Source organism: Gouania willdenowi, chromosome 17 (genome assembly GCF_900634775.1).
Source record: "Gouania willdenowi chromosome 17, fGouWil2.1, whole genome shotgun sequence".
Lineage (NCBI taxonomy): Eukaryota > Metazoa > Chordata > Actinopteri > Blenniiformes > Gobiesocidae > Gouania > Gouania willdenowi.
In genome coordinates this window covers 3,876,867-3,948,955 of record NC_041060.1, presented here as the reverse complement: position 1 = coordinate 3,948,955, position 72,089 = coordinate 3,876,867, and the positions used below count along the sequence as shown (strand labels likewise).

Here is a 72,089-nt window from a genome sequence, read left to right as displayed (position 1 = left end):
GTTAGAGGTTTGCTCCTTTCTTACTGCAGGGTGAGCCCAAACACCTCGCTCCAATTTAACGACACGTTCCCACTTTCATGATGACTTTTTCGCGGCACAGCTGGAGAAGCCACGCCTCCAGGAAGCTCTCTGCTGTGACATGTAAACAGACACGCCCACAAAGGTGAGCATGTCAGCGTCCTTCACGCAGTGCTTCCACAGTCTATCGCCGCTGCACATCAAAGGCTGTTGTCGTTTCTGCAACGGCTGCTGTTGATACGCGTTCATAAAACAGCATGAGCTCGACTACGGGGGCCGTCCTCTGGCCTTACGTTACCGTGTGGGGAGGGGAAAAGGACTCACACTCAATAGCAGCTTAAATAGCCATGTGTTTTACTGTAAGGTGCAGTTTTTTTTGGCTGAAAACAATCACAACTGTGTGTGTATAGCAAAAATAAATAATAACTGATCATCCTCGTAACACAGCGAGACATGCAGGGAAGTCATTGTCCCGTCTATAGACACGCCCACTCATAAATATGCATTAGTAGTCCACAAATCAGCCTGTTTGTGTTGAGTTGCTCAGAAAGTGACTTTTCAGAGGCCAAAACTCTGGAAAACAGGCAAGTTTGGGAAAATAAAACTCAAATACTATGTTTTAAGGTTCTTAGAACAAATAGAAATGGGTGAAAAATAGCATGACATGGGAGATTTAAAAAAAAAAAAAACTAGATTTATATTTGAGGAAGTGAAGGAAGTTGTTTGAAATAGTGTGATGGTGTTTTTAATTTGAATAATAATAAAAATTTAATGACTATTTCATTATTATTTTTTCATACTGCATTTTCTTCAACTAGATTTTATTTGAGGAAATGAAAGTATAGAATACAGTTGTTTGAGATTACGTGATGGTGTTTCTAATTTGAAAAAGAAGATTTTTTTATTTATTTTTTTACTATTCACTACATTTCAGGTGACCCCATTTTTATTCCAGGCGACCCCATATGGGGACACGACCCCATGGTTGAAAAATACTGCTAAGGTTTCACTTATTCAGACAACTTTTTCAGAAAATGTACTTTGATCGCCTGACATGTTTCAACTGTCAGTCTTCCTCAGAGGCATCTGCTGATCGCTTTAATGTGCCAGCCTGACAGAACTGTTAAGTTGGCCACGCCTAGAAAGAAATCACAAGGACACATCAAAGCAATCACCAGAGGCCTCTGAGGAAGACTGACAGTTATAACATGTCAGGAGATCAAAGTAAATTCCCTGAAAAAAGTTGTCTGAATAAATGAAACCTTAACATACAGTATCAATGCTATGTGTCGGTCTTTCAGCACGTGTTAAAAACAAGAAAGTGTCTATTTGTACGGTTGCCGTACAAACAACCCCCGGTGCTATTGGTATTAGGGATGTAACGATTAATCGTAAGGCAGTTAAAAATCGATTCATAGGTATCACGGATGACATCGATTTTCTGAAAATTGAATCGCAGTACTTTTTTTAACCAGCAGAGGGCGCTATCCACAAGTGTTGGCGGCGGGCGGAGTCTGCTTATACTTTCTTTCTGGCCGCCTTCTACTCTTAAATATGTTAATAAATGATTCATTACCCCTTTAGCACCAAAAGTATATCTGTAATATTACTTGAATATCTGTAAAAGTCACGTTTTTCTATTAGCTCTGTCTGCTAGCATAGCTTCTCTTCTTCACTGCAAGATTTCTGCATGCCAACCGACCACTGTGTTACCAGCGCCCTCTGCTGGTCCAAACAAATATGACGTAAATCAGTGTAATCACGGTTTTTTTTAAAAGTCCAATTGTTAAGGCACAAAATACATTTTCAGTTGCACTTTTAAAAGAAAAAGAACTATCATGCAGTTTTGCATTGTTTATTATAGAACCAGAATTTAAATTAATAGGCTTCATTTTCATTTGTATTATTCCTTTATTTATTTCATTCTAGATTTATTTTTTGTTAAATTGCATTGTTTTGAATAGTTTATCAAGGAATTCTTTTGACAATGAAAAATAAAAGGAAAATAGTACAGTATTTTCTAAAATTTGTCTACAGTCCCATTTTGTAAAATAAATCGTGAGAGAATCGTATCGTGAACCCAGTATCGTGAATCGAATCGTATCGGGAGTTGAGTGAATCGTTACATCCCTAATTGGTATGTTTACGGAAGTACACGTACGTAGCATCTTAGAGTTCAGTTATAACCCTATAGTGCAACAATTTTTAGGGTTAAGTTTAGTCTTAGTCACGTGACCTAAACTGGCCAACGAGAGGCGCGGCGTACGGATAGAATGTCAGTATATTGATACGACAACCGTACGGCTAGCCACTGCCTAAAAACAATGGCTGTGCTGTAAATGTCAGACTAACATACTATTCAAGTCTGACGTCAAAATGAGTATGTAGTGCGTTCACAGTGAGAAATACCCAGATGTATACTATACGGGACACTCCAAGTATGCACGGTGTGCGCACTAGTCATACTCTACTGCCCCATGATGCTTTTTTCTCCATTGTATGTGTCTTTTGAATCCTTTTGAGTATTTTTCCCATTATTATGTGTTTTTGAGAATATGCTCCACCGATTGTGAATGCCGACTCAGCATTTCTCAATTGATTGTGAACGCCGACTCAGCACATCCTCCGCTGATCGTGAATGCCGACTCGGCACATCCTCCGCTGATCGTGAATGCTGACTCAGCATATTCTCCACCAAATGTGTATTTTTTTTAGTCATTTTGCATAGGTTTCTGTAACTGTGTGTGTGTGTGCTTTTGTTCAAAATGTCATGCTAACATACTAATACTAAATTTTAGTCACACTCAACCACCCCATTTCACATTGTGAGCGGAACTGGGACTGGCTTCCAGCTAAAAAAAAAAAAAAAAAAAAAAAAAAAAAAAAAAAAAAAAATCAAACATCGCCATTTTCAAAATAAAAGCATCACTTGGCTTCCATTAGATTTAACACTTTTGTAAATAGGGCTCTTATTTTGAAGTTAACTGGAAGTGTTGTCAGTAGCACAAAGGTGGGTCTCCAAAAATCTAAGAAACGTGTATGTGTCAGTTTTATGGATCAAATGAGCACATGTTGATAATCTACTTGGTGTCAAACATATTTTAGTCTGAGGGCCAAAGACGGACCACTTTGATCTCATGTGCGCTGCAAATTTTAGGCGGGAAAATGAGTAATTTCAACATTATTCTGTCATGTAAAATTATAGAAGTTACAGCCAATATCTAATCTTTATATTTTCCTTGAATTGTGACCAATTTGGGAAAACATTGTGGAATAATTTTAATAAAATTGCAGGATTTTGTGAAAAATAAAGATTTTTCAACAATTTGCGATTAAAAATGACGGCCATAATGTGATGAAACAGTTTCATTAGAAGGGCTGAGATGTCCACAACTGAACTACTTGGGGTTTTTACACAATGATTTATGTTTTCTGTAATTTCAACTTTCTGCAGCGGGCCGAATTTGATGCTCTAAAGGGTTGGATTTGGCCCCCGGGCCTTGAGTTTGACACGTGTTGTACTTGGTCACTTTTCAAATCAACTGAGATATTTAGTTTCAGTGTGCTTCAGGTTTTTGTCGTAGGAATTATTATATAGTAAACAGTTGTAGTGTGTTAGTGTGACAGTCACAACACAACCTGTGTGTGTTGGTTTGTGGATGAGAAACTGAAAAACAGTCACATGACAAAAGGAAATGAGCATCAGTCATTGTTTCATGATTGTTTTTAGATTTATTGCTGTAAATGGTCAACATTAAATCAATTTTAATGTTTATAATAACACTAATGTCATCCCAAAGTGCTTATATAATATCTGCTTGTTCACCCATTCATACACCAATAGATTCCCAGAGATAGACACATACCTTCTAACACACAATGCAGTTTTGGTTTTTTTTAAAGTGAAAACCCAAAATACGTTCGTTTGATCAAAAAAATAAAAATCATTTAGTATATGATGTAAACATTCTGTCATAAAATCTCCCAACATCCCAGTAAATTGACCAGTTGATGGCTTTGAATCCTTTGTTCTTTTTGTTTTATGGACTTTAATCCTTGTGACAGTAGGTGTTGTAGGCTCTCTGGCGCCCCCCACAGGCTGGAGGTGGACTGCCCTAAACAGATGGATCAGTTTAGTCAGTGATGTTTGATCAATAAAATATATCATCTAGAGCCCTGAATCTTACACCTCATGCGTTTACTGTGTTTCACACCTTATTTCAGCGTGTTTCAGTCTAATCAGTATTAAAAAAAAAAAAAGTCCAAATCAATTTTTTAATTATGTTTATTTAATGCATTAAAATATACATAGGACGTAAACGCCCAGACACCCAGTGAACCACATCAGACCTTGTTAAACTAAATCTCTACTCCATGCATTTTAGCTGGAAGTTGATTGTGGTTTAAAAAAAATAAAATAAAACTTTACAGAATCAAAATCTGTTGTAGAAGCAAAAGTTAAACTTTTTAAAAATATGTAATTTGACAGTTTGATAAACATCAAATTTGTTTTTTTTATGTTAGTACAGTTAGTTAACATTTACTTCTTCTCACAAGTAAAAAAAATAAACAAATAAAACATTTCACACTATTATGTAATTGAAATGTGTAATTATTAACATTGTGATAAATCGTGATGCATATTGCATGGTTTAGTATCACTCTGCAACTAGAACACACACAAAAAAACACTGATAATTCATGTCTAAAATGAAAACCAAATGTCATTCTTTAAAATAAATATTCCTGTGTGTGTGTATGAAGTCCCAGTGTCAGCGTGAAGAGACTAAAGTCGTACCTTATAATGGTCACAGACCAGTTTGAAGAAAGCAGACAGGGCGGAGTCGTCTATGTGAACCTGCAGAGAAACAAAAACATGGTCAAAAAACACGTTTAAACAGGAGAAATAACACAAATTAGAACTGTGGTGAAGTGCTTTAAATATAGATATATGTGTGTGAGAAGCAATACAAAGGAAATCGATTCATTATGTGCTTTTAACTAGTGTTGACACTTATTTTTTTATTTTGTATGATATTTCTACTTTCAAAAGTGCAATTAAAACATCTCACTAAATAGGAATATGTTCATTTATTGTTTGGAATTGATTTTATTTACTTTCATTGACTCAAAATGTCACCATTTTATTTAATGTTGGTTTCATTTAAAAAAAATAAAAATTTTAAAGATATGGTTCAAATTGAAAATATTATTGAAATAGCACTTATTCTATCAATTAATCAAATTTTAGTTCAAATTGCTTAAGATTTTTACTGAAGTGATTGACAAAAGGTAAAATTGATTTTTTTTTTTTAAGGTTTGGAGACAAACACACAGAAGTACCATATTTTCTGGTGTAAAAGACGCTATTTTTTTCATTTAAAGCTGACGGTGCAGAATTTACGTGGATTTTTCTAGGAAAATTGCTAAATTATTGGAATACAGCCAATACAGAGGTGTGTTCAATAGCCAGGAAAATATGGTAATTTAATCAAATACATAAAAAGATGACAAATAAGACAGTCAGAAATAAAAACAAAAACAAAGCAGAGAAGGGAAGAATTTATAAATTATAAAACATTAAAATTTACATAACAGTGAAAGTGGAAAAACGACAAGATTTTAACATAGCAAAGAATGACATTATAAAGGATTATTTAAAAGCCAGACACTGAACATTTCATATTGTAAATGCCGACTCAGCACATTCTACACGATTGTAAATGCCGACATATATTCTCTGATTGTAAATGCTGACTCAGCATATTCTCCACCGATTGCAAATGCAGACTCAGCATATTCTCTGCCAATTGTGAATGCTGACTCAGCATATTCTCCGCCAATTGTGAATGCTGACTCAGAGTTTCTCCGCCAATTGTGAATGCTGACTCAGCATATTCTCCGCCAATTGTGAATGCTGACTCAGTGTTTCTCCGGCAATTGTGAATGCTGACTCAGTGTTTCTCCGCCGATTGTGAATGCTGACTCAGTGTTTCTCCGCCGATTGTGAATGCTGACTCAGTGTTTCTCCGCCGATTGTGAATGCTGACTCAGTGTTTCTTCACTGACTGTGAATGCTGACTCAGCATTTCTCTGCCGATTGTGAATGCTGACTCAGTGTTTCTTCACTGACTGTGAATGCTGACTCAGCATTTCTCTGCCGATTGTGAATGCTGACTCAGCATTTCTCTGCCGATTGTGAATGCTGACTCAGCATTTCTCTGCCGATTGTGAATGCTGACTCAGCATTTCTCCACTATGTGTGTTGCCTCTCTCACCCCATCAACGACCACCCAGGGAACAGACTTATGAGGCGGGTCCAGAGCTCTGGTCTTCAGGGCGTTCTGGTGCATTAACTGGTTTCCCTGGTCCCCGTTCACACACGTCATCAGGCTGTTAAAGTCCAGCTCAGGGCTGTAGAGACTCACACACTACACACACACACAGCAGTTACACAATGATTGAACACACACAGCTGGTGGAGATGGAACTCTTACACTTTTAGCAGCCTGGATGACATCAGTAGCTGATTCCATACAGTTGATGATGTGGAACGCAGCAGCGTTAGTCATGTTCAGTAAACACGTCTGAAAACAACACAACACGTAACACATGTGTTCATTAAACATGTGCTGCTGCGAAGCTCAAAATGATCATTTACCTCCAACATGTTACCCAGACATTCCTGTGGGCCGTGTTGACACTTGTAAATATACTTCTTTCCATCAAACGTCTCCTGATAAACAACAAAATGTAACACGTGAAGATGTATAACATACACATATTGTTCTAGTGAAGACATGAGCACAACTTTTATCACAGCACGGGCCACAGAAGTGTGGTTATATCTGATCTGAGGGTCACATGATCAACATTAATGTCAGCATTTAGAATAATGACCAATTAGAGCATTAATACAGCAAATAACAAAGGCTTTGTGTGTGTTTTTGTTGTCATTTTTCTCTCATTACATGTATTGTCGTCGTTTTGTGTATTTCGCGAGTAAATTTGTGTATTTTTGTTATCAGATTGTGTTTTTAAGGTCATTGTGTATTTACGTTTTAGTTTTGTATATTTTTGTCATTTTGTCGTCATGTGTTTTTGGAGGCATTTTTGCATACTGGTGCGTTTGTGTATTTGTCGTCATTTTGAGTGTTTCACTTTCCTGCCATTTTGTGTCTTTGGTGTCATAATGTGTATTTTTTGGAGAAAATTTGTGTATTTGTGTCTTTTTGTGTGCGTTTTCTGTTTTTTTTTCTGGGGTCATTAACTGTGTGTTGTGTATTTTTGTCGTCATGTGTATTTTTGGAGCAATTTTGAGCATTTGTTGTGTCTTTCTTTGCATATTCCTCACTCCTTTTGTGTATTATTCTTGTAATTTCGTGTGCGTTTTAGAACAAATTTGTGTATTTGATGTTTTTATCCGGAGTCATTGACTGTTTTGTTTTTGTGTGATTTGCAAGTGATTGTGTATTTTTGTATGGATATTTTGTTTTTAAGTAGTCATTTTTGTTTTCTTAATGTGCGTTTAAATAATTTTGTGTATTTTCCTGTTATTTTGTGGCTTGGTTGTGTGTGTGTGTTTTTTGTAGTGTGTATTTAGGTGTCATTTTGCGTATTTTTGGAGTCAAATTGTGTGTTTGATGTTGTTTTCTGTTTTCTTCTGGTGTCATTTTGTGTATTTTTTGTTCTCGTATTGTGTTTTTAGATTCATTTTTGTTTTCATAATGCGACTGAGTAATTTTGTGTATTCTCCTGTCATTCTGTGCGTTTAAAAAGTAGTTTTCAGCATTTACTTTGGGGGCCACACAAGCCAAGGGCAGTTGTCTACATTGCTCTAGTGACTTATTTCAGATTAAAAACATACCATTGCGTTACCGTAGGGAACCAGAGTCACCTCCATGATGTCCTGTAACATCAGCCATGTTGGGAACAGTTGTCCAGTGATGAAAAGTCTGCAACCAGGACACAGACTTTCATAATAAAGCTCCACCTGGACTTTATCTGCAGTCTGACGAGACCTGGTGAAGTTTGACTGGAGGCACTGCTTCAAAACCTGCAGTGAGATTAAAAAAAGAAATAAATAACAGAGGAAAATACACAAAGAAAAGCAGAAAAAACAAAATTAACTCAGAAACCACAAATATTTAAAACCATAGATTAAAAATGCCTGAAAGAAGATTAAAACATTACAGTACACACACAAAAAAACCCCCAAAAATACAGAAAAATACACAGAACTACAACAAAAAACAACAAGGCACCAATAAAAACGTGCAAAAGCAAAAGAGAAAAATAAATAAAGCACAACAGAAAAATATGCAGCAAACATTTCAACTCCACAAAAATACACAACTGAAATAACAAAAAATTAAAAGTACACAAAATGACAGACAAATGCACAGAAACAAAAATTTAGAGGAATAAAATAATTTTACAAGATCAAAATAAATCAGAATAGTCATATTACAATATAAAAAAATAAATAAAAAAATCTGAATAACGTCAAAATTTTAAATTAAAATTTTAATGATATATGAGAATAAAGTCATAATTTGACGAGATTAGAAAAACACGAGAATATTGTTCTTTCCAGTGTTAATGCTCTGATAATGCTGACATGAATGTTGATCATGTGACCCTCAGATCAGAACAGTTTTGTGGCCCCAGCTGTAATATTAAATGACCCTATTGTCTTTAACATTTAGACTTTTATAAACTAGTATTTTGAAAGATGTCCTACTGACTAACTCCGCCTGTTTACAAACCGGTTCTGTCATGTGATCAGACACACAGACCATAATATCACACATTGTTTTCAGCTACACTTTCAATTTAGAAACTGCTGTTAGTTTATCAATTAGTTTAAAATCATAGAGAATTCCACTTAAATATGCAAATTATGTTCTTTAGACGTGAGAAGGCAGCAGTTCATAGATAACCCATAACTATTATCACATAATGTCTGATCTGAGGGTCACATGATCAACATTCATGTCAGCATTTAGAATAATGAGCAAATTGGAAAAAAAAAACAAAAAACAATAGGATATGATTGTTGTTGCTGTGTTTTTTTTTTTGGATTATTTGATCATTTAAACACTCGTGGTGCGCGCCCAATGTTGTGTTTTCATTTTGTGAGTTTTTGGAATAATTTCGCGCATTTACAAATATATATATATATATACACATATATATAGTTGTAAATAGTTGTAAATGAAATATCTGAGGTAAACGATTCATTATCAGTGTGTTTGTACAGTAGTGTAGTCTAGTAAAGTTAGTTTCTCACCCCGCAGCGAACGGCTGAATCCACGGAGGAGCACCAGGAAAACGGAGGATACACGCACGACGAGCCGGGGTCAGAGCTCACACACACGGTCAGAGACAGCAGCAGTAGCAGGACGGCCTTCATCATCCAAAAGTCTGTCTTTATACACCCACAAATAAACAACAATAACTACTATAACTTCTGAACGTGAGCTGTTTAAATACAGCACCACCGCTTCCGCATGGAGCGGCTCTGTAATCTGATTGGCTAACACATCAACCAATCATCAACTAATTACGTCACTAACTAGGAAGAGTTTTTGGATTCAGGTTTTTCTGTAAAAAAAATACACATTTAAACTTTGTATATTATATTCCTCTGAGAACTAGGGGAAATATAACTTTATATTTAACTTTTTTAGTTTGTGTTTTTAGAGTCGTGTATTTATGTCATTTTGTTGTAATGTGTGTTTTTGCAGTCATTTTTGCGTATTTTGTTGTTTGATAATTTGTATATTTTACTTTTCTGTCATTTCGTATCTTTGTTGTCATATAGTGTATTTTTGAAACAATTTTGTGTATTTCTATATTCCTCAGTCCTTTCGTGTATTTTGGTTGTCAATTTGTGTTTCATGTTGTTTTCTGGAGTCATTAACTGTGTATTGTGTGTGTGTGTGTTTTGCAAAGAATTTTGTGCATTTTTGTTGTTACTTTGTGTATTTTCCTGTCATTTTCTGCATTTACCTTGGCGGCTACACAAATTTAGACTGAAAAAAATAAATATACAATGTATTTATTTGTTCTATTAATGTTTTTGGTTATGTTTTTCACCAAAGCATAATGGCATAATGTTCCTTTTATTAAAAACACATATTTGAATTACATTAGAATTCATTTAAACTCTCACAAAAAACCCTAAAGACCAAAAAAAAAATCATAATTCCAGGAATTTTTATTAATTCGTTTTTTTTTTTTTTTAATGTAAATTGAAATCTTTGTTTTTTTTTTTTCAAAAACCAAATTCAATGTATTTTCTTATACTCCACCAATGTTATTAATGCAGTCTAGACATTAGGTAATTAATATATATATACTTCTGTACACATTTTTTACATTTAAAAACCAAGTCAAGTTTTTATGAATTACAAAAACAATTTTAAATTGAACAAAAATAATTTTTGTTTGTGATGTTTTTCTGCTAAGAGTTCCTAGAAGCATATATCGATGAAATCAAAACAATAGTGTAGTAAATATATCTTTAAGTTTAGCGTCATTAAAACCAGGGACACAAGACTGTTGTTTTCTTAAGGTTTCCTCTTTAATTCTTCACTTTCTCTGTAAAATTGTCTAATTTTTGTGTGTCCTCTACATCTGATGACTAGTGACACACACGCACACACTTCAACTTCATAAAATAGTTCAACCTGCTGATTTTCACATGACGCTGATTCACAATCCCTTGTATTTCTGTGTGTAAAACCAAACGTGAACTCAAAGTTCATCTTGTGTGCTGAGTCAGCATGTTTTTAAGTTGATCCACTTGTACATTTTAAGTGATAATCACCGTTATTATTGGCTTTCTTTCTGAAACAATAATAAAAAAAGAAGTAGGACCACAAACTCAACATGTTTTATTGTCTTTTTTTTTTTTTTTTTTAAATCATGGCGTGAGCCTAAAGAAATAAAGAACCGTACAGATCAAAGTACATTATTGTCTGAGGACAAAACAAACTCTGAAGCAACGCTTTACATGAAAGACAAAGAAAAGAAAAGAAATGAAAGAAGTGCCTCGACCGAGTGATGATGAGTCACAAGAAGAAGAAGAAGAAGAAGAAGAAGCAAACGTCTTTTTCTGCATTGGGTTTGAACCAAAACCATTGTGTCAACAACAACAGCAGCGCTCCCTCTGCAGTCAATGAACACTCTAGTATAGAGCTTCATCACACCGATCTATTTATTGCTTTCTCAAAGAAAAAAAAATAAACATATTTTTACTTTGCAGCATTGAAATATGAATATTTGACTATTTGTCTTTGAAAGTCTTGGTAACCTGGCAACCGAGAACAGTTATGATTACATTTTGTGCATTTCTGTTGTGCTTTTATGTATTTCTCCTGTAAAATGTACATTTCTTATCGTGTATTTCTGTTGTCATTTTTAGTTTTTTGTGTATTTCTGTTGTCTTTTTTTGGTTGTTTGATAGTACTGTGGGTTTGAGGAGTTATTTTTTTGTGTTTTTCTTGTCTTTTCATGTACTTTTGAGTAATTTTGTTGTTTTGTGTATTGTTCCTGTACAATGTTTTTTATAGTCATATTGTGTATTTATGTTGCCGTTTTGCTTGTTTGTTAGTACTGTATTTGAGGAGTCACTTTTTGTGTTTTTCTTGTCTTTTTGTGTACTTTAGTTGTCATTTTCTGCAATTTTATATATAATTTTGAGTAACTTTGTTGTAGTTTTGTATTATTTAGAGTCATTTTGTGTATTAATGTTGCTGTATTTTGTGTTTTTGCAGTATTTTCCTGCCATGTTGTAATCCTTTGTATTATTTTTGTATTCCAGCTTTCGTTTCGTGTATTTTTCTGTCATTCTGTACATTTACTTTGGGAAGCCCCATAAAATTAGAGCGACGGCCGCTTGTGGCCCCGAGCCTCAAGTTTGACACGACTTTAACCAAATCAACATACATTTAAAATTAAGTACAAGCTTTTAAATTAAACCCATTTTAATGGACTGAAATAAATCAATATCCTGCTTTTAAAGCAGAATTCATTGGTAGATTATTTTTCTTTCTACTCTCTGCCATTGAAGATTTGTAAAAAATGTGTTTATATCAAGTTTTGTTTTTAATCAATTAATTAAATTAAAAAAATGTGTCAGGATTGCAAAGTTTACTATTGGCTTTCAAAGGTATTCCAACCAACCAGGGAGCTGGATTTGGTTCTAATCCCTCCTACTTCATTTGCATTAAGTCTTTTTATTGCACTATTTAGATTTTGTGCATTCCAAGGATAATGGAAATGCAGCGACTGATATCGTTCCATAAATGCGTACGTGTGGAGGGAGCGCTGGTGTTCTCACGTGATGAAAAAAACAGGAAGTGACCAGGACAAGCCGTCAGAATATTTTCAAGTTTAAAAAGTGACAGAATAAAAGAAACGTGAACCAATCCGTCCGTCCTCACCTCTTTGTGGGGGAGGGGACAGGCAGAGTGATTCTCAAACGCACATTTTTTTATTTATTTTTTTAATTATTTGGTTAATTACACGTTGTAAACAATTGTATTGGTTGTTTTTTTTTTTCTCTCGTATGGATGAAGAAAAAAAAAAAATTAAAGTTAGCTTATTTTTTCTTTATAGGCTCTGTAAGGTTATCATGAACAGATATAAAACAGAAGATGACGACAATCTATGAGCTCTAAAGCCAAATAAAAAACAAAACATACACTCAGTCACCCCGAAAACATTGCTCTCTAATGCCAACATTATCAATGTACAAAAAGTGACCTATTACCTGTGTAGCTTTACTCTAATAAGGGTGTTATTCTCCTGCCTGTGAGTCAAAGCCCAGGGCAAAACCTGCCCTGCAGAGTCCTACCAATGTAAAATACAGTGGTGAGATTTTTCGTAACCTCCTTGATGGCATGTGTGTGTCTTTGTGGGTGCGTCGTGAACACATTAACACTGCCTCTACTATAAACAAACAAACAAACAAACAAACAAACAAACCGGAATCTCTCAAACAACAATAACCAACCGGTGTTTCTAAAAAACAAAACAAAAAAAAACAGAAAAATCTCCTCTAATATTCTCATAAATGCAAAAAGGCAGCCTCGGCTGCATTGAACGTATAGATTTTGATTCTGTAAATATTTATAAACACATGTACACGAGCTCGCTTCGTCCAATCAGGCCTAACACGCGGATCATCAGCATATTACCATATTAGAGTTCAGATTTGGAGCGAAAGCGTTTCATTTAAGCTGCTCATGTACAAAAAAGCAGCTGCGGAGGAGGAAGTCAAAACGTTCACATTTATAAGCTTTTTTCCGATTTTGTTTCAAGCACGGCCCCAAAATCGGGAGGAAAGTTAACCATCTACAAAATATAGATATAGAAGTATATATATTTTCTATCTTTCAGACCTTTCTTTGTACTCAGTGAAAGATGTGCTTTTGTGTATGAGGCGAGATCAAGAAAAAAGGAAAAAAGCATTTACAGTGTACCAAAGATTGGATGTAAAAACGTTCAATTTCCTTTTTTTTTTTGTTGTTTTTTTTTTGTAATAGCTTAAAGATGCATAATGTGATTGACAGACGAGCAGGAGAGGAAAAGCTTTTCTATCGCTGCCCTGTTCTCTGCTACTGGCTTTGCTTCTGGCTTTTTTAAACACCCGGGAATCCCACGGCGTTTATGGCAAACGAAAAAAAACACAAACAAAACCTACAAAAACACGACAAAATTGTTCATCTCAACGAATGACGCAGAAAGCTTGTTTTTGTGTTAAACCAGGGGTGTCAAACTAATTTAAGTTCAGGAGCCAAATACGGATCAGTTTGATCTCTAGTGAGCCGTAGATTATAATAAAAAGAACAATTTTAACATTATTGTGCTGTGGTTTTCAATGTTCACTTAAAAAATATTTTTTGGTCACCAATTTTTGTGTAATTTAGGGGGATTTTGTGCTATCATTTTTGAGAATATGCTACATTTGTGGAAAAATGTAGAGTTCTTCCAACAATTTGCAATTAAAAATTACTGTATTCGCATAAATAAAACGCAAGCCCCTAAAATGTAGTGGAGTTTCATGAAATTGCTGAATTTGTCCAACTACAACTGGATTATTTGGTAATTTACACAATAGTTAAAGTTTTCTCTGACATTATTACTTTCTCCTGCGGGCCGAATTGGATGCTCTAAAGGGCCAGATTTGGCTCCCGGGCCTTGAGTTTGACACAGGTCTTAAACAGAAGATAGGTGAGTTGATTGATTCTGCTGGTGTGCGGTTTGTGAGGTTTTAAACCATGTATGTAGTTTACTGACCTCACACAGAGCCTGAGAAATGTTTGTCTACAAAAAGGTCAATGAAACATATTTAAAGCTCCTGATGACAATAAATCACTTTTGTTTTTTTACTGTCCACCATTGATGCCAGTTTGACCTCAAAAACTCTGCAAAAGTCAAATTTCTGTGGTCTTTTACGAATTGAAAGCTGGCAAAACTCTTGTGGCTTTCACGGAAAAACACTCGAGTACGGATGAAACCAGAGGAAGACAGAATACGGTAACTGTATTTCACGTAAGAATTGAGTAAAAACCCTTCTTATAGAAACCGTTCTGCTTCATTGTACAACTGGGACTCTAAATACACAATAAGTGCGAAAATTTTCAAAAGTTCAAGCTATTTGTCAACAAACAGATTGGTATTGGTTTTTGTTAATTCCACCTTTGCGTTTAAATTCTCTAGTTTTCCTCAAGAAATATCTTTGACTTATTGATCGATGATGCTTTTACTTTGCCGTTATTTATTAAAACAAAATAAATAAAAAAAATTGTTATCATCCCCAACAAATTTAAGATTAAGAAACATAAAGGTGTGTTCACACCAAAAGTGACTTCAGTGACTCTGGCGACTAAATGTTGCGACGTCAAGCGACCGCCCTTCAAGTGACACAACTCAGATCGCTCGATCGAGTCGCTCAAAGTTGAAAAATTTCAAACTTTTTAAGCAACTTCCAGTGACGCTGTGTCACAACATCCAATCAGCAATGAGTTTCTCCCCAGGTTACGTCACTGGATGACACCTGTGCTCCTTTTTACCAGGACCGCAATAACATAAAATGTAATACCGCATCTAGCCTTATGGCATTTCTAGATTTTATACAAGTACGGTGCAGAAATGCTGGTAGGAAGAGCCATGTTTTATATGCAAAAATGAAAATTGAACCAGAAACGGGCGTTGAAATTTGCGGGTAGACAAAGCGATGAAGAGAGCAAAAAACGCAACTACGTTCAAGCGACTCATCACGGGCAATTTAAGCAACTGTAGTCGCTTAAGTCACATTCGGTGTGAACACATCTTTAAGCGACTTCAGCAACTAGATTACATTCAAACTCAATGTAAATGATGCAACGTCGCTTCAAGTGACGCAACTAATGCAATTCCAGCATCTCAATCATGTGATCTGAGTCGCTGGAAGTCGCTCAAAATGAAGAATGTTTAACTTTTCAAACGACATCGAGTGATGCTGTGTCGCGAGCCTAAAGCGGGCTTTGAAATTGACAGAGTAGACACTTGAAGTGAGCAAAAAGCACAACTATATTCAAGTGACTCATCGTGGGCGATTTAAGAAACCATAGTCGACGAAGTCGTGTTTGGTGTGAATGCACTGACGAGGATAGAAAATCACCAAAAGTGCAGCTCTAGATGTTGGGGTTGGGCGATATGGACCAAAACTCATCTCATTTTTTTCCTCAAAATGGAAATATACAATACAAATCTAGATATTTTTAACTTAATAAAGTCTTACCAGAAAAACAATTCTGGGTTAAATGATTTATTACACATTTATTGGCTTTTTCTCCTCTAAGGGACAGCACGTGTGGGTGAGTTCTGTAGTGTGGCTTGTCTAGGGGACATACTCAGAAATCCACCTAACCATAAAACTAGTATTTTAATACAAAATAAGCCATAAAATGAAAAATAATTCATTATTGGCAAAAGTGTAATTTTCAAAATTGCCAAAATAAAAATCTCAATATATCTTGGATCTTGATATATTGCCCAGTCCTAGCCCTAGGAGGACATTTCTGTCAAAAAACACAGGACCTGATCACAAGCTGTGCATCACAGCTTAATATGAACCCACATTCTCTTATGGCTGATCTTCGTCGTCGTTTCTGTTGAGCTGAACAGTTTTGTCGCGAGGACAATAATTGCATAACGAGCTCGTAGCTCAACCTTTAAAATTCTTTAACACAGTCCGACTGAGACGTTCCAGTCGGTACAAACGTTTACGAGACAACTGTCGACTGCATTAAAAAAGCACATACTGTACACGTAATAAACTGATCGCCGGCGACTCCTGAGCACCAACCACCGTCGCCGCCGTCTGTGAGAGCGTCACTGCTTTGAGTTTGTGGAAACGGGGGGAAAAAAGTGCAGTCAAATAGTGTTGGTCCAACAAACTGGGCGAGCGATGGGTGCGTCAGAATGTCCGAATAGTAAAAAACACTGAGAAACGCGGCATGCATCGACTGGCGAGCTTGTTTAAGAGCTTCATGAACTGGGTTCTGATGTGTGTTCACATTTCTACTTTATCTGACTTTTATTTTGAAATACATATTGTGAAAAAAATAAAGAAATGCTCCAAGATACTGTACACTAGCCGCCACTGAGGAAAGAAAGAATTATGTAACATCTGCGAACATAAGAGAACATAACGTAACTCAAAAATACATGAGCCACAGTGTAAATTCTGAGATACTTTAAGTCGTAGTCTTTTGACTAAAATGCCAGTTTTCCTTAAAATGTAGTCATCAGGATTATTTTAGTTATAGTCTACTTTCAGTCACCATGACGTTAAGATTTTTGCCGACTGAACTCTGTTACAGATATAGTCGACTGAAAAATTAAGTGTTTATGCATTTTTTTATTGGACATTTAATTCAATGTGAATCCAAAAAGATTTGGATGTTATTAATGTTTGTAAACACACTAACAGATTTGATTAAATCAATGCGTAAGAGCACATGAGTTCTGATTGGATTTTGACCCATGTGACAAAATTATAGTTTAGTCGACCATAATATTAAAATAAGTTATATCTATTTGATGAATTAGTCAAAAATAGTCAGTTACATTAAGATTTTAGTCGACTAAATCTGTTAGATATAGTCAACTAAAATATAAAGCATAAAGTTTATGCATTATTTTTTAAAGATGTAATTTGCATTGATCAACTTGATTTGGGATGTTAATAATGTTTGTAAATACACACAAACAGATTATTTTGTAATCAATACATAAGACCACATGACGACATGATTTCTGATTGGATTTTTGTCCCATGTGACAAAATTATGATTTAGTCAACGAAAATATAGATATATTTTGATGTGTTATTAATCAGTCAAAGTCAAAGTTTTAGTCATCAGGATTATTTTGGTTATAGTCTAGACTAAAATATAAAGCATAAGAGTTTATATTAAATGTTATTGTTTGTAAATAAAACACAGATTTTTTGTAATCAACGATCACGATCGCATGAGTTCTGATTGGATTTTGTCCCATGTGACAAAATCATAGTTTAGTCAACAAAAATGAATATTTTTTCATATAGTTTTCGTTCGCGTGTATTTAATTATTCAGTCAAAGTCTAAGTTTTTGGTCAAATTTAGTCATCGGGATTTTAGTCAACTAAATGACATCAGGATTTTAGTCGACTGCAATCTGTTACAGATATAATCCACTAAATATGTATTTTTGTAAACAAATACGGACACATTTGATGTGATCAATGTGCAAGACCTGATGCTCACGAGTTCTGATTAAATTTTGTTCAGTTTAGTTTTTATTAGTCGACAAAAATATTTATAGATATATTCTAAAATAGTTTTTGTTCAAATGTAATTTATCCACATGTTTTTGTCGCTGAAAACTACGTCCAAAATATCTAGTCGACAAAATGAACACTGATTGACACCGACTTAATCAATGAAGTTATAACAGCAGAGCAATGACTAAAGGCACGTCGTATCTTCCCCATTCACACTTTATATGTAGCCCTCGCATCAGAAGCAACACAGTCACCTCTATCTGTAATTCCTGGAATCCTCTGGTTGTGTGAAACAAGTACAGTTACCTAGTCCTTACAGTAATCTGAGAGATTATTTCATAACTATTCAGTCAGGCTGGTTGGTTAGAGATGGGATTTGTGTTTGCGTCGCTGAAATTAGCAGCTGTGGATTTCTGAGAACTGTGAGATGAAGAAGCCAAGATTCAAGTCTGACATGAGCTCTTTTTTATAAAAAATATCTCTGTTTTTGGCATTCTCTGGTAACCACGAGCGGGTAAATCTTACAATAACAATAATAGTCTTCGGAGCAGCATCGTGTGTCGCCTCTTTGAGCTGAAAAATGAGCAGATAACCCTGAATCTACTGTGCTGTGTTACGCTGTGAACGGAGTCGGTACGATTCTCACCTCGAGCCACATCGACATAGAAAGAGAAGCACAGAATTATAATAAAGCCCATGGGTACGACGGCAGGTATTAGTTGTATTATTTTTTGAGAATAAATTCGTAATTCTATTAGGTTAAAGTTGTAATATTTCAAGATTAAAATCGCAATTTTATTAAATTAGTCATAATTTTAATCAGACAAAAGTTGTAATATTTCGAGATTAAAGTCCTAATTCTATGAGAATAAAATAAAAATTTTATGAGAATAAAATCGTAATTCTATTACATTATAATTGTAATTTTATTGCATTAAATATTTTGATATCAAAGTCACAATATTTCGAGAATAAAGTTGAAATTTTATTTCAAAATATCTTGAAATCTTTAATCTAATAAAATTACCACTTTAATCTTGAAATATTATGACTTTAATCTTGAAATGTGACTAATCTAATAAAATTACCACTCCAATCTTGAAACATCACTTTAATCTCATAATATTAGAACTGTAATCTAAAAATATTGCGACTTTAATCTTGGAATATTATTACTTTAATCCCACAAAATTACAATTTTATCAAGATACGTCTTTGTTCTCATAAAATTACGACTTTGTTCTCAAAATATACCGATTTTAATCTCGTAGTGCCCAGATTTTTTATTTTATTTTAATGTGGCCCTAATACGCCGTTGTACACGGGAGCGTTAAGTCAAACTTTAACATTTGTGCATAGCCAGACCACTCACTGTACTCACTGTGCTCTACAAACACATAATCGTCATGTAAGAATTGAAACTGAAAGAGAGCAAGATAACACAAACAAAAACCCCAAATGAAGGCATCCGTACATACAATACAATAATCTCTCGAACCTTAGAGGGGGGAGGGGCCGTTAGCGCGCCGCCGCCCTCTCCGTGCTACATGAAGTCGTCCTTCATTTGGCTCACATTAGCTGGAGGCTAAAGTCTAAAAAATAAAAGCAGAGCAACTACTCTGAAAGCACAAAGAAACACAGCGATGCAAGAGTAAAAAATACACACACGCACATACACACACACCGACTGCATATGTGTCCAAATATACTGTACAATAATCATATACCTGCTCTGTTTTTTTTTTTTGTTGTTTTTTGTTTTTCTTACTTAGCTCGATGAGTTCAGCTCGAGAAGAAAAAAGTGGCGCGAGTCGACCTGCAAAAAAACCCCAAAAAACACCAGTAATAAAACTTGTTTTTGCAGGGACAGCGGCGTACCACGACGATAGCGTAACCTAACGAGAGATTAAGCAAATACAGTACCCAAGATACAATAATAATTACGTAACGTGGTGGATGCTCTGCAAAGGAACGTAAGTAAGAGCAGCACTAACAGTGCCTTAAGTCGAAGGCTACAGGCGCTACCAGATGAATAAAAGATGGCGGGGGAAAAAAAAAAAAACTAAATGAAAACACTGCTCGAAACTGCAGGAAATCCTTCCACCTTCAAAACCCTGAATAATAATGATAATAATATGTTGGTGGAGCTGCATTCGAGTGTATCTGCATCTACATTATTAATTTTTTGTTTAAAAGTCACTCCGTATTGACTATATACCAAGTATGTACCATGCACGACGTTTATCCTGCTATACAGCGTTCACTGTACGTTGTACCTCGTCAGTTGAAAAGGAAAAAGTCACTGAGAGAAGGAGAGACAAGCAGAGGAAAATAAAAAGATAGTTTGATACAAAAATATACCTGCGTGCATGTGTACCTGTGTATGTGTGTGCGTGTGTGTTTAAAGCTGTAGCTTTGTCTAAGTCGAAAGCTGTTCGACCCCCCCCCCCCCCCACTTCTTTTTGAATCAGTTCAACCTCAGCATGCTGCTTCAGTCTCGTAACACAGGCTTGTGGTCATTCAAAGCTATCACTATGGCACTTGAGCAAACTTTTTTATTGGATCCTCCAGTTTTTTTTTTTTTTTTTTTTTACAAATGTGGCCTAAAATCTTATATTGTAGTTATTGGAAAATCTGTGCCTAAAAAAAAAACCACATTATTTTGCACCATATTAGTTTTATTAAGTTTCTTTGTGTGGGAGTCCTTCAACCGTCCGTGATTTACTCACTAACTTCAGCCACCAGAGTGTGTCAGCGCACTGTTAAAAGGATAGTATATTCATTTTTATTAACTTTTAAAAAATAGGATTACTTTATAGTTTTAGAGCCTGTGTTCCTCCACTTGGAAATCATGTGACTGATGTCACATGGCCCCACTGCCTGTAAACATCCCATTGTTTTCTATCGGAGTTAAACATTCAGCCTGTTTTTTTAGGTCATTTTGCAGCTTTTTCAGTCACAATGACAACCTGCGCTGCTTTTGGTTGCTCTAAATCACGTGTCAAAGTCATGGCCCAGGGGCCAAATTCAGCCCTTTAGAGCATCCAATTCGGTACATGTATAAATGAAACTTAATATCTACAGGTGCTTATATTGTGTGATTGCAGAAAATTTGTAATGTTAAACAGTTGGAAAAAAATCCTTACATTTTCCTCAAATTATGACATAATATTTCCATTAATTAAATAGAATTTGGTCACAAAATCTAGGACATTTCTAGTGAAGACTCTGTTGGGACTGATATCACTTATTGCTTGTATATTGTCGTTTTCTTATATATTTTGTATTTTATTTATAGGTAGAAGTGCAAACTTGGGCACAATAATGTTGAAATTAGTTGTTCTCCCGCAAACCCACTTGAGATCAAACTGCTCCCTATTTGGCCCCTGAACTAAAATGAGTTTGACACTCCTGCTCCAAATAATCAGCAAAAGTTAAAGATGCCGATGTAAACCTCTTTTGTTTATCTAAAGAAGATTTAAAAAAAAATCTATGACCACAGGGGGCGACAGTTCCAACTCTTCAGTGCGCTGACACGCTCTGGTGGCTGGAGTTAGTGAGTAAATCACAGACTTCTAACCTCAGGGTTTGTTGTTTGTATAGTAAAGTAGTCCCATTTTTAATAGTTAGTAAAATGAATATGGTGCAAAATAATGTGTTTGTTAGGCATAGATCTTTCAAAAGGTAAATTTCAAAGGTTTTAGGCCAAATTTGTAAAAAAGAGTGGAGGATCCCTTTGAATCAGATCCCTATAACTTGTCAACCTAATGATCCTCGTCCTCACTCAGACCGTACAGTGGTGTCCGAGAAGTACCTCAGGGTCAGGGCGGATGATCGGGCTTTTGTACAAGTTCAAGGAAAAAAAAAAAAAAAAGAGTCTTTAGTAAAATTCCTGGATTCTCCACTTCTGTGAGAGCTTTTAAAAATCTGTGCTTATGTTGTCCTTTGCTGTGTTGCTGTGAATTCTCTAAGCTTTCTCTTCTCCGTAAGCGACAGTGTGCAAGTCGCGGCTCGCAGATGCGCCGCACGCTCGTCAAGCCTTCGACTCGCTACTGGTGCTAGCTGTGAGCGTGCACGTCATCAGTAGTGGTGTGCTTATTACGCAGCCACGCTTCTTCGAGCAACAAGTGCCTCGACGGGCTGCGGTCGGTGTGGACAACATGCACCGACCTCCAGCCGAAAAGGAAAAACAGAACAAAGGATTTCAAAACAAATCCCACCTGCCACTTAAAAAAAGAACAATCGTTGTCCTGAAGTATTGTTTTCTTTCTTTTTTGTTTGTTTTTGCATCAGAGTTCAGTTCTCCCGCCCTGGTCCTTGTGTCTTACACTGCTGGTGGAAAACTCATCTGGGGTGCTGGTTCTGGGTGCGGGCCAGAGCCGGGTAGGCGAGGTTTACATTCAGCTGGTCGTTGTGTTGGACCAAGGAGATGTTCTTGTAGTGGAGCACCAGGTCTTTGAGCGACGAGTACAAGTTGTAGGGCTCGGCGAACCCGTAGCCCGTGGCCGTCTTGTAGATGACGCAGTGCTTGGTGTTGCCGTCCACACTGAGGAGAATAAAGACAGAGATACAACGGGTCAGCTGACAAAACTCTTAAAGGTTCTACAGTGGGTGGATCAGGGTTGGGCTCAATTATAAGGATGTAAGGATACTGTATATCCTAAATCGGCAAAAGATTGATGCAAATAAGAGGAAATCAGCCCTGCATGTGCTTCAATACTCGACTTAAACCAGTGGTTTTCAAGATTTTCACCTCCAAAATAAAGGTTCCAGAGACCGAGGACTCCCACTGTACCTGAAGGTGGTTGAACATAGACATAAACATTGAAGAATAGTCATGTGAAGACAGGGCCATCTATGAGGGAGAATAAAAGGGAGAGAGATTTTTGGAGCCCATCCATAAAATCAGCAAAATGATGGTCCATTGTTCTATGAATCTGTGATAACCACATTTATTTATTCATCTGAATAATATCTACTGTTATCCAGAACTTTTATTAATACTATTATTTGGGTCATAGAATATACTCATCTTAAATATGTAAGTCCTTGTTTTAATCAGAAATAAAATGGGTTGAAAGTGACAAAAATGGTGAAAAAGGTGGTGAAATGGGTTTTTAAAAACCACAGAAATTGGTTGAAAGTAATAAACAGAAAAAGTAGTAAAAAGGGTTTAAAGTGTCAATATTGGCTTAAAGTGGCAGAAAAAAGTAGGAACAATTAGTTTAAACTGGCAAATAATTGGCATGACAAATTGTGAATGTGGTTAAATTGGCAAAAATAAGCATGGAATTTTGTGAAAAGAGGTAAAAGTGACAATAATGAGTCAACATATATGACATTAGGTTGAAAAGTGGTGGAAAGGGTTTATAAGTTCCAAAAATGTAGTAAAAGTAATAAAAAAAAATGAGGAGAAAGAGCATTGAAATTTGATGGAGAAGTGGCAGAAAATACAAAAATGCATTAAAAGCATAAAAAATAAGCAAAAGTTGATTCAAATTGTTGAAAAAATATTCTTAGTTTCTTAAAGGCATCTGGGTTTCTAAAGCCGATAAAATATGAACAGTAAGGACAAAATAAAAACAACTTACACTACAGAACAGGCATATGAGCCCTTCTGTGATTGGCTCTCACGGATCAGAAAGGTTCCGTCACATTTGCCTCGCAGCATTTCTTCGGCTTGGGTGCGTTTGATGTCGCCCACGTACCAGGTGCACTCGTCGTGGTGCGGTGATGCCTCGTCCTCCTCCAGCGAGTACGAGCTAAAAAACAGAAACAACGCAGGAAAAGTCAAACTCTGACCACGATGACACTTTAAAACACTTTTTCATGATGTGGAAAAACTCACTCGTCGGCGTCGTTCTTTATGCCCAACCACTCGTTGATCTTCTTCTGTCTTGTACCTTTTTGTGTTAACCATCTGTAACACAACGACAGCACGAGCTATAAAACATCATCAAAATACGCAAAATAACAACAGAAATACATTAAATAAACCACCAAAACAGACAAGACGACTAAAGATACACACAAATGACAGACATTTACAACAAAATCAAATCACAAGAAAAATATGCACAAAGACATCATAAATACACAAAAAATGACAAAAATACATAAAACTGCAACAGAAATTGAAACAAAACTTCCTCAATATTATAGAAAAATTTACAAAATGACAACGTAAATAAACAAAAATGACTCCAGAAGCCAGGTAATAGGGTCAACTACATTATTCTATTACAATTACGTTCTCAATTACTAAAGCTCAATTACAATTATTCAAAATTACAGAGCTTTAAATAAATAACCATATAAAACGTAACCTTCCTCATGTGTTAGCTTTCTGTTAGCATCTCTAATAGGGATGTAACGATTCACTCAACTCCCAATACGATTCGATTCACAATACTGGGTTCACGATACGATTCTCTCACGATTTATTTCCCAAAATGGGACTGTAGTTAAATGATGACTGAAAAATATTCTTTTATTTAATACTGTATTATTTTCCTTTCATTTTTAATTGTCAAAATAATCCCTTGATAAACTATTCAAAACAATGCAATTTAACTAAAAATAAATCTTGAATTAAATGAATAAAGAAATAATACAAATGAAGAAGAAACTTATTAATTTAAATTCTGGTTCTATAGTAAACAATGCAAAACTGCATAATAGTTCTTTTTCTTTTTAAAAAGTGCAACTGAAAATGTATTTTGTGCCTTAACAATTGGACTTTAAAAAAAAAACCGTCATTGCACTGATTTACGTCAGATATTTGTTTGGACCAGCAGAGGGCGCTGGTAACCCAGTCGTCGGTTGGCATGCAGCTAATCTAGCAGTGAAGAAGAGATGCTATGCTAGCAGACAGAGCTAATAGAAAAACATGACTTTTACAGATATTCACGTAATATTACAAATATTCTTTCGGTGCTAAAGGGGTAAGGAATCACTCATTAACATGTAAGAGTAGAAGGCGGCCAGAAAGAAAATAGTAGCAGATTTCGCCCACTGGTACACTGATGGACAAGAGAAGGGATAAATATTTCTAGAAAGTACTACGATTCAATTTTCAAAGTATTGATGTCAATCGTGATACCTATAAATCGATTTTTAACTGCCTTACGATTAATCGTTACATCCCTAATCTCTAATGATAATGGGTCAGTTTCGACAAAATACACAAAATGAAAACAGAAATATATTAAATAAGCCACAAAACCAGACAAGATGACTAAAAAAACATAAAAATAACAGAAAAATTTACAAAAATAGACAAAAGACTCCAAAAACACACAACACGACAAAAAAAACAACAGAATAAAAATAAATAAAACCAAAACGTAAATGCACAAAAATGACCCCAGAAACCAGGTTTTGCTCCTTACATCAGGTACTGGTCCCTGATCTTGCGAAGCTGCATCAGATCTGGTTTGAGGCTGTTCATCTTCTTGTCGATCTCCCTGTTCTCCAACACCTGCTGCCTCAGGTCCTGCTCCAGCTTCCTCTTGCTGTCATGAATTTCCTTAACACGAGACTTCAAACGCTCAGAGTTGCTCTGGATCCTGAAAAAAGGGAGACGTTCATGCCCTGATCGTGATTCTCATTTCAAACTGCGTCTGTTTGTCCTTTTCTGGGACTGCAAACACTTACTTTTGCACTTCCTTGTCGTTTCCCTCACGTTGGAACCGTTCCAGGGACTCCCTGCTGTAACGCTCCTGGGTCTCACACTGCTCCTCAAATATCTTGATGGTCTCGTTGAAAGCTTCAATCGCCGTACGTTTCATCTGCAGCTCCTGGACAAACATTGATGCTGATTGAAAAAACTTGTTCCAATAAAGTTCAGACTGCTTAGAAGTTTCCCACTAATGTACTATAACACTACAAACTTAATAAGTATATACTGTCTATTATATACTAGTTTGATTAGTATGGTGACTGTTCCCACTAAAGTATACTTCCAAGTTTCCCAAGATCCATTTGGAACCTACGACTAAAACCTGAATCACACTGAGGCTAACTATCTCGTTCATTTTCCACCTTTGAACGTTCTGAAAACATTTTAAGTGAGAAAGTGACCAAGTACAATATAAACATGTGCTCATTTGATCCATAAAACTCACAGAGACACATTTCATTCTGACATTTTGGAGAGTCCATCCTAAACTTTGGAAAAACTAATGGAAGACAAAGAAGAGATGCTTTTATTTTGAAAAGAGGATGTTTGATTTGTAACTTGAAGGCAGTCCCAGGACCATTTTACATTCCACTTGCAATGCATCATGGGGCGGTTGAGTATGACTAGTGTGCCCACCATGCATACTTAAAAAATGACTCAATATAGTATATATCCAGGTATTTCTTTTCATACTAAACCAATTTTGACATCAAACTTAGTATTAGTACGCTAAGATGACATTTACAACACGGCCCATGAGACAATGTGCTATGTCACTGATATTGTCACCTAAATATCTAAACCAGTCACTTGTAAGCAGCTGTTAGTGTTTAAATGGAGATTTTGAATGGCTGTCAAAAATTCTGTTAATAAGACAAAAATCCAAAAATACACAAATTGCATCTAGACAGCATGGAGATGTTGGTCATTTGTTCTTAATAATCTTTTACTGACTCCATGAAAGAAAAGCCAATGTTTAAACTTTTTAAAAATGCCATTTGTGCACTCACTTCAATTCCTCACATAAGAGCCAAATTCAAAATCCTTTAAAAATAATTAATGTTTTGAGACAAAACATTCTGATATTTTCCATCTACAATGACTCTAAATGGTTCTCAATCCCTAACAAATCAATAAATAATATAAATAAATAGTTAAATGAACAATGCAACACTGTGCTTGTATGGAATTCTCCTTCCCTCCCACAGTTTAAAAACAAGTACGTCTGGTTATTTGGAGTGATTTATGTTTTCAGACTGTCAACACTGACGACTTTCAAAGTGAATTCTGCACAGAAGTGGCCCCGCCCTCACTCTGTGACCTCCAGGCCACTCTGTCAGTGTCTACTGTGAGATCAGAACTCACATTCTACATGTGTCATCTGATACTGATTCATGTGTCGCACGCTCTAATATTTACGTCTGCAGCGTGCGTTCACCGTTGTGTTGTGTGATAAACGTACCTGTGATGTGCGCGTGTACTCCTCGTACAGGGAGTCGTACTCCCGGCTCTTCTCCTGGTATTGCTCGTGGTAAACCTTCAGCTGCTCTCCCACCTCCTCGATGCTGTCCTCCTTCACCAGCTGAGAACATAACAACAGAATGATTTATGTTCTTACTGTGTTAAAGGAAAATGTAATCATTGTTTGATTCAAAATCACATTATAAAAGGGAATTTAGGAGTATGGGGCGCTGATTGTAACGTTGCACATGCTAAAATAACAGCATATTTTCCTAATTTTCAGCAACAAACCACGTTTAAAAAAAACTTATGTGAATTTTTCTTACATTCCTTTTGACCAGATTTACAGTAATATTTGTGAAAGTTGTGATTTTTTTTCTAATGAAAATATGTCATTGTTAAAACTAAATCTAAATGTTAAATGATAAATATTGAGTGTAAATTTGAAATGTTAAATCTAAATGTTACATTTAAATATAAATATTATATCTAAATCTAAACGATAAATCTAAATCTTAAATCTAAATGTCATGGGTGATACTAAATATTTAGCACAAGTTGGGCTTTTGTTGTCTATCTGGTGTTATTATGAACTATAATAAAAGCCCATGAAGCACAAGAACACTTTCTCCTTTTTCTTGTGTTGTAGTTTGTGCATCAGTATTATGGGAATACCAAGAACTTGTGAAATGAGAAAGGTTCTGCACTGTTGGGAGTGCAAAAAAAAAAAAGCTTAGTTTTTTGTAATGAACTCATTGCAATTAATGCATTAAAGTCCCAACCCTATATGAATAAATAAAGTGGTAATACTTGTTAGCCTTACTAAATAAGAGCTCAGTTTGCCAAGTATGTGAATAAAAATAATATTTTGAACATCTCTCACAAAAATGGTTTAAGTCTAAAGAGATAGAGTTGTTTCCTTATTATAAAAAAAACAACCTATTTTTAATCTAATAAATACACTGATTAAACCCTTTTTTCTATGATTGAAGTTTTTTTATTGCAGTAAATCCTTTTAATTGCTATTTTTTGTGGTTTCTATTGAATGTTTCTGATGAAATGTTTGCATTAGACCCCCACCTGCTGGTACTTGGAGACTGGGTAGAGGAGCTTGGTGTCCAGCTTGGCGTTGTACTGAGCCAGAGACTCGTGGCGGTAGTGGTTGATCAGCTCGATCACAGACATGAAGGTTAGGGGCTCAGAGAACCCGTAACGCCCCTCTCTGTGGTAGATCTTGATCAGCTTGTTGTTCCCGCCTTTCCTGCAGGGGGAGACAAAAAACACATGTAAAGGGACAGTAGTAAAGGGTGAGACAAGGGCCACATGTCGGGGGACAGTAGAGTCGGGGTTTTTTGTGGACAATGCTCAAAGCGTACCTGAGGGTGAGCGTGTATTCACCCTCCAGTTTACTGGAAGCATCTCGGACCAGGAAGGTCCCGTCTGGAGTGTCTCGAAGCTTCTCGTTTACTTCTTCCCTGCAAACACAGACAAGGTAAAGTTACTAAAGTACTGAACTTAAGGAGTATCCTGAGTAAATAATATACATTTGTATCAAAATGTATAAGTATCAATCTATTTTTTTTACTGTATCTCAGGTCCACGTTTGAAGTTTTTGAAAGTAAAAGTGATTCCATTGAGCTTTTATTTAGTTCCACCCGTGACATTTAGATTTAACATTTAGATTTAGATTCAACATTAAAGATTTACATTTGACATCTATATTTAGATTCAGCATTTAAGATTTACATTTGACATTTATAATTAAACGTGACATTTAGAATTAACATTCATATTAAAAATTTAGATATTGATTTCATATTTTACATTTAGATTTAATAATGAAGGAACAATTGTTAAAAAAAGAATTCCAAATTTTTTTTTAGACCAAAGTGGGTGAAAATAATCCTGAAAACGTGTTGAAATGACATGGAATTTATTTTCTTGTGCTGATAATGACAGTTTGTTTTCTAACTTGTTTTTACCTGGAAATCTCTCCCCAGTACCACTCGGCTTCAGTCAATAGGCTGTTGATGTCTTTCGTGTTGGACATTCCCATTTTGGACTTGACAGGTTTTGCATGAAGAACTGGAAATTCACACGGACACATCACAGTGTAAAACACACCACAAGCCTTCTTTTTTTTTAAAAAAATAAGGCAGCAGTGAAATAATAACATTGCTAACCTGGAGGAGATAAATCTGAGTGGGTGCCCCTCTCTATCAGCAGCCTCTCCACCACTAAAGCAGGGAAATCCTCCTCCAAAGGCAACCTGTGAGTGAGTTTAAGGTGACAACGGTTGAATTAATCAGAGATTCACACGACAGTTTAGAAAAGAGAAGAAGAACTCACCACGACGTGGAGTCGCCCGTCCTCACCAACAATGGACCAAAGATTTTACCAAGTGTGTGTGTGTCCAGACCGTTGGTGGCCTGTGCCTGGCTGACCTTCACTAGGTGGGTGAGCAGGTACTGCAGGAGGAGCCGGTGATGGAGCGGGACGGCACTGGAACCCTCCAGGACCCGGGTCACCTCTCGGTCACTGCTACCAGCAACGGCTCCATCTAAACCAGTCCAGATGTTGGCTATGTTAGCGCTCAGTGATGAAAATAATAAACACCATTTTGTCGTTTAAAGCTCATTTATTGCTTTCTTTGATTCAACAAAAATACACAAAATTACAAAAAAAACCAACAATAAACATATACAAAAATTGAGAAATAATATACAAAATATAATACAAAAAAAACTAAATTGCTCTAATACACACAAGATGACTATAAAAATAACAGGAAAAATATACAAAAATGCACAAAAAAAATACAAAAAAGAAAAATAAAATGTGCAAAACAATGAAAATACTAAAAAAAACAAAAAATGACAACATACACAAAATGAGAAACAATACACAAAATGGCAACAAAATACACAAAAATAACAGAAAAACACAAAATGATTCAGAAAAAAAACCCAACACCAAACACACACAAAATGAGAAATACTATATATATATATATATATAAAAACATACAAAATTAACAAAAACAGAAATGTTGTACTACAAATGTACACAAATACATTTCCTTCAGTCATATACCAAAATCCATTTAAGTTGAAAAATGTTGTTTTTTGTGTCAAATATTGTTATGATATTAATTCATTACAAAGTCTGTAATTAACTAGTTTTAGTTTTTTTTAATTGAGTCCCAGCAGTAGTAAAAACACTTCTATGCATCCATGTCCAGGACTCCACATCCCACAATGCAATGCACAAAACTATTCCGAAAATGTCAGTAAGAGTGTTTACAGTGGAGATCAAAACAAGTCTGCGAGCGGCAATTTTAACCCTAAACATTTTTGGTTTTTTTAGAGCAAATGATCTTTGATTTATTAATCTATTAACCCTACACTGTGTCTTTATCTGATTAAATCAAAATGTGTTTTTGTTTAATCTGATTTGAGTCCAAAAGTGTTTTCAAGGCTGAAGTTTGAGGTTACTGTGAGTCATTGAACTCCAGGATAACTACTGAGGCACTGAGATGTGTGTTATCATCCAGAACGACGCTGTCAGGGAGCAGAAAATCTCTTTCTCAGTGACTTGGTGAACGTCTGAGGCTCCATGATCTAACATTTGAGTGGAAAACATGAAGATATGGCGTTTCACTTTCACTCATAAAAATATGAACTTTTAATCTTTCAAATGCATTCATGCTGTAAATGGTAGCAGTGAGACTGTGGCCATTTCTCAATCTGTGTATTTGTGCGTAATTGTGTGTACTCGTGGTCTTGTTTAAATTCAAAGTCCACTTCTCAGCAAGTCCGCTGTAAATCCATGAATGAGAACTTGCTCCGCCCGTTTTACTGAGCATGCATCAGAAGAGACTTGTGCGTACTCCGCCAGCTATATTTCCCAGCATGCACTTCGAACGGAGGATGATAAAAGAAAATAACGTAAGTAACTTTTGTTACTTACATGTGTAAGTTACAAAAAATACATTGACCAGCATATTGAACATAATAATAATAATAATAATAATAATAATAATAATAATATTGCATTAGATTAGGAGTTTAATTTCATACCTGAAGTGGTACAGATTCTGTTTTGTCAAAGAAAATATTTTCAGGACAGAATTTTGTTTTTCTTTAAAAATGTAATACCTAAAACATGTAATTATTGAGAATTAAAATACCTTATTCAAAAAGGAGAATTACTTTTAAATATTATTATCATCAATATTATTAATAATATTATTCTTGTTGTTAGTGGGCCTAAAGTATTTCCAAAATCTATCCGAAATGATGAGTTTTTTTTTTTTAGCTTATTTTCATTAATATTTTTACAATTATTATGAATTCAATACCTAAAAAAATCTAATAATTAAGTAACTATTATAATACCTTATTTTGATATAAAGTATTTTATTATTGTTGTTGTACATAAAAATCTGGTCAGAATTTTTTAATTTATCGCCAAATGTTTTTTTGGTTTACAAAATAATTCATATTTACAACATTGACATCTAATCAATGACATCTTATTTTCTTTGATGTTTACAGTGGAGCACACATTCTCCACACTGTTGCGCACAACGATGTCAGGAAGTTTGCTTTGTCCCAAAACAACAAAGTCTGTTCTCCAAGTTTGCTCTCACGAGTCCGTACCCAGGAGTTCACAAGTACGGAGTATGCATACTTAGAATGTGACTGACCTGCTGATTGTTGGAGCACCTGCTGCTGCATCAGAGCCATCTGCAGCTGAGGGTAGATGCATTGTGGGATGACAGGTGAGGGCAGGTCTTGAAGGTAGTTCAGGACTCCTTCAGACAGGAAACCAACATCTCTCTGACCCATGTCCCCCTCTTCTACACAAAGACAAAACATCCTTACATTAACTGTTCATATTTTTGTATTTTTTTGTGCACTGAAGGCAGCGCAACATATGAACCCTCATGAGTAGATATAGGCAAATGGCGGCCCGGGAGCCACATACAGCCCTCGACTAATGTAATGCGGTCCCTAGAGTAAACAGAACGATTCCGAAAAAACAAACAAAAAATAAATCTATGAAAATACGCAAAATTACAAAAAAATACACAAAATTACAGAAAAATACACAAAATGGAAAAAAAAATACACAGAAGACAAGTAAATCCAAATGATTCTAATACAGACAAGATGACTACAAAAATAGACAAAAATAACAGAAAAATATACAAAACAACAACAAAATCACACAAAACTGCAACACAAATACACAACAGAAATCAGAAAACAAAAAAAAAAACAACAACAACATGCATACAAAATGAGAAATACTGTGCAAAATTACTTAAAATTGCAAACAGGACAACAAAAACTGAAATTTACTCAAAAAACAAGACTACAAATGTAAACACAAAAAATAGGAAATAAAAATAAATGGGAGAATAAAGAAAACGAGAACAAAAATGACTCCAACACAAAATGAACAAATACACAGAATGACAAAAAATACACAAAAGGAGCTAAAAATTCACATAATGAAAGAAAAATATAGAAAAAGACAATAAGATTACACAAAAAAACAACAAAAATAGACTAAACTCTTTGTTCTTTCCTGTGTTAATGCTCATGTTGGTTATTATTCTAAATGTTGACATTGTGGCCCTCAGATGAGACAATCATATTTTTGTGGCCCCCGCCATGATCAAAGTTGCTCATCTCAGCTCATGAGTTTTATTTTATTATTTTAAAGCTCACATCTTTCTTTTACCAGATGCTACATCAAATGAAATGACTTTTTTTTAAAAAAAAGTGCCAAAATCACTAGAACTGACTTCAGGTGATGATGAATACACCACTAAATATTAACTACATTTATTCTCTAGTCAAAATGAGCACAATGTGAATGAAAGTCCAGATTACTACACACACATGCTGTGTTTAAACTCACCGCAGGTGGAGTTGTCTGAAGTGTAGCTCACTGTCCTGTACAACATCTTATCATCGAGCCCTGAGACGCAGAGAAACGATGAGTCACAGAGTAAATAATCATACCAAGCAACAAACACAATAATAGAAAATTAAAAAACACAAACCTAATGACAAACAAAGGTTTCATGGCACACTTTTATCTAAATATAATTCATTACATCCTCATAAGCAAAGACAATGACCAATCTAAGAATGAATTAGTGTTCTTGTTGTCAATTTGGATAATTTTCTGTTATTTTTGTATATTTATGTTGTTGTTTTGTGTGTTTTTGGAGTCACCATTTGTCAATTTTGTACATTTTCTGCTTTGTGTGTTTTGAGAGTCATTTTTGTGATTTACTAGTTGGCTTTTTGTATATATTTCAGTTTTTCTATGTACATTTAATGTCATTTTGTCACTTTGTCTTTTTGTGTGTTTTACTGTTCATTTGTGTATTTTTCTGTAAATTTATATAATGTTTTTGAGTCATTTTGAGTATAATTGGTGTTTTTTGTGTATTTTTGGTTTTTGTCTTTGTTTTTATCTTTTTGAGCAATTTCTTTTCATTTTTGTATTTCTGTTCTGATTTTGTGCATTTTTGTAGTCATCTTGAGTTCAATACCATTTTGTGTATTCTTCTTTCTTTTTGTTATTTCTCATTTTGTGTATGTTTAATGCTTTTTTTTTTTAAAAGTGTTTTGATTCATTTTGTGTATTTTTCTGTAATTTTGTACGCTTTAATTTCTGTATATACCTTAGGGGCCGCACAAAATTAGACCAATGGCCGCATATGGCCCCCGGGAGCCGTCAGTTGCCCATACCTGCTCATATGTAACATGAGAGATTAACTTAAACAGGAAAAATGCAGATGTGACTGTGATAGTTTTGGTTCCCAGGGTGGAAGGACCAGAAAAACAAAGTCTAGACATTTTGGATCCAGGAGTCAGAAACCTGGGACTGGCCTGTTTCTCAGGTAGTTGTAAAATACGGACTTTGGCAGCGTTGAATCACACGCTGAAGGTTTATTCCAATCCTCCTGTAATGTTCAGGGTTTACAGTCAGACCTCCTGTTGCCGCTCTAGCAAGTCACAGATTTAGACGTAGTGAGCAGTTAGGACGCCGCAGCTAGCATGTAGCTAACACCTTGCTCTAAGGCAGGGGTGTCAAACTCATTTTAATTGAGGGGCCAAGCACGAACCAGTTTGACCTCAAGTGGGCCACAGATTATAGGAGAGGGCAAAAAGAGAAGAATTTCAACATCATAGTGTCCTAGTTTTCAATATAAAATTATTGACTTTGTCACCAATTTTTGTGTAATTTAAAGGAATTTTGTGGCATTGTATGTGAGAAGAGTTCTTTCCACTATTTGAAATTAAAAATGATTGCATTCATTTTGTAAAACAAATGAAAACATGCAAGCCCCTAAAAACATAGTGGAGTTGTATTAAATTGCTAAATTTGTCCATCTATAACTGGATTATTTGTCAATTTACACAATAAATTGTGTTTTCTCTGACATATTGACTTTCTTCTGCGGGCCAAATTGGATGGTCTAAAGGGCCGGATTTAGCCCCGGTGCCTTGAGTTTGACACAGGTGCTTAGTTAGTCATTGGCTTTTGTTTATTCTTTTTATTTTGTTTCCATAAAGAAATTCCTACTTTCCATTAATTAACTACTATATATACCATAAATTTTTACTAAATTATATTTGTAATATTATATAAGTTTACACAATAATTTAGCAGCAGAAAGCTCCAGTTTTAGCTGATCTTCACCAAAAACTTTGATGCGCTTTGTGTTTTAATGAGAGAACACATTTAATGTGACTCTCTTTAAGCAGCTCAGTCAGTTATAGGCCTGTACAATATTATTTAATGTATGAGTGAGAAGTTAAACATTTAATTTTTTTTATTTTGCATTGTTGTAATGTTTGATTCTGATTAATATAAATTCATACAATTGCAATGTTTTAATTTTAGTGAGGTTAGTACACATTTATACCCATAAATGCAATTGGACTAATAATTTGCATAATAATTTATTTTTGTGTTTCGGTTTTCAGCCAAGGAAATATATATTGATATGATTGATTGAATTTATTTTGGTGTCACGCACACTATGTTCCCATCCCTCATGGGCTCATAAGACACAGTTCAGCTGCAGTGTAACATTACACAAGTAACAGGCTCCTGGCACAGTTCAATCTTGAATAATGTGTTCTGTCTTTTTTCCCAGGCTTTTGAAATAAAATCTGATATAACAAAGGTTTCTTTCATGAAACACACCTCAAGTTTTTGGTAATAATCTAACCAAAAAAAAAAAAAAACCCCAACGTAAATTGAAAACATTTGCTATCTATTGTTTTTCATTCATGTTTGACTTGCATAACATTTTTTCTTTTTTTTTTTTAGAAATTGAATAGTAATTTTGAAAACAAGAAAAAAAAATCAGGCTCCAACTAACTAATTTAACAGAAATAGACTAATTCTGGTTAAAGTCTATTTACATGTCATAGACTAGTTTTTAAACATAGTGATAGTATCAACTGTCCATTTCCTTTTCTGTGTATGTAAACATACAATATTAAAAATGAGGTTGAAATAATAGGAGGAATGTTTAAGGTGAAAAATGAAAAAGACAGGTTTTGGACGTTTGAAGCTTCCTGAATGATTGAGTGAGTGTAAAACAAATGGAGAATGTGAAAAAGGAACCTGCTGAGCTCGATTTGTTAATGACATGGTGTGAAATAAATCCACTGAGTGACTCTGTGTTAGAAAAGCTGCGTGACAGAGTTTTTGGTTAAACTGCAGGGAATCTTTAGGATGAAAGTAACTAAAGACTCACGTTACTGTAATTGAGTGGCTTTTATGGGTACTTGTACTTTTTTGAGTAAACGGACTTGATTTTATATAGCGCTTTATCCCCACACTGAAGCAGTCTCAAAGCGCTTTACATATCAGCTCATTCACCCAATCACTCTCACATTCACACACCAGTAGGACAGGACTGCCATGCAAGGCGCTAGTCGACCACTGGGAGCAACTTAGGGTTCAGTGTCTTGCCCAAGGACACTTCGACACATAGTCAGGTACTGGGATCTAACCCCCAACCTCTCGATCATAAGACGACCCACTACCACCAGAGCCACGGTCACGTCGAGTAGGGCTAATAAGGGCTGGGAAAAAAATCTATTTCATCGATTTATCAAATTTGTAGAGAAAAACAATTTTTATTTAGCAAATTCTAGTAATTTTCTCACCACAGTTTTTTTCCGACTTTTTCGGGTTCCGTCTTTGTGGGTTACTGTAGCGCAATGTGAACCAGCCCCCTCTTTGTTTACATGTGTTTACCCTTCGAGTAGGCTATATGTGCCACAGGCATGTATATTTTATTATTCGCACTATGATGAGATGCTAAGGGAAGATTCACTCAACTCACGATACAATTCGATTCACGATACTGGGTTCACGATACGATTCTCTCACGATTTATTTTACATAAGGGGACTGTAGACAAATGATGATTGAAAAATATTCCTTTCTTTTTTTGGGAAAAAAAATAGAAAATGCTGTACTATTTTCCTTCTATTTTTCATTGTCAAAAGAATCCATGGATAAACTATTCAAAACAATGCCATTTAACTAAAATTATTTTGTGCCTTACCAATTGGACTTTAAAAAAAAAAAACAGTCTGCATTGTATTTACATCAGATATTTGTTTGAACCAGCAGTGGGCGCTGGAAACCCAGTGGTCGGTTGGCATGCAGTTATTCTGTGCAGTGAAGAAGAGATGCTATGCTAACAGACAGAGCTCATAGAAAAACGTGACTTTTACAGATATTCACGTAATATTACAGATATTTGTTCGGTGCTAAAGGGGTAAGGAATCATTTATGAACATGTTTAAAAGTAGAAGGCGGCCAGAAAGAAAGTAGTAGCAGATTCCGCCCACCGCCTCAGCATTTGGACAAGAGAAGGATAAATATATATAAAAAAGTACTGCGATTCAATTTTCAGAAAAAAGATAACCGTGATACCTATAAATTGATTTTTAACTGCCTTACAATTAATCGTTGCATCCCTACAAAAGTTTATTTTTTTAATTGTAATGTTATAAGTTATATGTATGTAGTTATCCGATTTCTTAATCAGAAAATTTAAGCTACTGTGTGCTGTTGCACTTTTGTTTAAACCTGAGTTAAAGCTTAAAATTGTTGAATGACAGAGCTTCGTTTACTTTTTATTTTGGGATTATTCTATACATTTTAACTCTTGAGGACAATCACAGCAATAAAGTTGCACTTTTGACAACATATCTGATGTCTACAGTCGTTTTTAAGTGTATTGAAAACAATAATCGAAAATCAAATCAAAACTCAAATTTTTCTTCAAAAAATTGGAGATTTTTTTTAGGCAAAATCGCCCAGCCCTAGTATATTTCTAAATCAGTAATTTTACTTGTACTTAAGTGCTTTTTAAAAGAAGTAAAGTAATTTGTTACATTTCTGCACCCAACTGTTTAAAATGATCAACGGACATTGTGCAACTTCACAAAAAGAAGTGACCAGATAACAATCAAATGCATCACATCATAGCCGACCAATCAGATTAGACAAAATGCACCGCGCCAAAACAGCAGAGCATTTATTAGTTATTATTTTATACGTTATTTGTATTATTAATTTAATAATTAGTTTTTTTTTCTATTTTGTTTTTATTTTATTTATTTTTCTTTAAATGTTTATATTATTCAGGGTTCCTACAGCTTCAGTCAAAAGTGTGTAGTGCAGACGTGCAACTGGCAGCCCCCAAAGTAAAAACATAAAAATACACAAATAAAACAGACTAAAATACTCAAAATCTCTTTAAAAACACACAAAATGACTACAAAAAAGCCAGAAACCTATAAAACAACAGAAAAATACAAAAAATAAAAACCATTAAGAACCATTGTAATTGGTTCCACTATCGTGATTGCGCAATTAATTTAAGACTTTTGAAACATTGATTTAAGACATTTTAAGGACTATTAAGACCTTATTTTTACATTCATGAACTTCATGCCTTTTAAGACTTTTTAAGGATCCGCGGGAACCCTAATTATTCATATTTAGCAGTTATTTCAGCCTGATAATTTTTTTCTTTTATATTTATTGGTGTTATTTTATTTAAAATAATTAATGAAAAAAAATATGTTTTGACAAACCTCTTATTTTATACATGCCTTTGTGAAAAATGAAATATGTAATTGTGCAAAATCATCTCTTCCTTTATAAGTTTATACATGAGATGTTTACTGTCTGCAAATAGGGGGATGGGGGGGTGAAAGTAACTCGTAACTTTTACTTTGAGTACTATTTATGAGCTACTTTTTACTTGTATTTGAGTATTTTATGACTTAATTCTACTTGTATAATTGAGTATAATTTCAATCAAGTAACAGTACTTCTACTTGAGTAGAATATAACAGTACTTTTTATTTTACTTTTTTGGGTAAAAAACGTTGACGTGTTTGCGTACCTCTCCTCTCCACGGCTTGGATCAGGCCGACCAGCGTGGGCGGAGCCATCTCTGGGGGTGTGAACAGTTCGCTCAGGTCTGGTACAGAAGCTGAAACAACAACAACACAAATCTCGTTACGCGGCTGCTACTGCGCTGACAAGCTATAGCTAGCTGTTAGCTAGAAGATGCGGAGCATGTCTGTCATTTGGAAATGAGTGCAAAAAAAAAAAGCACACGGCACTTTAACACCAAAGTCACGAGACCTAAAAACTACAAATGATAAAGAAACAAAGTTTTAATTTCTCTTACTTTAAATAAAAAGTACCATTGACCATACTTCAAACAATAAAGAAATTAACTATCACCTTTTAACTTTTTAAATTGTAGCAAAGTGGGAGGAAAAAAAATACTTGTTTTTACTATTCATTGATTTCATTTTTCTTTCTTTTCAACTGGCAACAGCACATTTCCAGTGGGAGAGAAAGAGAAACCAAGAGGGAAAAAACAGACAAAGTAAGGATGCACCGAAACGAAAATTCTTGGCGGAAACCAAAACCAAAACCGAAGTACTAACTTCACTAAAATTAAAACATTGCAATTGTATAAAATAATATCAACGCTTCCAATATTAAATTAATTTAAAATATCAAAATATTTGTTTTGCATTGACATTCCGACATACACCCATCCTCGTTCACAGCTGTCAATGTAAAGCAGCTTTTAGTTGTTATGTTGCAAAGAAGTGGAACAAACTGCAGCAAATTTCAAGTTAAAAGCCTTTCTTTTCTCTGCTGATGACTGAGACACATTTTTCAGAATTTTATTGTATATCCAATGTTGTTATTGTTGATTTCAAACTGTTATTTATTGATTTAGAAACTCTGTTTTCTGTTGCACTTTCTAAAGTCACGTAAAGCTCTCTCCCTCTCTCTCTCCCTCTCCCTCCTTCGCTCTTTGCATGAGTGGAGCACGATAAAGGATTTAATCAAAACTCCTGAACAAGCAAAAGTCCCTGGCAGTGTGCCAGGCCCGACTCGGCGAGGACAAGCAGCCCGGACAGTGCCTCCCGTCTAAGCCCCTCAGAACGGGGCAACGGGCCGGGTCTGGGTAGGGGTTTGAATGGAAGGCCCTGGCCCAGCCCCCTGTTCCTGGCACGGCTCGACTAAACCGCTCCTGATTATTAATTTGAGGGGAGTTCAGACAAGAAACGCTGCATCAGCACATTCCTCCCCCCCCCTCTCTGTCTCAGAATTTATATGGCTGTGTTTTGGTCTTAGTCGCTCTATTCTTCTTCTTCTCCTCCTCCTCTTAGCCTTGTTCAGACTTTGTATATTTCACTTTTTATTTGCTGCTTCTTCTTTTCAATCTTCCTCCTCAACTGTTGGAAAAAATGTGTGATGGAGTCTGTGAGACGGACACAGGACCTCAGATTCTTCTCTATCCCAGTTGGCCCATGTTGCCTTGGCAGGTCTGCGGAGCATTGCATTGTGTTGGTTTTTCTTAGAAATCACAGCAGAGCACAGTGTGTGAACTAACACTGGATCTTATTCCAAACCTCCTCCTGGACGACTTTCTAAGAAATAAAAATTAATTATTGCTTCTGCGTTTCAACGTCTTTAAATAGTTTAGTTAGAAACAAGTGTGTGTGAGAGGAAAAAAGATTCAAACTGCAGCCCCTGGTGTTTCCACCATGATTTAAAGGGGAGGTATGATGAAAAAAAATCACTTTATAATGGTTTTACTACAGTGATATACATCCCTTTAGCCTCATTCAGAGGTCCAAAGTTGAAAAAGTTCTGTTTCCTCCCTTCCTTGTTATTCCACATTGTCACAAGTTCACATCTGCACAAAGAGGGGCCAAAGAAAATTATTCAATCATAAAATATCCAAGTAACTTGATTCATGTTTAAAAACCTTACCAATAAAATCATAATAATACATTTTATTTAGAGGTGGCTTTCAAATCAATCATCTTCTTACTAAAGAGTAGTGTGAGCTTCTGTCTTGATCCACTTAAAGGACTGGACATAATAATCAAACCGCTTATGTTACTACCATTTAAAGTCATGTATTTAGAGAGAATTAATGATATCATAGAAAGTTTAACTGTATTCCTTGCAGCACCCATTCATTTGATTTGTTTGGTTGCTAAAACTAATTGCAGTTAAATTTAGAAACTAATGCATCCCGATTAACAATACACCTAAAGTTATTTGCCACAGCGCGAGTATTATAGAGGGTTTCTACTTACGTCACGTTCTGGGCAGTAACTCGGATGCGCTGCCATATTGGAGGCACTTAAAGGTAAACACTGCAATGGATAAATGTCTGAAACTACAGAAAAGCTCTTAAAAATGCGTTATAGATGCAAAGGCATACAAGGAAGGACTTGGTCCGCAGGAAAGGGAAGAATATTTTAAAAAGTTAGGGTTTATTGATGGTGCAGATGATCCATACGAGTTGGCTCCCTCGTCTTGGATCAATGATGACTAGGAGAGTCTTCGGTCTATTGCGTATCCTGATATGGTCAAGTACCTGGTTTTAACCCTAACCCAATCTGGGTCATCCTTTAGATAAAGTTCAGAGCTTTTAACTGGAATACAATGGGAAATACAGCTCTACATTTTAGATCTATATTATAACAACTGTGTTGCTACTGTAGCAGGCTATTAAATGTGATTATATTAAGTCTATAATGTCACATGCAGTAGCTTGATATGAATTATATTCTTATCATCACATTACAAAATTAGTTGAGAGCCACTGCTATCAACAATTCACTTACCTGACAAGAAATGGGCCGAACAAATTTGGATGTTGCCAAGAATTTTGCCTCGTAGATCCTGGTTTAGCGTCGCTAACCACTGATAACTGTTGAAATTGTTCTCCCTGATTTGTTACAACTTTTGGCAGTCTATCAAACTCCAAATGTTTTCATGGTCTGACTGATTGTTACAGCCAAAAACAAGGCAATAAATCACCATTTCTGCTTTGTTTACCTGCTGAGTACCTCCAATATGGCAATGCGTCATGAAAACCCTCTATTCATTCATAATTTATGAATTGCTCTTCATCAGTCTGTTATAGGCCTCTAAGTCTCTGTGTTGTTTGGGTTTAATTATCAATATGAACTAAGACCTTCCCAGGTAGGAAACACGGTTTCCTCATCCTAGTTCCTTTAGTTTTTTCTCCTTTATGTCTTAAAGCTGCTGGAAACTATTTTTATTTAAATCAGATTAAAGAAGTATAAGCCATCCTAGATCAACAAATCAAAGATCATTTGCTCCAAAAAAAGATGTAAAAGGTTGAAATTGAAGCTCGGAAGTTTATTTTGATCTCCAGTGTAAACACTCTCTTATTGACATTGTTGGAAAAGTTTGGTGCATTGCATTGTGGGATATGGAGTCCTGTAGACTGATGCATAAAAGTGTTTTTCCTTCATTCTTATTGTGATTTCCTGTGTTTCTTCTCCAGAAAAAAAGGACAGTGACTGCCTTGACTCCATTTTTCTTCTCGTTTGTTCCCAGTATTCCCGGTGATATTTATTTATGTATTTATTTGTGACACGTGAACGTGCTAATATTTTGTCTTAAATAAAAAATTGCACCTTGCCCTTAGCCTGGTTGGCTAAGGGCAAGTGCTAATATTATTGCACATGGTTAGCATTAATATATCTAATATATTAATATATATATATATATATATATATATATATAAAACCTCACTCCACCAGACATTCACTTTCATCTAAATTCAGATCTTTCTGTGTAAACCCTAAAATAAACATCAACAATTGTTTTTGCCGCAACTTTCAGTGAAAACACTAGAGATGTGTTTTTTTGGGGCAAATATAACAAAAAACACAGTAAGAAAGAAATAAAAACACTATGCACATGTCTATGGGACTCCATATCCCACAATGCAACACTCAAGTCAGAAAACTGATCAGTGGAGAATATAAACCTTTTACATGTGTTTTTTTAAGCACATGATCTAGATTTATTGATCCTCAAAGTCTACAATATTTCTTTGTCTAATTAAAAAAAGCATCTTGAAGAAAACCACCAACACACTCAGGGAAAAGATTGGTGTGCAACTGTGACAAACTCCCACATTTCCAAAATCCATTTGGTTATCAGGGTTTATCATGTGAATGTATGTTGGTCTCATCATTTCCTATATTGGAAAGGTTTTCCCAAAACATTACTATGCTGATATCTTAATTTAATTTCCTTTTCCTTTCACAGATTGAATTTAAAAGTTGAAACAATGATAAAAAAAAAAAATGAATTTAAAACCAGAACATCTGTTTTTAATGCGGAAATAAAAAGCTGACAAAGTGGACACATACTGCAAAAATGATAATGTGTTGCTTCCAATAGTGGAGTGGATGAATTATTTAGTTCCAGAATGTGCACCCTAATGGAGTTCAGTTTGGGTGAAAGGAAAAGGGAAATAAAAGTGTGAAGTTACCAATGAACAACTTCAAAAAAGCTTCCAGACTCTCCTTACTTTCCTCTGGGAAAGGCATGGAAAAGTGGGCATAGAGGAGATGCATAACAACTTTATCTCTGCGACCGCAGCGTGCACAGCAGCGTGCACACTGGCAGAGAGGGTTCCTGTGACCTGAGCTGACACCGGGTTGTGGTGCACGTCAGGCCTCAAACGTCACCTTTATGTACACATCACATGAAAAGATGCTCTATATTCAGCTACTCTCCCCACATTTTAACTTATCAGCCCTGCTCTTAAAAACATGACACGTAATCTATGGGGAGAGATTTGTCTCAAAAATATTCACAAATAGATCCAAAATTTTCATGTGTTTTTTGAGATTTTCACGTGTTTTTCAGAACACGTGAAAATCTGAAAAACATGTGTAAAAATCTATAAAATACACAGAAAAATCTGGAAACCACATGTAAAAATGCAAAAAAAACGCATTTGAAAACCTGACAAACACGTGAAAATCTGAAAAATACACGAATATTAGAAAAATGGGAAAATCTGAAAGATACACGTAAAAAACAAAAAAAAAACATGTGGAAATCTAAAAAACACATGCGAAAATTGTGGATCTATTTGTGAATATTTTTGAGACAAATCTCTCCCCATAACATAGTTTCCAACACGTCAACCTGAAATTGTCGGGATTGGAAATCTCTTCTCTTTTTTGTTTTGTTTTAGCGTCTTGCAGAAGTAAACTGGATGAGGTGAAGGTAAATATTTGCTTTATCTCCTCCATCAGTGGAGCTTATGTAATACACAGCAGGCTCAGCTCCATTCTACATCCCTCTGCTTTAAGGGTTAGAAACTCAATTCTTTCCCAGCGTAGGATAGAAATTAATGCACCTCTAATCTCTGAAGTTTGTTCCCAACACTGCATCCTTTTTTTGGGCTAAATTTAACACATTCCTCCACACAGAGCAGACATAATGTTAGGAGGACAAATAATGGCAGAAAAGGAAAGAAAACTGCAGAAAACTATAACTAACAGATTTCAAACCAACCTGTGTTCTGAGAATCATGTGCCTATTTACTGGCATGTCTCAACTTGTATTTAATTAACAGATTTTGATACTTTAAATCAGGGGTTCTCAACCTTGGGGTTAGGACCCCATTTGGGGTCGTGAGATACTAGGTGGGGGTACCCAGATGCCTTTAAGAAACTAAGAATATATATATATATATAAATATATATATATATATATATTTTTTTTTTTTTTTACAATTTTAAGCCAATTTTTGCTTATTTTTACCCTTTTTCTGCAACTACACCAAACTTGCCATATTTTAACCTATTTTCATCACTTTTTCTTGCCATATTTTTGCTCTTTTTAATGCATTTTAAAGATTAAGATTAAATCGGGGCTTTCGCCTTTAATTGGCCATGTAATGTTATTACATACATGGAATTTGTCCTCTGCATTTAACCCGTCCCTTGAGAAGCAGTGGGCAGCCATTTTTGCGGCGCCAGGGGAGCAGTTTTTGCTACATTACTCCCATTTCTGACACTTCATCAAATTTCAATACCTTTTCTGCACATTTTTGTCACTTTCAAGACATTTTTGACACTTATAAACCCTTTCCACCACTTTTCCCCCTAACGTCAGATATTTTGCCCCATTATTGTCACTTTTAACCTCTTTTCACCATATTTCATGCTTACTTTTGCCAATTTAACCACATTCACGAATTGTCATGCCCATAAAATGCCCCCCCCCTCCCTAAACCAATATTGACACTTTGAACCCTTTTTTTAAATCACTTTTTCTGTCCATTTTTGGCCAGGTGCATATACTATCGTAAGGCTGCACAATTAATCAATATAAAATCGGAATTGGATTATTTATTAAGGGGGATTTAAAAGAAGTTAAAAATCGGAAAATCAATTTTCCCGTTTAATCATGTGTAATCACGGCAAGTCTACAAACTGTTAAAAAACAACTTTCAAACACTGCTCAACCTCTTCTTTTTAAATGTGAATTGTGTGAGGTTTCTTCTAATGCAATGTTCTCTTTTTTAAATGCTGATGGATTAATTTTTGGTGGGGCATGTTATTTTATCAATCCCACAGGGGATTTAACATTCTTGGTTAATACCAAGACTAAGGCCTCAGATTTTCTGCGATCACAGGATATAGACGAATATCTCAGAATTAGCCATGATGTTAAATAATATGACACGGAATATACTCTCAAATCCATTTTTTGGGAGTATATCACACATTTTAACCATTTTTTCCATGATAAAACAGAAGGTGTTTGGATTAGATAAACATAAAGACCTTGCGAACCACCAAATCTTACATAGCCACTATAACATGACATGTCGCAATGCAAGATTTTGTAGTACGTTATTTCAAAGTGCGGTTCCATTCAGCACTTCTGAAATCTAGAAAATATAAATACAGTATTAATAAGAGTCAAGTCATACAATCACTACAGAATTACTACGCTAGTTATTACACTAAATTAGGGAAAACCTATGAAAGGGAAATGAAACCGAATTAAGAAAAAAATTGAAAACAGAAAATCAGAGGTTTTGTTACAAGAGAGTTTTAAACACACACACACATATTATATATATATATACCAAAAACCAGATTGTTCTACGGCAGTGGTTCTCAAACCTTTTTGGGTATTCCTCACTTTGACAAATAACACATTTTCAAATGTATTGAACGAACAAGGAACATGTAGTATCAAATTTCATAATAAAACATAAAAAAACTAAATAGAATAATAATAATAATTAACTGCTTAAAAACAAAAGTAAAAGTGCAACAGTCAAAAACACAGGAAATAACCAAACATTGTTTGCAATCTGTGCCAAAAAAGCTTAAGAAAACAAAAAAAATAAATTATTTTCTTAAGTCAGCTATTGAAAGTTTGTTTATTGTTCCGTTCCACTTCACATGCAGACGTAAATCATTTATTATTTTATTCCCAGTCTAATCATTTAATGCTCTTTTAATTTCTGCTGCATTTTAAGGCTTCTCGTCATTACTTTCTTTGTGTGTAGGCGTTTTTTCAGTGTTAATGATATTTATTGTCAATGAAGAAAGATTTTTAAGAAGATTGGCACTTCTGTTTGTCGCGCCCCACCTGTCGTACCTCCATTCCCCACCAGGGGGCCGCGCCACACACTTTGAGAAGCACTGAGAATAAATCCTAGGTGATAAGATTCCAGTATCTACATTTCTTTCCTTTAACATAAACTCAATATTGGGTTGCCTGGTGTTATTGGCGGGTTTATTTAAAGAAGCCACTACAGTTGTAAATATTACAGAAGGATTACTCCTAAAAAAGAATAATAAGAAAAATAGGAACAGTGGTGTAGCATCCAACAGCAGTGTAACAGAGGAACACAATCGACCTTCAGGAGTGGAGTTAGCCTGGCCAACTACAATAAAAGCTCAGCCTCTCATAAACACTCCCCTTTATGAAACCAAGCCCAAACCTATGAATATGTTCCACTATTTATGATCGCTATGATTTCACTCCATCGGACTGACCTCTTGTGCTCGATTAACAGATACGGTTAAAGTTTGCTGAAACACTTTGTGACAGCATGTGTTTTTCATTTAATGTGGTGACAAGTCCAGTTGGCGTCTGGTTCACGGCTGCTGTGTAGCGTTGTGTGTGTGTGTTACTAGTCGTGTTTCACTGCTGCATGTCTTCAGTGCATCCAAACTATGTGGATAGGCCATGAATCACGCTGTCTGTCATGCCTCTGTCACTACATATCTCAGACTAAGAGCAGGGGGGGTGCCCTCCCCTCCCTCACGTTTTCAGCTCGTGAGCTACTTTTAGCACATACGACACGGCAAAAACCCTCACCAAATATAAGAAGTAACAAAGACGTTTATTCATCGTCACAAAGTGTGTGTCTAAGCGCGCACATAAAACTAAAGATAACAATAAGAAGTCTTATCTCCTGTCTGAAAACGGTCTTCTTTGAACATGATAAGTGTTGTGTAAACCTCGATATATATTTAAATTAATACTATTTTAATAAAGTTGTATTAAAGGCTAGTCGTATAATAACTGCGGTGCAAATGTGTTTTCCTCTTCTCCTAATCGTACGCTTTACAAACATCGCTCAGCTATGATACAGCCTATATTATTAATCATATAGATCAGTGGTTCCAAACTTTCCACAGTCCCGTACCCCTTCAGACATTTAACCTGAATCCATCGACCTCCTACTCCTGCACACTTAAAAAACATAATAATGCAATGTCATAAAATGTAGCCCTACAATGAAATCTGTATCTGAATTTCACCTATCCTGTTGAGGAATAATACATAATAATAATAATATGTAAGCATAAAATAAAACATCTGGCATTTTCAGTGAGAAACAATCTTTTTTATATTTGAAAAAGAAATTCGACATATTCATCACTTTAAAATTTAAATAGAACTCACTACAACTTTAATGAGAGACTGAGGTTCAGAGGATGAACAGAACTTTGTTCAAGGTTCAAGGTTCTTTATTGTCAAATATGCACCATGTTAAACATACAGCACAGATTAAATTGCAATCCCCCCCAAGCCCCAGTGCAAACCTGCAGTGCATAAAAAGAGCACTTAAAACACAAAAACACACAAAAAAACAACTAGCAATACTATACAACAAATAACTTAACTAAAGACATTCGGACAACAAATAACGAACAACAGACAATCGACAGACAAGGCACTTGTGAGTGTTCCACTATGAGGTAGAATGTGGATAAATTACTATGAGGTAGAATATAAATAAATTACAGTATTAATAACATAAACAGAGTGCAGATTAAATTACGAAGTTAAAAAGTGAGGTAGTGTGCAAATAGTACAAATAGCATAACAATACAATGACGGCTGTGCAGAGTTTAGGGTGCGTGAATTAGTGGAGCACGCGGGGGGTGGAGGTGGAGGGGGGTGATGCCAGGTCCTGTAGGGGCAGACTGTGGCAGGATGAAGGGGGGGGGATGGAGGGCAGAGGGGGCAGAGGGGTGAAGGAGGGTAGAGAACTGAGGGCAGAGGGTGGAAGGAGGCGGAGCGGGGATGGAGGCAGGGGCAGGAAAGGGGATGAGTGGACGAATGGGAGGGAGAGCAGGGAGGGAGTTGAGTCTCCTAATGTTTGGCTGAATTTGAGAGTCTGAGTCTTAAATCGTTCTCCACGAATAAGTCTTGTTCTATATTTTGTTTTCATGTTTGTCAAAGCTGACAATCCACTTTCACACAAGTACGCAGTAGCAAAGCACGTTTTGCTAACGCAACGCAATGTAGCTGTCGGCATATTTTTGCTTTTCCAAATTGAGATCGTTTCTCTGTCACCACTAGAGGGCAGTATTACAAAAGCCAATGTGTAATTTGTCACAGTGCATGGAGGCTCCTGACTGCTGCTCGACTTATATTCTAGTTTACAATGTTGTCGTGCAGTTTTTATGGGTTTTTTGTCACGTAACCCCATGAGAATGTGTGTACCTCTGAGGACATAATTAAGTCAGGTAATGTAAGGCTTCATATTTTCTGCAACTGCGGAGAACAAATAATTTTTTTTTTTTTATTATAAACAAAATCATGAGGAAATTGCCACCTGACACATCGATATATTGCATCACGACATACAAATTGTGAATCGTATCATATCTAGGGGTGTCCCGATCCAATAATGATATCGGATATCGGTCCAATATCAGCCAGTAATCAAATATGGGATTTTATCGGACTGCATCTCGAATCTCCTCAGTTGTCCCCACTATACACTGACAGTGTAAAATAACTGAAGTGAACATGAATTGTTGAGTATTGTTCTCTGTTTGATTAACATCACAAAATAAATCATTAAAGTATGTATGATTCGTGCTGATATTGTATCGGATCAATATCAGTATCAGCCAATATCCAAGGCAGCAATATCGGTATTGTATCGGAAGTGAAAAAAGGTGTATCCCTAATCATATCTTCAGATTCAAGGCAAAGCACAACCCTAGTATATAAATAATCACTACCATACATATATCTATCTACTAGGAATGTGCGATATTTTATCGTTTATGATTTATCGTCAAAAACATTCTCACCGGTAAGAATATGTCATCCCACGATATAAACGATAAATTCCCATGTCGGAAATTAGCGAGGGCCACGGGCCATTTGTCCCTCAATTTAGCCAAGAATGCCCCCAAAAAAACATGTTCCACGGCCAAAACTGCCCCTGTTTGTTGTCAACTTATTATTCTCTGGAACGGAACGCTGTTTACGGAAGCTCTGATCTGCACTGCCACCGCCCCACGCACACACCGCCATCTGCGTGTGCGCGGTGTTTGTCACGGCTACCAGAAGCTACTATGCTGCGATACAACATGAACTGCTACTTGGTTAAAACCAGACAACCATCCAACAAAGGGAAATGATTCAAGTTCCTCCGTCAGATCCACCCAAAGTTAGGGGACAGAGATGAACCTTTAGCAATGATTATGAACTGGAAACTCTACTAAAGCTAACTATGCTAAGCTAACACACGGACGAACAGAGCTAATGCTAATCACTCCATATAAGGAATAGACCAAGTAAAAAGAACACGTCTTACTGTCATAAAACCACAGAGAACCACAGATTTGTTTATGGTCAGATTTAACACTTTATGGAAGACTAAAAGCTAAACATGTCACACGTTGTGTGAAATAAATGTTGGCATAATATTAATGTAACTATGCATCCGTCCCAATTTGTGAAATGCAATATTTTTCAATTATATTTCACGTGTTCACAGACAAAGTTGGTTCAATTAGACTAATGTAACTATTGAGATTATTACACCTAATTATACTGAATGATTAAATCATCAGCTTGATCTGGTTTAATTATAGGAAATCAGAGTTATTTATTAACCATAACTTTATGTAACTCATTATCAGATAAATGAAACAAGATTCAGCAACAGTAAAAACACTAATGGGGTTATTTTTGCTTTTCATGTTTTTTGAGAATTTTTTTTATTTCAAATTAGGAAATAAATTAATTACATACAATAACACTAATGTGACCCAGATGCACTAATATATTGCATAAAATATCAGCTGATGAACTCTTTGAGTCAGCAGCTATTGTATCCTTTTTAAATGTGTCTAATGTTGACGTATTCACATTTACTTGTGTTTGTAAAGAACCTGTTTACACTAAGTTGTAAAAGTTATTATTTTTCATTTATAGTTTTTATTTATCGTGATTTTTATCATTACCGTGATAAATACCAGAAATTATCGTGACAAAATTTTTTTTGTCAATATCGTCCATCCCTACTATCTACCCACTTATTTGTGTTTGTAATCCACTTATTGTTGAATTAAAGAGAAGAAAAGAAAGTCATCCAAAACTGTGATTTTCCTTAACGTATTCCATAAAATTTCCCCAAATTGAAAAAAAAAAAAAAAGGTTAGAAAACTTATTTAAATTTGATTAAAAAAAAATAGGGCACAATATTTTTTTAATTGCTTGTTTTCCAGTGGCTGATGTAAGAATAAACTGGTTCGTATCTGGCCCCTAAACTAAAATGAGTTGCACACCCCAATGAATGAGGGAAAATAGATGAAACAGAAAGAAAACAAAAATGTGTAAACATGAAAATATAGAAAATCACAGGCTTTAGGAAGGCCTAGTTTTCTGATTCTTAATCAAACTATACCCTTTCAACGCAGCATTTCACATCTAAATAAATGTCTGTCTTTTAATACTCTTTCATTAGCAACAGGAGAATATTCAGCGTGGCCTTGGCATCAACTTTAGCCCTGGCCTCTCTCTCCACTCCTCCCACCCTCCTGCTCCTCCTACGTGGGTTCTTTGAAAGTGTTTTCCTGGTAGGGCGCCGGGAGAGCAAGCAGAGGCCTCTCCTTTCTGAGAACTGGCTTTGCAAACATGTTTTATAGCCACCCAGAGACAGTATCAGACGTGTATGTGAATCGGAGAGGGGGGGAGAAGCTGCAGAGAGCGAGGATAGGAGAGAGCGAGCGATGGGAGGGAGGGTGGGGGCATGGTTGGTGAGAGAGAGAAGCAGGACGAGTTTGCAAAAAATGCCAAGCCATGGTTCACTTCAGCAGGCAGTTAAAGTGAGGCCAGGGAGAGGAGAGAGAAAAAGGGGGGGGAGAAGAGAAGCTCTCCCTCTTTTTATAGACTCAAATAAACTGGAATAAAACACAGCGGCACAAATGCACATATCATGCGTCACAAACAAAAGCATGTATTTTGTTCAACAAAAAACCCGTCATTTACATTTCACAGGTTCCAGCTCATAAAACATTGCACATTCTCTGGTCTCGGAGCTTCATTTATTTACCTGAACAACAGATGGACACTAGTACTTCACCTCTTTGTACAATCTCACACCTGCTTTTCACACAGTGGAACAGCATTTGCATGAAAATGCAGCTCGACTTGAGTGAAGTCGGAGAAGTGGAGAAAAGGTGAGGAGTGAAACGAGGACGTACGGGTGAGGAGGGAGAGGAACTGGCACCGACTTTTCAAACCTTTAACGAGTGGAACGACGTCTAAAGTCAGGCTGAGTCTGTGTGACTGATGAGCTGTGTTTACCACAGGCCTGTTGATGGTGTTTAACTCTGCAAACACCAGCCATTAAAACAATAAACTGTTTGAAATAGGGCTGCACGATTATGGCCAAAATGATAATCACGATTGTAATCACGATTCTAATCACAATTATTTATCAAACAGTATTAGAGAAAAATCTTTTTTTTCACAAACAATATGTATACAGTTTACAGTGCAATGTAATTAAAAAAAAAAAAAACTTGTGTCACCCAAATGTAAAATGTAACCCAAGAATTCACTGCGATGGACTGGCGCCCTGTCCAGGCTGTATCCCTGCCTAACGCACAATGAGAGCTAGGCACCAGCAGACTCCCGCGACCCTGAACAAAAAGAACGGGTCATAAAATGGATGCATGGAACCCAATAATTTAAAATATACCAAAAGCTAACTGAATAAATACACTATTAAAGAGTACTTAGCAGGTATTTTAAACGTAAATATTGCCGACGATTTGGTTAATTTAATTGTGGCAACCAAAATTGTGATCACAATTACAATTTGATTAATGATGCAGTCTGAATTCAACAATACAATGATTAAAAATCTCCCTCTCAGTCATCAGCAGTAGAGAAAAGAAAGGCTTTTAACTTGGATTTGCTGCTAAAGTCTGTTCCACTTCTTTGAAGCATAACAACTAAAAGCTGCTTTATATTGTTAGCTCTTGGTTTCTCTTTTTCTCTCCCACTGGAAATATGTTGTTGCCAGTTTACAGGCGAACAGTAGAGAGGATTAAAGTTTAAAAAGGATCGGTCTTGGTTTTCTCATTTTCAATTTTTGGTTTCAGGCGAGAATTTGTGTGCATCCCTACTAAAAATCACACGGGATTACATCGCTAGTGAGACGTTAGCCACAATGCTAGCCCCTCAGCCACGAATCCAACAGTAAAAATTCCATAGAAATGTGTGATATGGTCCCAAAACATTATTTGTGAAAGCAGAGAATCACCCTCACATTTTGCATGAAATCCTGCACAGCCGTGTGAATGGAAGAACAATGTTTCTGCTGTCACGAATCAACAGGTAACATGATCACGAGTTCAGCTAATACACCATCAGCTAAACCTGTCTGTACCAGAGCCTTTTTTCTAAGGATGCACAGATGATAATTCTTGGCCGAACCCTAAAATGAGAAAACCAAGGCCGAGAACCAAAACACCAAAATAAATTATTACGCAAAATATTAGCCCCATTGCATTTATGGCGCTGAATGTGTACTAACCTCACTAAAAGTAAAACATTGTTTTTGGTGGCAGATTTTTGCAGAGCATCAGTACTTTTTTCATACTTGAATGGAGTCATAATAATCTGAACCGATTGTTCATCACAACACCACAATAAAAGAACACTGCAGAGAAGCTCTGCCTTCATTTTTAGTCACGGAATAACACGATTACTCGTCGAACCGTTACCTTTAGCGCAAGATTTTTGGCGGAATTTTCCGATGAAAAATAGCATGTTTATGTGTGACATTGTCCCAAAACATGCATGCGAGGCATTCCTGTGTCAAATCAGGGCTTGATTTTAAGAAAAGAGAACTTTCAGAACTTGAATTTAGTTTTTTTCCATCTATTTTCAGGGACCACAGAAAATCGAGGCCTTACTAAAGTGTTTTTCTTTAATCCCTCACACTAACACGCACACACGCACACGCACACGCGCACACACACACACACTCTTCTCTCCCCTTGTCTCTCCACATCACAGACACCAATGCCTGCTGCCCAACTGGTTTGTCTCACTGTCCATCAAAACTTACACAGATACTGTTGTCCTCACCTGCCTCTTTCTTGCTTTTTTTTTAATCTCATTTTACACCACAACAGAACATTAAAACATTGAAATATTTTGCTCCTTTAGAAAAATCCAAAGAACTTTACAGCATATATCAGGCTGAAGTAGTAAAAAAGTTAGTAAGTGAAGCAGAGGTGATCTAGAGTTCACACACTATGTGCATAGAGTGCTGAAAGTAAAAAGGAACAGCAGAGATTAGGGCTTTTGAGTCGTATAAACACTTTTTATTTATTTCCTCTGGCTCCATGTGACTACTTCGTCTCCTTTGGCGTTTACGTACAGAGAAGTAATAAGCTAACTATCAGGAGGAATGGCAAAAATCTTGGGAGGCCGAGAGCAAGTTTTGGTCGGAAATCAAAGCAGAGCACGCACAGGTAGATTTAGTCAGTGCCAAGTGTGTGTTTGAGTTGGACCGCTGCACCTTTCATAACATAATGAAAAAAATCAGTATAAATATGAAAAGCTGAATAAGAAATTAAAAAGTCACAGGTGTAGATTGAAGCAGAACAGACGTCTTATACTCAATGATGGATTTTTAGAGCAGTTTTCATTTGCACAAAAAACCTCTCAGTTCCTTTCCATCCTTTCGATCCTTCACCCATACTTACTTAAACAGGGGTCAATATCGCATCACTGCAAAGGACGGGCCTGCGTTTTCTTTTGAGCCGATAAGGCCAGATGTAGCTTGGATGCCAAAAACAGATGTGAGTCCGAAATGTAAAAAAAGCCACACAGATGGACACGACCCATGCCAGAGCCAAGCAGGCGGGAGCATGAGCAGGGCAGTCACGCAAGTGCACGGATTATTTTGTCATTTAAAGCACACATTATGTGCTGTGTGACACGTTTGGCACCAAAAAATTTAAACATTAAAAAAAAAGCATAACCCCACAAACACCAATTATGTCTAAACAGGGTTTGTTTATGGCCATTAAAGTAATTATGTTCATAAAACAAAAAAACGATTTGAGCGCTGCAATTGAAGTGACCTTGTTTGAGACTGTGTTTAATAGGGGTCTTCAACTTCTTCATTTCCGATACTACACCAAAATTATATCTTTAAGTATTCACGATATGATCTTACATATTTTTATTAATTATTTTGTAGTATGTAAAAAATAGAAATTTGTTTTTGTTTTTCCACTTCCGATACGATACCGATATTGTATCTATACGCATTGATCGAAACCTCTATCGATGCGATAAAATCATGAATACTTTTATTACTTATTTTGCAGTGTGGAATGTTAAGAAAAAGTCATTAGGCAAATCTGATTGTATTTATTAGGGGTATTCCGATTGGATGATCAAAACAAGTTTTCTCAAACTGGGGTTTGAGGACCACCAAAGGTCCACTTCAAGAAAAGCAAAATCCAAATTTTAAATCCCCACATTATTGCTAATATTTACTTTCTGTGACTAAAAACCAGTTCTGCATTTTATTTTCTTTCATTTCAATGAAATTGGCAAAAATAATTTTATGGCCAAAGTCGGAAAAAAATGCTTAATAAAACAATAAAAACTACAGATCGTCCCTAATGCTGTAAATACCTTATAATTATTGTAATCTTAGAATCTTCTGTAAGCAGGACTTATTTGTGGCAATGATAGAAACTATGGCCTGAAGGCCACTGAATGCATCTCTTACCTTGAAATGCGTCGGTCTTGGGAGCTTCAGGAAGAGGCCGTTGCAACCGCGGTTGACTCGATGGGTGTGTGATGTTGATGGGACCCACGTACTCTACGTAAGTCCCTGGGAAGTCGCCTCTCTGTTTGGTGCGTTCGTTGTAGCCGAGAAGCCACCCGAGACCCTCGGGCTGCTCCGCGCACCCCTCCTGGTAGTTCTCCAACGATGCCAGAGAAGCTTTGCTGACGGTTAGAAAGTCTCCAGGCTGAAGGTCCAAGTCCTCCTCCTGGACCCTGGTATACGTGTACAGAGCACGGTACTGAAATCCTTCCACCGCCATTTTAACTCAGAAGAACTTAAAATGGCTTCAGTCTACAACAACTGAGGAGATCCTTTACTGAGACTCGATCGGGTGTCGAGGTGCTCTGATCGGTTTAGTGGTTTGGAGGAGAACTGGATGGAGAGGAGAGGGAATCACCCGAAACTTAGAAGCATTGTTCAGAGTTTTGTTTTTATCGTACTGCACGATGTTGTATCGTTGGCAGCAGCAGCCACTTCAGGCCTGGCCAGTGTTGGTGGACTGGACCACTTTTCTCAGCTTGATACCGCGGTTGAGCCAGATGATAGAGCAGAGGGAGCGCGTTGGCAACATGCTCTCTGAAGCAGCAAAAACCTGCTGAAGCAAGCCTGGTATTAGGGCCCTGTGTGCTTGGTTCTGATTGGAGGACGACCGTCGGCAGTGGGAAAGTCTTTAATCCTCCGCAGTGCTCTCAGATCTCCAGCGTGATCTGGGCATGAATTGTGATTGACCTGTGTGACACAAAAACAAAAAATAAACAATTAATTACAGTTAAACGAACAAGATGAACCTGATCAAAAGCAGAATAAAGCAACAAATCTGCGTGGAATGAGTTGAAGTACTGCATGAAAATGGCGAACTGGCACAACTCCATGAATTAGCGTCTTCTCTCAGGACACGCGGATCTGTTGCTCTCAACATTCACACAATCACAGCCACAGCAAAGACTTCATGGAACTTCTCGAGAAAAACAAAGCTTTGTGCAACTCACCCACAACTGTGAAATGAAAATGGTTTTATTTATTTTTTTGCAAAGCAAGAAACGAAACCGAGAACTGCACGCTGGGCTTTTTCAGCTCGCGGAATTCTTTATGAAACAATTTACCACAGTTTCCTCCCAGAAGGGCAAGGAAAAAAAAGAAGCTCTAAAGTTTAAAAGATAAATGGTTTTCACTTCACACTGTCCAATAAAAAACTTTTGAAATTGTAGAGAAAAAAAAATCCACAAAGTCAAATTCTGAAATATAAGAATGGTAGTCCCCTAAAATACCAAACTACGTCATTAGTAGTTATGTCCTTTCATAAGGCTACCAGTTCTATAAGTCATTTTATTCACTACATCTAGATAAGGACGAAAGCCCTGGAACAAACATATAAAAAAATATCCAGAACATGTTTATATTATCAAAGTGAAAAAAAAAAATCAGTAGAAAAGTACTTAAAAAAAAAAAAGAGCACAAAAAATTTAATTCTGGAAAATCACTTGTTTTTTCAAAATACATATTTCATCGTTGGATGAGACAGAATGCGAGGACAGAAAAGAACATGGCGTCCGACATCTGTGGTCCATTGAGCAATCAAGGACATGAACGTTTCTACAGGAGACGAAAGGGTGACGAAGGAGAAAAAGACGCAGGTAGAGAGCGTAGGTAGTGGAAAAGTGGAAAGTTATTCCGAGATAATTGGGGGCAAATTTCCGAAGCATCTAAAAAAAATAAAAACGAGGTTAGGCTCCGTTTACAAGAGCCCCGATGTTTAACCATCGTTGCATAAATAGGGATAAACGGACAATGTTTTGAAAGATTGGTTCAAAAAAATGTGCCACCACCACTGCTTTATGTTCGGCTGCGTGGTTGGTTTATACTTTGGTCTAGATTATCCTCCATTCCTCGATTCTCTAAAAGCAAGCGCCACATTCACTGCAAAAAGGGGGGCGCAGTCCGTCCTTCCTTCCTCCGATAACATCAAACTACGTCATTAGTAGGTACATCATTTCTTAAGGCTACTTATTCTATAAGTCCAATTTTTATTCCCAAAATCTAGAAAAGAAAGAAAGCTCAAGAAGAAAAATATAAGAATATATTCAGAAAATATTGTTTACATTTATGAAAGAAAATCAGTTAAATTAAAAAAAATTCTCTCCGCGAAAAAAGAGCGCAAAAAAACTTTTTTTTGAACGATATATAGTCGTAATTCTGGAAAATTGCATATAGTCGTTGGATGAGACAAAACGAGAGGAAAGAGGAGAACATGGCGTCGGACGTCTGTGGTCCATGGGCCAATCAAGGACATGAACGTTTCTACAGGAGACGAAAGGGTGACGAAGGAGAAAAAGACGCAGGTAGAGAACGTAGGTAGTGGAAAAGTGGAAAGTTATTCTGAGATAATTGGGGGCAAATTTGCGAAGCATCTAAAAAAAATAAAAACGAGGTTAAGCCCCGTTAACCAGAGCCCCGATGTTTAACCATCGTTGCATAAATAGGGATAAACGGACAATGTTTTGAAAGATTGGTTCAAAAAAAATGTGCCACCACCACTGCTTTATGTTCGGCTGCGTGGTTGGTTTATACTTTAGTCTAGATTATCCTCCATTCCTCGATTCTCTAAAAGCAAGCGCCACATTTACTGCAAAAAGGGGGGCGCAGTCCGTCCTTCCTTCCTCCGATAATATCAAACTACGTCATTAGTAGGTACATCATTTCTTAAGGCTACTTATTCTATAAGTCCAATTTTTATTCCCAAAATCTAGAAAAGAAAGAAAGCCCAAGAAGAAAAATATAAGAATATATTCAGAAAATATTGTTTACATTTATGAAAGAAAATCAGTTAAATTAAAAAAAATTCTTTCCGTAAAAAGAGAGCGCAAAAAACGTTTTTTTTTTTTAACGATATATAGTCGTAATTCTGGAAAATTGCATATAGTCATTGGATGAGGCAAAACGTGAGGAAAGAGGAGAACATGGCGTCGGACATCTGTGGTCCATGAACCAATTAAGGACATTTTTCTCCTTCGTCACCCTTTCGTCTCTACACGAGACGAAAGGGTGACGAAGGAGAAAAAGACGCAGGTAGAGGTAAAGAGCGTAGGTAGTGGAAAAGTTAAAAAGTGGAAGGTTATTCTGAGATAAATTTTCGAAGAATCTTAAAAAAAAAAAACGAGGTTAGGCCCTGTTTGCAAGGCCCCGATGTTTAACCACCGTTGCATAGACAGGGATAAACGGACAGTGTTTCAAGAGATTGGTTCGGAAAAAAAAGTGCCACGACCACTGCTTTTCGTTATGCTGCGTGGTTGGTTTAAACCTTGGTCTAGATTATCCTCCATTTCTCGACTATCTAAAAGCAAGCGCCACATTCACTGCAAACGGGGGACGCAGTCATCCGTCCTTCCTCCGATAATCAAACTACGTCATTAGTAAGTACATCATTTCCTCAGGGTACTTATTCTATAAGTCCAATTTTTATTCACTAAACCTAGAAACGAAAGATAGCCCAAGAAGCAAAATATAAGAATATAATATTATATTATCAAAGTAAAAAGAAAATCAGTTAAATGACTTATTTTTCTCACCGTGAAAAAAAAAAAGGAAAAAAAAACGCGGAAAAAGTAATTCTGGAAAATTGCATATAGTCATTGGATGAGACAAAACGCGAGGAAAGAGGAGAACATGGCGTCCGTACTCTGTGGTCCATGGACCAATTAAGGACATGAACGGTTCTACATGAGACGAAAGGGTGACGAAGGAGAAAAAGACGCAGGTAGAGGTAGAGAGCGTAGGTAGTGGAAAAGTGGGAAAATGAAAAAAGTGGAAGGTTATTGTAAGATAAATTTCCAAAGCATCTAAAAAAAAAAAAAAAAAAAAAAAAAAAAAAGGTTAGGCCTTGTTTGCAAGGCCCTAATGTTTAACCATCGTTGCATAAACAGGGATAAACGGACGACGGTTAAAAAAAATGTGAATGAGATGAAAAAAGAATGCGCCACGACCACTGCTTTATGTCAGGCTGCGTGGTTGGTTTATACCTTGGTCTAGATAATCCTCCATTCCTCGACTCTCTAAAAGCAAGCGCCACATTCACAGCAAACGGGGACGCAGTCCTTCCTTCCTTTTCCTCCGAAAATATGTAAGAGTTCCAGTGATGGCAGGATGCGGCAGAGTGCAAAAAAAAAAAAAAACCTCACTCATTTACCCCCACTTCTTCTTCTTCTTTTGCTTTGCGAGAAGCCGGATAGGCTCAGGCAGAGCTTCTGAGTCCAACATCCTTGGAGTGGAGAGGCGAGAGGTGCCAGGCAAGACACGTGGCACTGGCATACCCAACCACAGCCCACAATCCTCACACCACCATACCCCCCACCCCATCCTGAGACTCCGCTCCCTCCCTTCTCCACCTGCTCTTCACCCTCCCCACCCCAAACACACACGCAGTAGTCCTGCCTCCCGCCCCCCCACCACTGTCCTCCACAGTGGGTGAAAAAGTCCTGTCGTTGTTGTTTTTTTCTCCAGTTGCCATTCCCTTGTTTGTTTATTTGCCAAAGAAGTAAAAAAAAAGAAGGAAAAAAAAACAAGATGATGAAGTAAAAAAAAGAAGAAACACTTGAGTGCTGGGCCTGAGCTGAAGTCTTTCACTTTCACTTGAAAAAGTGGAGTCGTGTGTGTCTCAGTCCAGGTTTAGCAGCAGTAGCAGTAGCAGCTGGAAAGCTCAGCGTCAGTTGATCCTTTTCTGTTTCTCAGGCTTTTGTTTCTCAGGCAGCGACAGAGCAGCAGCAGCAGCAGAAAAGCAAAGGAAAGAAGAAGGAAAAAGAGAGATGACGATGCTCAGGCAGAGCTACCGCGGCTGCACTTTACTGTCACCGGGACTCCAAAAACGGCTGCAGGAGACCGCGGGGGGAAAATAATTAATAAAACAGGCAGCAAGTAACTCACTGTTGCTAGAGAGAGGGAAAGTAATCCCACGCTCTGATTGGCTGACGCTCTGGACATGTGCTCCCCAGTCACAGGAGAAGCCGGGCAAATCAAAGGAAATGTGCTAATATTAGAAAATGTATCTAGGCAGTGATCAAACATCGCAGACGGACATCTCTGCTGTTTCCTCACAGCGATAACACTCGGTGTGTTTAGAACATGCAAAGATACTCACTGGATCCTGTTTAATGCTGAGTGGGGGTAAAAATCTGCCCCTGAATAAAGATCCCAGACATAACGAGGGAAAAGTCTGCTCTCCACGTGATTGGTCGAGGCTCGGTGAGTCACACTGAGGCCGTGCAATCAGATGAAAGTAAGTCAGGTTTGGGTTTTTGAGGTGACATGGAAATAATAGTGACTGTGCTACAATAATTACACACACACACACACACACACACGCACCAGCTTTTAGAAAAACGGATTTAAATTGGAATGCGATGCAATTCTTAAAAAGTTGGAAAGAACATTTGCTACATTTATGTCGTAAATTTCTTGCTTTGAGAAGAGCAAGAAAACAAACTGTAAGTGGAATTTTTACAACTATTTAATTTAGTTTCAGGATTTTTTTTTGCATCGTTTGCACAAGTAAATTAGTCTTTTTGTATACTTGTTTATTTTCACTTTATCATTAAGCGTTATATTTATTGCTGAATTGTCTTTTTGTAGTTTGTTTCTTATTTTGTAAAGGTGTACTAGCATGACAACAGTATAATGTACATTATAGTCTATTATCTTCCTTTTTAAAAAGCTGCATTTATTACATATGATCAAAATAATTCAATAAATATTAGGTTTTTTTAAATCTTTATTGAAGTGTAGACTAGGGCTGCTCACACCATTATTAATTATTAACATCTAACTTTGAATATGGATTCACAAACGGCTGCTTCAAGCCCTCCAACATCTACTTTATTTTTGTTCTTTTGAAATAATGAAACATTACAAACAGTAAATAATACACAGTTATAATTAATAGTCAGTATCATGTCACATCAAAATTTATATCCATAAGAATGTAATTTCTGTACAAACCAACTCTATAATATATATCGACGTCAGACACGGTCAACTGGCGGCCCTCGGTTTAATTTGGTGCCGCCTTCAAAGTAAAAGCGCAAAATGACTTCAAAAACTCCCAAAATACACAAAAATAACTGCACAAATTTACCCTAAAAACACATAAAATGAGAACGACATAAAATACACAAAATGACCACAAGAAAAATGCTCATAATGTGAAAAAAATGACAAATATACAAAATGACAACAAAAACTGATTGAACTCATTATTGTTCACTGTATCGATGCTTAGATTATTGGTCATTACTCTAAATCACATGTATCAAACTCAAGGGCCAGGGGCAAAATCCAGCCCTTTGGAGCATCCAATTTGGCCCGTAGGATAAAATAAAAATTACAGAGAAAATATGAATCATTGTGTAAATTAAACTCAACACTCCTAGTGCTTATATCACATGATTTCAGTCCTTTTTAATGTTTAACTGTTGAAAAAACTCAATCCTTACAAAATCCCTAAATTTTCCTCAAATGATTACATAATATTTCCCTTAATTAAATAAAAATTTGTCACAAAATCTAGCAAATCTAAGGTGAAGATCCTGGTGGGACTGATATCTGTCACTTATTGCATGGTTATTGTCGGTTTCTTACATATTTAGTATTTTATGTACATGTAGAAGTGCAAACTAGGCACAATTATGTTGAAATTACTCATTTCCTCACATAAAATCTGCGGCCCACTTGAGATCTAACTGCTCTAAATACTGACATGAATGTTGATAAATAACACACATATTATCAAATGACAAAAGTTGCTCATCACTGTGCATCAACACCGTACACACACACACACACTAAATAATGTGAGTCAAATATCTGGGTGTTCTTATGAAGATTAAAACTGTAAATTTCTTTTGCGACGCTGATTTAAGGTGTTTATTGATATACGATGGATTCTCTAGCTGTGTGCAGCCACGCTGGGGAGGAAGTGAGCTCAGATCCAACATGAACGCAGCTTGGCCCGAGGCCATCTGTCCACATGGATCTGAAAAATGTGCTGCGCCACAGGCTGGAAAGAGGAGGAGGAGGAGGACGGAGCAGAAACAACATGGAAGCTCACAGAGAACGCACGTTTTAACACGACTTATCCATTCTTACCACCTGATTTGTATTTGTCCTGGTGGACGTCACTAGAAAATCTCTGAGCTAAATAGAAACAGCTGCGAGACATTTGAGTGCTAAAGAAGCAACGTTGTGAAAAGTTAGCAGAGGATGCGAGAGGCAGGCCTTAAGCAAACAAACATGCATCCAAAAACACAAAATAACAAGAAAAAGAAACAGGAGGACAATATAAATACACAAAATGACAAAAATCTACAAAATAACAACAAATGTGAATCCCAAAACACAAAAATTACAACAGAAAGAAACAGGGCAACATAAATACACAGAATGATGAAAAAATATTTTTTTAAAAACTGACAAAAAGGCACAAATTGACAACTCCAATAATGTACAAAACAACAAATAAAACACACGCTCCTTTGTTCTTTCCTGTATTAAAGCACAGATTCAATTTGTACATTTATAATAAATTGCTACTTTGTTAAGAAAGCACTTGAAACGGTAGATTTTTAATAGAAAAAACATAATCAAACTGAAAAGCTGTCGTGAAAGGGAGCCTGTTTTAAACCTTCTAAATCATTCGGGAATTTAAAAAAACTGGGATTTCTAATAGCAGTAAGTGCATGGCTTTGATCATCAAAGGCAACATATGTGCAGTACTGGGTGTTCCTTAACTTAGTAAAAAATACAGTATGCAGGAAATCTACTCACACAAAGCCTGTCTGTCCTAGCTCTGCATCACAGTTAGCACGTTAGCTCGTAAACGGCTTCAACTATTGAGTTTAAGTTGCTTCTTACATTTTAGGAAAGTCCCAGTTTCAGACGCTGTCAAACACACGTTTCATCCAACGCACACAAATACACTAAGCAACGTTTTTATCAGCAGCTAATAGCATGCTAAATATTAAACCCAGGTGTGGCGGGGTTCGATTTTCGTTCAAAAAGAAGAACCACGACCATCCATATGGCAAGTCGACTTTCATTTATTTTTCCAAAAATGGTGCCGGTGCTCAATATTTACAGTGGAACACAAATATTTACATCAAGAGAAAAAAAAAAACACAACCTGGTCCCAGCTCTACTTCCAGCTGAGAGGCTTTCAGAAATGTTCAGGTACATTGCTCCCACATGCACCTCCAGAGAAAGACTGCCCTCTATGCAGCTTCCTACACTGCTTTTAACAGGTTAGCCCCTCCCTTGGGTGTGGTTTAAATTAAACCAAAAACAATTATTAAGGAATACAAACAAAAACAATATTCACATCCTTTTCAAATGATAACTGATTTTCTAATAAACAAATGCATTTTTCAAATCACATTCTAAATTAATCCCCATTAGTGCCGTTAGTGACGGCGCTGCTCCGTCACACCAGGTGTGTTCGAGCAGCCTGACACTGAAAATCACAATTTCTCGTATAACATTATAATTTTATTTCATAGCTTATTTTGTATTAAAACGCTGGTTTTAGGAGTCACTGCTGTCACAACTTTCCAGAACAGCATAAAAAGCTCAGTGAGATGGATTAATGAGTGTGATCTAACCCAGACCTTCATCTAAGCAAGCCACACTACAGAACTCACTCACACGTGCTGTCCCTTAGAGGAGAAAAGGGCAAAAAGTGTCACATATTGTTCAGCTGTTTTTTAATAAATGTCCCTGATTGTCCTATTGTGTCATTAGGTTGTTCTTTTGTGTATTTTTCCGTAAATTTGGACGTCTTTCTGAGTCGTTTGTGTATTTTTTTTGTATGCATGTTGTTCTTGGATTTTTGTTTTGTTTATTTTTGTTCTTTTTTGTATTTCTGTTGTCCAATTGTGCATCTTTTTGTTTCCTTTTGTGTATTTGTGTTGTTCTTTTGCATATTTCTCTGCCATTTTGTGCATTTACTTTTGGGCCACAAGTTATTTTCATTTTTTTTTTTAACCAATCTTAAAACACTGATGTTATTTTTGCCTGTGTGGCATTTTTCATCAGAAAATTTACTTTCTGGCAAGATTTTAATTGAATTATTCTAATTTTGGCCCATATCACCCAGCCCTAGCAGTAATTTGATAAATTGTAAACATGTACCAAAACATGCATTTGTGGGTATATTCAATGTCAGATTACAATTTCCATATGATTGTGTTTAAAATAATAATAACAATAACAAAAATAATAATAATAATAATAATATGCCATTTCAGTTTCAGGAAGTGTTTTTTTGTAATTTTTGTCCATTTTCCATTTAGTTATAACTCTATTATCATTACAGGTTTCATTTTTGAATTGTTTGTCTAAATCCACAATAAACAATTACATTCATCATTGTCTAATTATATCACATCCAAATGTTGTTTCAAAACAACTGAAGTGGAGTTAGTGAAAAAGCAGTGTGGTTACACTGGTTAGTGACTTTATATGAAACCAGTAAGTAACCAGTGGAATGTGAAGCTAAAATAACCAGGAAAAAAAAATAAAAAAATCTAGAGCAGTGTTTGGGCTTGTGTTGCGCAACATTGTGCTCGCTTTCATTCATGCACATCTGTGAGATGTTTAACAATGTTTTCAAGAGATTACTCTTTTCTTTATCTGTTACAGGACATTCAAATCAACTGAATTACACACACACAAACACTCGTGGTGCGCGAGCGCAAAAACACTCGTGGTGCGCGAGCTCAAAAACACTCGTGGTGCGCGAGCGCAAAAACACTCGTGGTGCGCGCGACCACCAACAGACACGTGGTGCGCACACCCACCAACAGACACGTGGTGCGCACACCCACCAACAGACACGTGGTGCGCGCACACAATAACAGACACGTAGTGCGCGCACACAATAACAGACACGTAGTGCGCGCACACAATAACAGACACGTAGTGCGCACACACAAACAGACACACAAAAACACTCATGGTGCGCGCACACAAACAGACACGTGGTGCGCGCACACACAGGCATGTGGTGCGCGCACACACAAACAGACACGTGGCGCGCACACACAAACAGACACGTGGTGCGCGCCCACCAACAGACACGTGCTGCGCGCCCACCAACAGACACGTGGTGCGCGCAAACAGACAAGTGGTGCGCACACCAACAGACACGTGGTGCGCACACACAAACAGACACACAAAAACACTCGTGGTGCGCGAACACAAAAACAGTCGTGGTGCGCACACACAAACAGACACACAAAAACACTCGTGGTGCGCGCACACACAAACAGACACGTGGTGCGCGCACACACAAACAGACACGTGGTGCACGCACACACAGACACGTGGCGCGCGCACGCACAAAAGCACTCGTGGCGCGCACGCACAAAAGCACTCGTGGCGCGCACGCACAAAAGCACTCGTGGCGCGCGCACGCACAAAAGCACCCGTGGCGCGCGCACGCACAAAAGCACCCGTGGCGCGCGCACGCACAAAAGCACCCGTGGCGCGCGCACGCACAAAAGCACCCGTGGCGCGCGCACGCACAAAAACACCCGTGGCGCGCGCACGCACAAAAACACCCGTGGCGCGCGCACGCACAAAAACACTCGTGGCGCGCGCACGCACAAAAACACTCGTGGCGCGCGCACGCACAAAAACACTCGTGGCGCGCGCACACACAAACAGACACGTGGCGCGCGCACACACAAACAGACACGTGGCGCGCGCACACACAAACAGACACGTGGCGCGCGCACACACAAAAGCACTCGTGGCACGCACACACAAAAGCACTCTTGGCGCGCGCACGCACAAAAGCACTCTTGGCGCGCGCACGCACAAAAGCACCCGTGGCGCGCGCACGCACAAAAGCACCCGTGGCGCGCGCACGCACAAAAACACCCGTGGCGCGCGCACGCACAAAAACACCCGTGGCGCGCGCACGCACAAAAACACCCGTGGCGCGCGCACGCACAAAAACACTCGTGGCGCGCGCACGCACAAAAACACTCGTGGCGCGCGCACACACAAACAGACACGTGGCGCGCGCACACACAAACAGACACGTGGCGCGCGCACACACAAACAGACACGTGGCGCGCGCACACACAAAAGCACTCGTGGCACGCACACACAAAAGCACTCGTGGCACGCACACACAAAAGCACTCGTGGCACGCACACACAAAAGCACTCTTGGCGCGCGCACGCACAAAAACACCCGTGGCACGCGCACGCACAAAAGCACCCGTGGCGCGCGCACGCACAAAAGCACCCGTGGCGCGCGCACGCACAAAAGCACCCGTGGCGCGCGCACGCACAAAAGCACCCGTGGCGCGCGCACGCACAAAAGCACCCGTGGCGCGCGCACGCACAAAAACACCCGTGGCGCGCGCACGCACAAAAACACCCGTGGCGCGCGCACGCACAAAACACCCGTGGCGCGCGCACGCACAAAAACACTCGTGGCGCGCGCACACACAAAAACACTCGTGGCGCGCGCACACACAAACAGACACGTGGCGCGCGCACACACAAACAGACACGTGGCGCGCGCACACACAAACAGACACGTGGCGCGCGCACACACAAACAGACACGTGGCGCGCGCACACACAAACAGACACGTGGCGCGCGCACACACAAACAGACACGTGGCGCGCGCACACACAAAAGCACTCGTGGCACGCACACACAAAAGCACTCTTGGCGCGCGCACGCACAAAACACCCGTGGCGCGCGCACGCACAAAAACACCCGTGGCGCGCGCACACACAAAAACACCCGTGGCGCGCGCACGCACAAAAACACCCGTGGCGCGCGCACGCACAAAAACACCCGTGGCGCGCGCACGCACAAAAACACCCGTGGCGCGCGCACGCACAAAAACACCCGTGGCGCCCGCACGCACAAATACACTCGTGGCGCGCGCACGCACAAATACACTCGTGGCGCGCGCACGCACAAATACACTCGTGGCGCGCGCACGCACAAATACACTCGTGGTGCACACACACGCACAAACACTCATGGCGCACACACAAAAACACACATGGTGCACATACACAAACACTCTGTGTGCGCACACACAAACACTGTGTGCGCACACACAAACAAAAATTGTGGTGCGCACAGACAAACAAACACTGCGTGCACAGTAGCACACACACAACCACCCTGCGGTGCGCGCACACAAACACTCGTGGTGCACACACACGCACAAACACTCATGGCGCACACACAAAAACACACATGGTGCACATACACAAACACTCTGTGTGCGCACACACAAACACTGTGTGCGCACACACAAACACTCATGGCGCACACACAAAAACAAAAATTGTGGTGCGCACAGACAAACAAACACTGCGTGCACAGTAGCACACACACAACCACCCTGCGGTGCGCGCACACACAAAAACACTCGTGGCGCGCACACAAAAACACTCGTGGTGCACACACACACAAACACACATGGTGCACATACACAAACACTGTGTGCGCACACAAACACACATGGTGCACATACACAAACACTCTGTGTGCGCACACAAACACTCTGCGTGCGCACACAAACTTGTGGTGCGCACAGACAAACAAACACAAACACTGCGCGCACAGTAACACACGCACAAACACTCGTGGTGCACACACACAAACACTCTGCACGCACACACAAAATCACCCATGGGCGCACGCCGCACACACAAACACTTGTGGTGCATGCACACACACACAAACACTCATGGTGCGCACACACAAACACTGCACGCACACACACACTCATTTTAGAATTGTTTTAGGAGTCTATGCCTTCACTACTTCTCAGAACAGCATTAAAAGCACAGTTGGATGGATTTCTGTGTCCGTCCTAACCCAGACCTTCATCTAAACAAGTTACACGACAGAACTCACTCACACATGCTGTCCCTTACAGGAGAAAAAGCCAAAAAGGCACATATTGTGCAACTGTTTGTTGATAAATGTAATGTTGCATCAGCAAATTTAACCCAAAATTGTCTTTCTGGTAAGACTTTGAGTTAAAAAAATAATCAAGATTTATATCGTATGTCTCCATTTAGGGAAAAAATATCGAGATGAGGTCCGTATTGCCCAGCACTAATACTTTTCATGTGCATGTTCTTCAGGGCTCCACACGAGTAACACTACAGTAAGTACACAATCTTATGCACAGGCTTAGCCTTTAATAACACTTCACATTTACTGTAAACAGTGAAAAGTACTTTTGTAATAAATGCTTTTAAATAAAAGCTACTGTCATATTTATTTACCACGTACACAATAATGTGCAGGAGGGGGAAAAAAAACAGAAAACCAAATGTTTGTTTCTCCATGTGAAAGTTAACGGGCTTTTCTCTTGAGTTTGACGTGTTTGTTGCATGATAGACGTCATAATGTGGATTAAAACTAAATGTCTTAAAAGTTGACACAAAGTGTAGCAAACTGTGCTTCTTTTGCTCACTTTTAAAGTGCAGTAGTAACAGTAATAGAAACAGCGTGGCTACAGCACAGTGAGCAACACTTCCACCATTTTCCAGTACAGTGCTACAGTGCTAATGCTAGTGCTGGTCCTACTGGGTGAGTGCGACTCTACTGGAAATGTGCAAAAAGTTGGAAAAACTCACCAGTTTCGCTCCCCCTTGTTTCGGCTCTGTGGGGCTTTAATAAAACCGTCCGTGTTCTAACGAAAATGAAGCCGCTGGTTTTAATGTGAGTCAGCGTCGGTCAAACTTGTTCTCCGGGGCTTTACTTTGTGACTTTTAACGTCTCTCGCTCTCTCCCTCTCTCCCCTCCTTTCCGTTCCGTTCCTTCCCAGCTCGTTACTCGTTACTCGTTACTCGCAGCTCACGCTCTCAGCCATTTTTCAGCTCCACCACAGAAGAAGAAGAAGGAGAGAGTGCGTGGGAACTCATGGGAGGCAGCGGAAAGAGACGAAGTGGAGCGGAAACAGCCGAGTGATCAAAGAGGGTCACTCAGCGGCCTCAGCGTGGAAATGTGAAGCTGACAGCGTGATAGGGTACTAGGTAGGGTTCTATGGAGGTAGAACCGTGTCTTCATGATATATATTTAAAAATAATAATAATAATAATAATAATAATAATAATAATAATAATAATAATAAATTGATAAATAAAAAACAACAAATTAAAATAATAAAAAACTAGAATTAAAAAAAAACAATAAAAACAACCTTCACTTTAATTACAAGTGAATTAAAAAAAAAAAAAAATCAATACATTTTCAATAAAAAAAAAAACTTCATTTCAATTAAAAAATATTTTAAATCCAAGAAAAAAAATTCACTTTAATAAAAGAAATTTGATTAAAATTATTTCTATGGGAGGCCGTTTAGGAGAAAACACAGTGAATTCAATAAAATAACATTTTCAATCGAAAAAAAAAAAAATGTACTTCAATTAAAAAAAAAAAAAAAAACATTTAAATGAAATAAAAATTCCCTTCAACAAAAAAAAATCTCTTTAAATAAAACAATAAATTCACTTTTTTAAAAAAAACAACAACTTTGACACCCAAAATAATTGCATTTCAACACTTTCTTCTTTAAGTTGTTGTTCCTATAATTGAATGTTTTTGTAGTAATTTCCTGTCATTTTGTGTATTATTTTTTAGTAATAATGTATATTTTTGCTTTGAATATTTTCTGAGACATTTTGTTTTTAGTTATTTTTATGTACTTTTGCTGTCCTTGTGTTTTTTTCAGAGTTGTATATTTTTAGTGATTTTGCCACATGTGGCCCACATCTGTGCATGTACATAGGAAGTGATTAAATGTGCAAAAACAGGTTTTATCAGATATTTTCAACTGTGACCTTGTCATTTTTTCCAACTTTAATACACATTTTAAGACATTCCCAGAAGCTGTAGTTTGCTATCATTAAACTATTTGTTTATTGAAGAAAAAGCGAGCTGCAGGTTGTGTGTGAAAGAAAGAAAACATGAGGCATTAGTAGTAATTCAGACATTTTCAGTCCTTGGAAATCCTTTATTCAAGCACTGTTAGGGGTGTCTCACTGTAGTCTGCATCAGATACCCACAGGGTAGCATTTCACAAAAGGCCTTTTCTCACATTTAAGGTGGAGTTGCACGAACATGTCGGGGCAGGAAACTGTTAAATTTATTCTCACGTGCACGTCAAAGGGTTTCTGTGATGATTTGACATGGACACAAACTGCTGGAATACAGCAGAACATGTATAAAAAAGTTAAGAGGGTCAAATGTATTATTAATAATATATATAATTCAAAGTCCAATCACAGTGACCCTTTTTCTTCTGGAAAAACTATCATTTATTGAGAGTTCACAGTTAAACAACAGTTAATGATCTGGTAATTTAAAAAATAAATGAAAATAATAAAAAAAAAAACAAAAAAAAAAAAAAACAGTAGAAACATTTAAAAAAAAAAAAAAAAAAACATTTCATAAGCTAAATTAAATCCCCCAGGTCCACGTCTCAAGTCAAATCTCAAAGCAACAGCACACATTAGGACCTGTTTAATCAATCTAACCCAACAAGGTCACTTTCAAAGAACATCAATGACATCGGCTATAAGGTCCACCACTATTTATATATATATATTTATATATATATATATACAGTATACATCAACAGCATTGAGTTAGTACTGCAAAACCACTTGTTTCCATATCAAAAACATACAAAAAAGGAGATCACGTTTTTTCACTCGGTCCTTTACACACTGAGGGATTCTGGGTAAATTCCATGTTACATTTTTTTTTTTTTTCCCCCCTACAATAATTTAACAAAAAGTTTATAGTTTCACCAAAAACGTAAACATTTGTTCGTATCAGATAATTGAGAAAGAACAGCCAACGGAGCCAGGTTTGTAAGTTACAATTTAACAATCCCATAGAACAGCGGTTCTCAACCTTTTCAGACCGCGACCACCAAAATGAAGGTGCCAGTACCAACAACGTAATTTAAAAAGTAAAAACAATTAGTTTAAAGTGACAAAAAATGGGCATGACAAATTGTGAATGTTGTTAGCAATAAATAAACATAAAATATGGTGAAAAGAGGTTAAAAGTGACAATAATGGATCAATATATGTGACATTAGGTGGAAAAGTGGTGGAAAGGGTTTATAAGTGATGAAAAATGTCTTGAAAGTGTATTATTATTATTTGGCCCATAGTAACGTAATGTAGCAAAAATACAGTAAAAGGAGCAAAAATATGACAAGAAAAAGTGATAAAAATAGGTTAAAATATTATAAGTTTAGTGGAGTTGCAGAAAAAGGGTAAAAATAAGCAAAAACGTGCTCAAATTGTTCAAAAAAATATTCTTAGATTTCTTGAAGGCATCTGGCCCCCTCCCAGTGTCTCACGACCCCAAGGTTGAGAACCACTGCTATAGGGAAACGTGAATAAGCTGGAGGACGATGGATGGACGGATTGGATGAGGCAACAGTCCGTTGTTTAAAGGAGGAGGAGGACATGCATCTTCATCTTCATTTACAAGATGATGAGTAAGCCCGTGCACACATTAAGTTTTCTATTTACAAATACAGTACCTGTTATTTCTATTTTGTTTTAATGGTTACTGTGTGTAAACCATGCTTTGGCACCTGTAGCTACGCTTCCAAGTCCTCAGAGATCCTCAGCATGAGTCCAAATGGTCAACGTTTGTTCTTTGGCCAGCGGATGCACAAAATGTAATAACAACGTGTTGGTTTCTTTTCTGTACATGTGATTCAGAACAAACACCAACTCTACACACACACACTTACACACACACTGTGGTAGAAAAACATGAATCAACAACACCTGACTCTAAGACATCACTGAGACACGTCTTATTTCCTGTTTTGTGAAGCTAAAACGTCGTAAAATAAACGTCACGACAAAACATTTTTTTTTAAAAAAAGTCATAAATAAAAGTTTCTTCATTTGGAACGAGAAAATATTTACAGGAACAGTTACAGGTGCCACAGTGATGGGAGAACCAGGTTAGAACAGGACCAGT

The 72,089-nt window shown here is 37.1% G+C and overlaps 2 protein-coding genes across 4 annotated transcripts; both read right to left on the bottom strand.

The window, feature by feature from the left end:
• Positions 1-3,730: 3,730 nt before the first annotated feature.
• Positions 3,731-9,565, bottom strand: ifi30a (IFI30 lysosomal thiol reductase a). The gene is made up of 7 exons (XM_028472880.1): positions 9,311-9,565; positions 7,886-8,074; positions 6,680-6,754; positions 6,516-6,605; positions 6,297-6,449; positions 4,817-4,876; positions 3,731-4,133 (listed from the first exon to the last, which is right to left on the bottom strand). Exons 1-7 carry the CDS (start codon positions 9,434-9,436, stop codon positions 4,068-4,070), a joined length of 759 nt encoding a protein of 252 aa, XP_028328681.1. The 5' UTR covers positions 9,437-9,565; the 3' UTR covers positions 3,731-4,067.
• Positions 9,566-21,308: 11,743 nt separating this feature from the next.
• On the bottom strand, positions 21,309-68,998 carry pik3r2 (phosphoinositide-3-kinase, regulatory subunit 2 (beta)). 3 transcript variants are annotated; one of them, XM_028472690.1, is made up of 16 exons: positions 68,711-68,998; positions 54,982-55,770; positions 38,458-38,547; positions 32,916-32,975; positions 31,693-31,845; positions 29,334-29,544; positions 29,168-29,253; positions 28,967-29,069; positions 28,361-28,459; positions 28,065-28,245; positions 26,986-27,105; positions 25,499-25,641; positions 25,234-25,410; positions 23,691-23,762; positions 23,434-23,604; positions 21,309-22,388 (listed from the first exon to the last, which is right to left on the bottom strand). In XM_028472690.1, the coding sequence occupies exons 2-16, from the start codon at positions 55,298-55,300 to the stop codon at positions 22,187-22,189; spliced, it is 2,187 nt and encodes a 728-aa protein (XP_028328491.1). In that variant the 5' UTR covers positions 55,301-55,770; positions 68,711-68,998; the 3' UTR covers positions 21,309-22,186. The 3 variants fall into 3 exon arrangements, with proteins under 3 accessions (XP_028328491.1, XP_028328493.1, XP_028328492.1); XM_028472692.1 differs by having other exon boundaries at positions 31,693-31,842; XM_028472691.1 differs by lacking the exon at positions 68,711-68,998 and adding an exon at positions 59,058-59,343.
• Positions 68,999-72,089: the final 3,091 nt, after the last annotated feature.

Bases quoted from the DNA above. Each gene is read 5' to 3' on its own strand.
- ifi30a (XM_028472880.1), bottom strand. From the start codon at position 9,436: ATGATGAAGGCCGTCCTGCTACTGCTGCTGTCTCTGACCGTGTGTGTG. The intron at 8,075-9,310 runs GTGAGAAACTAA...ATCTCACTGCAG, and splicing joins ATTCAGCCGTTCGCTGCGGG to GTTTTGAAGCAGTGCCTCCA. The intron at 6,755-7,885 runs GTATGTTTTTAA...GTTGTTTATCAG, and splicing joins TTCCCTACGGTAACGCAATG to GAGACGTTTGATGGAAAGAA.
- pik3r2 (XM_028472690.1), bottom strand. From the start codon at position 55,300: ATGGCGGTGGAAGGATTTCAGTACCGTGCTCTGTACACGTATACCAGG. The intron at 29,545-31,692 runs GTCAGTCACATT...GGACTGGTTTAG, and splicing joins GGTGCTCCAACAATCAGCAG to ATGGAGCCGTTGCTGGTAGC. The intron at 28,246-28,360 runs GTACGCTTTGAG...CTCCCCCTGCAG, and splicing joins GAATACACGCTCACCCTCAG to GAAAGGCGGGAACAACAAGC.